Source organism: Lepisosteus oculatus, chromosome 19 (genome assembly GCF_040954835.1).
Source record: "Lepisosteus oculatus isolate fLepOcu1 chromosome 19, fLepOcu1.hap2, whole genome shotgun sequence".
In the NCBI taxonomy this organism is placed as follows: domain Eukaryota; kingdom Metazoa; phylum Chordata; class Actinopteri; order Semionotiformes; family Lepisosteidae; genus Lepisosteus; species Lepisosteus oculatus.
Window position 1 is genome coordinate 14,913,788 of NC_090714.1, and position 61,301 is coordinate 14,975,088.

Sequence of the window (61,301 nt, forward strand, 5' to 3'; positions counted from 1 at the left end):
ATTTAATTGTTTTAACTGGGCAGCCAGCACAGCCTCAAGAGACACGTTGACTACTGCCCACAAACCTCTCTTTTAATTAACGTTTCCCATTTGAAATTTGTTCAAATGCTTCGTAAAACCGCCCGCTGAGACAAAATTCAAACTCACTTCAAAATACAGATAAGGTCATTGGTTTGTATTTAACCTGGTAGTTGCCTCATATTTTTGGGACAAATGAACAACATAGGTCTATAACCCCCCGGAACAGCCTTTGCAGGTGCCTGTTGGGACTGGCCTTGCTGTAGCCTCCACAATCATGTCAGGTTAGTATAAGGTAACTACAAGTAGCAGAAATCAAATTGCATAAACTCAATACTACGTGCACTGTGGTGACCATGTGTCTGAATTTTAAAGTACCACACCCCAGAAATTTACTCTGATAACAAATGATTGGACAGTCGTCTCAGACTGGGTTTTCTTTTTAATCCATTTGTTCATAGGGTTGACTTCTGCCAAGTGATACATAAACAGTATGCAAAAGCTCATAGAACCATAAACGGTATGCAAAAGCTGTACTAATCAACGGCCTGAGCATTTATTGGAAGGTCAGAAGGGTTGAGCCAAGTGCCTCAATCAGGCGCGACGCCAGGTTGGGATCTTCAGGCACTTGGCACCCTCTTCTTGGGGTTGATCTTCCTCTTCACTGGTCCCGCAGGCTGCTGAGCTGCGCTGGCCTGCTGCCCAGACTTCACCTCATCAATAAATGTCTCAATGGCCACAAACTTCTCGCTCAGGTCCCCCAGGCGCTCCTTTAGGGCGTTGAACTCCTTGAAGAGGTCGTCCAGCGCCTCGGACAGGGGCTGAATCCTGGAGAAGGGGAGAGGGAGAGTGAGCCTGTGGGGGGGAGGGTAGCCTTGATTGGCAGCAGGCGGGACAGTGGAGGGGAGCAGGGGGGCAGGGAACGGTGAGAACAAACATGGGATTCAGCATGGTTTTGTATCAGTCAGACCCAGCTGTTTAGATGCCTTGGTCTCTGTGAATCCATATTGGGGCGGAGTGGTGGCACTGTGATGGCTAAGGATTTGCGCCTGAGGCTGGAAAGCTGCCGGTTCAAATCCTAAAGCCGGCAGAGGAATCCTACTCTGTTGGGCCCCTAAGCAAGGCCCTTAATCCCAGCTGCTCCAGGGGTGCTGTATAAATGGCTGACCCTGTGCTTGACCCCAAGCTTCTCTCCCTGTCTGTGTGTCTCATGAAAAGCAAGCTGGGGTATGTGAAAAGATCAATTCCTAATGCAAGAAATTGTATATGGCCAATAAAGTGATCTTATCTCTTTTATACTGCATTGCTTTCTTCCTGAAGACACCCAGCTAATGATTGAGGTTACAGTTCCAGGGTAGGGCAAGGGTCCTCCAGGTGGCCTCAGGCATTCACCACTAAGATGCCTTATCGACTCTATGTCATCCCAGCAACCCTTCGCCAAGCAGTTACTGTCTGAGTCTGCCCTGGGCGCTGTGGTCTCCAGCCCACTGCTGTGTACCCTTCGCATCCCATAGTTCTATGATCGTACTGTCAAAGTGTGAAAGCACCAGTTCGACCCAGCCTTCTCAGCTCTTCCACACTTGGCCAGAAAAAAAAACAAATCTGCTCGAAAACTCTTTATTGCACTCAAAACATTAAGTTCATGGTGAATTAACGGGGTGGTGTGAGGACAGGAGCGAATCTCGCTTCCAATCTATAAAAGTAAAGGAAATTTCCCTGTGCTCTAACTGGAAACCATTATGGTTTTTTTGTTTACATTGCATAATGAAAAGTTCTATTTTGAGCTACAAATTGCAGTTTGGAAAATCATAGCTCCAAGTGTCTTTAATAGGCTGGTTAACCAAGCAAAATGACAACTGTCTATTGTCCTGTAACGTAATTAGCCCACTGAGGAATTGGAACAGATACAGTCAGTAGGCATTGCCACAAGAAGAAATGGACACTGTAATGAACAACACAAATTACTGACGTGACCTTTTTAATGTAAAATGCCGCAAGATAAAATTCATTAAACCTTTTCTTCATCAAAAACACACTCCCTGTGGTCAGCTTATATTCTGGAAATGAAACGTGAATACATCAAACCCATGATCAACATTGGTTTTAGCATTGCTGCAGAGTGTAATTAAACGATGAAGACGCAGACCAGAACAAAAAAATTTAAAATGTTTGTTAATTTAACAAGAGGCACCGGAAGTTCTACGATGTTTGATCGTATGCTTTTTGGAAGTGCTTCCCAGTATCTGAACACTTTTCTGAAGTCAAACGCTGCAAGAGATGCAAACCTCATTTGCCATCTTGTGAGCTGATTACTGTATTCAATTACTGCTTACAGCATAAAGTCTGATAAATGAGGCAGCATTTCACATCAGCCGTTTCAGTGATGCATGATGTACTAGGAGCTCAGAATTCATAAGCATCTCTTTTTCTTTTTACTGATGTTCCCTGAATGTAGTGTTGCCCAGAGACTGCTTCTCCTGCATTGACTGCTCCACTCAGAATTAACACTGGCAGTTACGTATCTGTAACAGGCCTGGAGCCCAGTCCTGATCAGTTGTTATGGGTGGATGCAAACTTTGACAACAGCCTGCAGTGCACTGACTGCAATGTGGCTTGAAAGGCTCAAATGGGCAACACTTTGTGTTCACCTGCAGAATGAGGTTAATATTACTGTAAGTCTTGCCAAGTCATCAGTGTCCCCTGGAGAAATCTAGGATAATCCAGTAGGGAGGAGTACAGTGGGTTTGTGCCTGGAAAGCTCTGGGATAACTGGTGCTACCTGGCATAGTCGGGCAGGACGGACTGGTGGTCATTCTTCAGGAGAGTCCTCATCTGGGTCAGGATGTCAAACCTCCAGTTGTCCAGGACTTCGGTCAGGTTGGCAACCCCCCGCATGCTGACCTTATCGGCTGACAGCAAAAGTCATCCCAAAAATCTTGCATTTTCAGATTTGCAGTTTCACATGCTCTGCTGCAGCTCGACTCTTACACTTTTGCAAAATATACAATCTGATTATATATGATTCGATGTTTACAGCACATGAAAAAGGATAATTAAATATAATGACAGACCACCTCCTTATAGTTTTCTCTTTTTCATACCCGTCCAAGGCTTTATGACACAAAAGTAATGTAGCTTTGACACCCGAGAGAGCAAGAAATTACTGTTAACCTTAAATTACGTTTTCTCTCCACTTTCACATAAGTATATGCTGTGCCTCAAGTTCTGCTTTTGATCTTCTCTGACAAGAAAGTAAATAACACAGCTTACTTACTTACACCCAGAAGCACCTTTTATATAGACAATAATGTTGTTTAAATTGCAAATACTGTTTCTATACCACTTTAAATCCTTCCCTCAGTTTTCATTAAAGCCCAGACTTTTACAAAAAGATGGATCATATTTTGCTGTAAAAATTCTGATTGCACAGAAAGCCCAAGTGTAACACCAGACCCCAGAGGCGATCCTGGACAGGAACACTTGGAGAAAGCTCAACAGCTGACATGTTTTTCTTCTTCGTTCCTCATTCCTTTGCATTCAGTGCTGTTGCACCTCCCTGCTCGAACATGATCCATCAACATTCTGTTCTTATTATAAGAGGAATTGGCTTCTATGCAAGTCTAGACAGCACTGTTTTCTTACTCCACGAAAACATCAAACCACTGGAAATTTGATGGCAAATGGTCCTTTCAGCTCCTGCCCGTAACATTTACCTAGATAAGGTGCTATCCAGGTGCAAGAAGATTTAACTAATTTTGACCACAGTAGAATAGAATGGAAACAGTATGTTCAACAGGAAGGAGCTCACCTCCATCCCGGTAGTTCCACTCCCCAGCTGGGCGTTTCTTTTGACTCAACACCACCACTGCCAGCCCCAGCAGCAGACACAGCCTGAGACACATCCTGGGTGCACCAACTCAGTGACACAGCCTGAGGAGGAAGACAGCCAGACAGATCAGGGAGGGGTCCCGGGCTGGGATTCAAACACAACAGCGTCCTGCACTGCAGGCACCAGCTCTGAGGAGGTCGGAGGTCATCAGCAGGTCTATACCATGCACAGCACAGCAGGTGTCACCTGTAACCTCCTCCTGGCTTCCTAAGAAGCTGTGGAATTACTGTACTTGCAGAAGCCAGCAGCCCTCTTACTGAAACCTGCCCAGGACACTTCAGGTTCAACAGACACGAGTGACACTGACTCTTACATCATAATTCAATTACTAGTGTTCTCCTGTGCAAACAATTTGCTATCTTTTATTCAGTGGCTGGTGCTGACTCCCCCAATATGGCAAAGATGTGTATGGTATGTTAAAGCAGACAGTCTACAAGATGTTAGATATTCAGTTCACCTCCTGAAGACGAAAGAGCATTTTCTTAAACCACATATTTTAGCCAAGCTTTTTGGATTGTGCTGTTCCTACTTTTTATGGAATTCATCAAGTCTGTCAGGTCGCCCCCCATCCTTGTGAAGAGTTAATCGTTCATCGACTCATTGTGAGCACCACACCCACACTGGGAGAACTGTAGGGGCTCAAATGGAAAAACTGATCTTGAGAAAAAGGGGAAAGACCGAGAGTGATATTTAATCTGTAATTGGAAATGCATACACAACATATGTAGAAGAGATTTAACTGGGTGTGTTTAAAAGCATCTATATTTCTTAAGCACACAGGAAAAATGAAATGTATTCATGAATCTAATTGCATCATCTGCATGTCTTTCTGATGCTAAGATTATTTTGCTGTTTGCATGGTATAAACACACAGCAGGCAGAGGAGAGCTGAAATGAAAACAGTTGGGTTTTCTGACATGTGACATCGTGTGGTCATTGACATCACACAGTAAAAATCAACATGAAATACAGAACTTCGGAGTCCCGAGCCCTGGAAAAAACAATGCACCCCGCTAATCAACAATAACTCTGAGTCTGTTTGTAACTCTGCAGAGTATTGCCTCTTCTCCTAAGGGGTTTACATAATAAGTACATTTTAGGATTTCATTTTTTAAAACACAGTATTTTACCCCAGGCAGAACTTTTGCTGCATTTCTATTTCCAAATAAGGCCAATTAAAAAATGTTAACATGAAGAAATATCCATTAATACTCCATTTACACCATTAATGTAACCATATAAAGTTATTGTTGTTGTCGAAGAGTTACAGAAACTTGACAAAAGCAAAAATGCCTTTCAGCATTCTGCTGACACTGTGCAAACCAATGCAGAACCAGTGGTTCTATTCAGGAGTCTGGTGCCTAATTTAGCATGAGAGGGAGGCAATGAAATCCCAATCACTTACCTGGGTTTTGACTGGAGAGAATTCTGGCTGCACTTCTACAGCACTTCAAAACTGCACTGCTAGGCTGTGCTGCTCCTCACCGTTCCCTGATGAGAGGGACAGACCCACACATGTTTCAGCACAGCCCGCTCCGACACACCCACCTCCACACACACTGGCTGATGCACTCACGCACATACTGTATCTTTCTTGCTAGGGCAAGGCAGGGTGCTTGAATTGCAGGAACATTTCATCCCCCCAGGTATGGTGTTTTCCTGAAGGCCTGCGCAATGTCTGCGTGATTTGAAGTTTATTTGAACTGTGAAGAAGCTCAACAATAGAACCTCTCCCGGCAGGTTTCTCCATATTTTGAGTTGTGCTTTCTGACCAATGGAACTCATTCATCCTAACCACATTGATACCAGGCAATAAACATGGGTTTCCTCTGGGGGGCGCTATGGCAAGCCAGACACCCTGGTGAAAAGTAGTGGAAGGTAATGGTGCAAGACAATGATTTTGCATGGCATTTCCCTCTGTTCTGCAATTCGAGACCTTCCACAAAATGCACTTTGACACGTGTGTCCTCTTTTACCCCATCTCTGGATTCCTGCTCCATCTGACATGGAAATGACAAAGACATGGTGCAGATGTACTGCAGTGGTTGTCACGTGTTACAGGCTTCATGTCTGGCTGTTTATTTGACATCTGAAGCTTTCTAGCACCACTAACATCATGAAAGTCCTGAAGAAACAATATCCTGAGAAGCATGGTCTTCCTGCTGCCACATGGTCTTCCTCATGTGCTCGGTGATGTGATGGGTCCAGATGGGTCTGATATGAATTGTTTCTTCCATTTGCTTTCACAGTTTAGACACTGAGAAATCCTTTCACTAGTCATCTTTGGTAATGTGGGTAGTTTAGAGGCCACAGCAAGGAACAGCAGGGGCACACAGAAACAGCAGAGAACTGCTCAACTCATAAAGGATGGGAAAAAAATAGTGAAAAAGAGCAAAGGTCAAAATGGAGGAAGTATTCCTGGAGTTAATGGGAACTCTGAGCAGAGGCACTAGGAGCCTGTGGTGACATGGTCTAGTCCCAAATCACATTTTTGTTGTGCATGAAACTTCAACTGTATAAAAAAGAATGGCTCCAGCCGAACCCTTATAAGTTTCCCAAAACTGCTTTATTGGTTGATTAATTAAGAAGTTGCCTCCAGGCGATCTTTAGGAGGGTTTCCTGGAATTAAAACTGTACTTCTAAAGAAAACTGTCTGGTCCCCTGTTGGGACTTTTACTGAAACAAACTGTGAACATTTGGCCAGAACTGTTTCTGACTGGAACAAAGTGAAGCTCACCCACCTGAGTCCTACATGTGTTTGCTGTCCTCAGCCTTCATTAAGGCTGCTGATTGGAAATATCAGAACGAGGAGCATGTGCTGTTCCCAAGAACTGGGATCGCACTCAGACATTATTGGGCCTTTCAGTTCTTCTTTAAGTGGCATTTGTTTTCTTTACACCATTCTTCTCATTTGCATTTCTGAGGAGTAGGAAATCTGTTGTTTGGAAAAAAACTGTGCTCTCTGTTGCAAAGCAAAGGAACACAGGCACAGTTATGTACACAGCTGTCTCCTAAGGTAAAGGACATTCTCACCTGTGAAAGACTCCACAGTGTTCAAACCACGTGCTAAAATCATAATATTTGATTTTGATATCTGCCTCACTTAATGAATTGGCTGCCAAACATTTGTGTTTGAACCAACGTGTCCTGAACTAGATTAAACTCTCGGAGGTGGTGTGATTTTCATATAGTCATATAGCATGTCCAAACATCTCCCTTTAAAACTATGCCTGCATTCAGTTCAGGGACTTTGAAAGAATGATTCTAGTATTTTCTCATCTCCAGCTATGCCACATCACTATCCTCCTGATGTGCCCGAGAAAAGACACCCAGATCTAAGTGGTTAAAGCCACCCTGTGCTAACTGGACTGTCAAAACTTTTAAAGCTTTCACATTTGAAATTCAAACAGCTTCTCTCCTTGCTCCCCACCTTCTGTGTTTTTAATATATAACAAATGCAAACAAGAGAGTTGTATCCTTCAGTTTCCTGTTGAGTGTTCCTCTTGTGCAGGATATTGTTTCCAGTGACGATACAGAAAGAGGGCTGCTCCCTGGTGCCACGTCGACAGAGCTCTTAATAGCAGACACATGTGTCCCGTGAACATTATCCAACTTTGTACGCAGCTGCTATTCTCCATCCAAGTTTTTCTTCTGACTCCCATCTTCCTGTAAATACTGCTGTGCAATTTAAAGATATATTTCTGTCTACTGATACAGGCTTGTGTTTCAGAAGGTACAGTCCACGCTGTGTGCTGTGCTTTTAAAGGGGGGGACACACTCAGAAATTCACTGTTCATGTATCTCAAGGCCGGCCAGTATCTTAAAGTTGTTTCTCAGCTTCCAAGTCATTTCCTAAAGGAGTTAATTGAAATCCTGAGGAATACTCATGAGATTTCCTGAATGGGATTTCTGTTGGTTCTATTTAGTAAGGGGCAAATCTAAAAGATTTGTTCTTTCCTTTAAAATGCTGAATGCTCCTGTTGCACTAAATGAAGGGCTGTTCTGGAGAAGATATGATATGACATTCATGAACATTTCTACCCAAAGATTTTAATGAAACACTGGATAGCAGAGCAGCACTGACCATGGGTCATAGCCCAGTTTGCCTGTCAGACCTTTGTAAAAAAAAAAACTCTAATCAACTCCAGCGTTTATCACTGGATCAATACCATGCTGCACATGCTTCAGAGAAGTGTGCAGTCCATGACAAGAACATCAGCCTGCTTCACGAATCACATGAGCAAATATTCCAAAAACAAGTTTTAACTGGTAGACACGCTATGATATGGAAAAGTATACCAAATAAAAGGATTGCCTGAAGTCAAATAAATGTTAATATATCCTTCAGAATTAACTCTTTGTGTGTAAGGCACAGTGAGTTTTCCAAACACAATTGCTCTTTTTTTACAAGCTTTTTGAGTAGTTATCACTGAACATGTCTGAAAGTTCAAATAAGACATGTCTGTTTAATTCACAGACTTTCTTACAGATTATCCAGAAAGGCAGACTGCCATTGCCGATAACGAACATCAGTTCTAAGCATGTTTGAACATTTTATTCAGTACAGGATAAAGGGACATTACTTGGTTAGCAAATTAGAGAGAAACCAATAGTCTACAAACTCTGTCCCAGCTGGTCTGAGAATCAGTGTGCCTTTCAATTGTAAGGCTCATATTTCAGCTTGACATTATTCATCTTTTCACCTATAATTCTATAGGTTCTCAAGCAGACTCTCTCGATACCATAAAACAACACATAAGAATGTCCTTAAACTTTCCAGTTAGCAGTGTGGACAGCAGCCTAAAAGATTTCTCAGATCCAATGCCTTGTCTCACAACTGACTTCCTTCAGGCTAGAGAAAGTTTCCTAATTTATATCTTCAGGGTACCATTTTTTGTCAGATAACCAACTACTGTAAGAACAGAGCAAAACTGTAAGTTTCTAAGTTTCCCAACAGCTGTAATTGACATTTGATCTAATATGAATAAGTGAATCATTTAAGATCTATACTAATGTTGCTTTACACATGACTTCATGTACTTCATGTTTTCAGTGCAAAATGGACAGGAGGGGTATACCAGCACATCCATTAGAAAATCGGGTTTTTAATACATATCAAAGATTTTTTGGACTTGATCATCACAAGCTAGATACAGCAGGAATATTACAACAGGACAAGTACAACGAAATCATCACCACAAAACTACTAAGAAAACGCATATGTAATAATGAGCTATGTTTTGTGTGATAGTAGTAGTACAGGACTTTTTCAAAAGGGATTTATTGCAAACGCATATCACTGCTTTTCAACATGTGACAAATATAAATATTTTATAACTTTACTTATTTTTCCACTCAATATGATATAGTAAGCCTCCGAACAAACAAAATAAATCTGTTCCTCAACGTATAGCGGTTTAGTATTAAGTTACACCGCACCAATATGGCTTCTCTGTCCTACTCAGCAGATTGGTTGAATTATTAACTTCCTTTTCCGGTTCGGTTGCCAGGAAACGTCCATCAAGCGGTGTCTTGCTGCAAAAACATACACAAACGGTCTGAGAAAGAAATGTGGTTTTAGGAAAGGATGAATGATTAAAAACGGCAGTTCCTAATCACGTTTTTTTTTTAGATTAAAAAACGAATACCCCGAGGTACGTTTTCTGAGCTCGTGCTAAAGGAAATATGACACTGACTCCGATTAAGGATGGCGAATATACAGCCACAATCTACAAAATGGTAAGTTTCTAAAAAGCACCAATTAACTCCAGAAACGAAATCGCACAGTGCAATATCCAATTATCCTTTGTGTAAATAATACTTCTGCTTCTATTTTTGCTCAAATGGCTACCAGGTGCAAGGACGCATTTTATTTTACGATCATGACCACTGATGATACAGTGTATGATTTGAATAGTAATATGGTGAATGACAAGGCTGAGAAAGATACATATGTAGCTATAAGAGACTGTCATTCGTGTTTGTGGTTTCTGAAACTGGGGCTAGTTTGGATTTTTTGCCCCTTGACCTCCACGGATCGTGTAAACGAAGTATTGTTGTTTTCACAGATTAGAGATGGGAGATACGGAGACGCTATCCACATCCTAAGTAATGAACTGCAGAAACAGCTTAAAGTAAGATGTAGTGTAACGTATACTTTTATCCTTGTCTTAGTTCCCTTTTTTCGGTCCTTCCGTAGACTTTTCATTCCTTCACAGACGATGCAGAAAGAAAACGTTTTTGATGCAAACAAATACCTCTTTTTTTTTCAAATTTGGAAGTCCCATAACACCGCATTACTGAAGGTTAAAGAACCCTAATGAATCCCTTAAAAATTTAATTCCCTGAAAAGTCCAGCAAATATCTGCACTGTTTGAGGGAATTAGCTAAGTCTTATAGCTTTTTTTTCCCCCCAGACATAAGACAGAATACTTTTCTGTGAAGAAATGAAGGTGGATTGTTGTTGAATGAAATTAACTTCTTTACTATATGGGTCTTTCTGTGTAATCCTCTTAAAACTCCTATAGTTACAATTAAAACCTCTTCTATGAAGAGAAATTGGTCTGTAAACTGCATGACCTCAGTGAAGCTAAACCCCTATCAATATGTGATTGCATGGTATCTGACTTCATTTTACAGTATATTTACTTTGTCCTTCCCACACACAGCAGTGCAGTTCAAAATTAAAGCACTTTGTTAAAATTAGTATCATCGTCATGTTGGCATCTACATCGGTTTCCACTTGAACTGTGTGCAAGACTCTGTAAGGCAAGAAAGCAGAGTCACTGGTATCTTTAAAGATTTTGTTGTAGATCATGAATCTCTAGTGTGTCTTTTGTGTCCAGTTTATTCTAAAGTGTTGGTTTCTTGTAAGTAAATATCCAGTTTGGGCAGCTCGTGTGATGTTTCCTCTGTTGTTACATTGCTGAGAAAATTATAAGGTAAAACTGCAGTGATTTTTCTTTCTTCTGGTCAAATCTTTTTTTTTGGACATGAAATCTGTATTTTTTGAAAAACAAGAAAGGCGTATAGAGCTCTTTCATTTAGAAGTAAACCTTAAAGAGCTCTCTTTGGAAAACCGCAGCATGCTGGTTCCTGCTTAGGACTCTCAGACACAGACCTTGTAGCTTCATCACCTCCAAGCTTATTCACCTGGGTCAGAGGTCCTGCAGTCTGTGGGTCCTGCAGCTTGAAGAACTCCCTTTTCCATTTTAATCAGAAATTGTATTGGAAAAAACAAAAAGAACCTCATTATGGGGATTTCAACAATTTTTAAAAACACATTGAACACGTTTGTTCTTTAAATTGACACATTTCTTGCCGATATATATGTTGCAGTGCATATAAAATAACTTTCACTCTTTTCTACTGTCAAATAGTATCGTAATGTAATTATAACTCTTTGAAATCCTGTTACCCATTTATTTAAGATGTAATTTTTCAATTTCATATGGTATCCAAGGCATTTCGTTTATGTCATCAATGATTTGCACCCTCACGTGAACCCTCCTAAAGCACGGAAGTCCCTGGTCTTGAAAAATAACATAGTTAACTTTGTGGAAACCGGTTTTCAAAAGCAGTCAGAAATCCACAGGAGTATTGGTTGGAATAGTTGAAGGAGTAGTTTGAACTTCTGAAGTGTCAGCCTCAGAAAATGACATCTTTTATTAAACATTTAGTGGCTTTTCCAAGTATCACAAACATATCTGTTGATTCTCTCGAGTCCCATGACTTAAGATCGATCACTGGGTACTGTGCAATCTGTTTTATATTCCAACATAAACTTTTTTCCTTGTTTTCTTGCCTCGCCAAAACCGCTCTTCTGCACCAGTAGATTGGCTTTTAAAGTTGTTGTTATTTCGGATTTGGCCTGCCATATTTCCTAATGTCTGCTTACCAAGTATTTTCAGTCTAACCACGTAGGTTAGGTCTGGAGCCAGTCAGCCATTATGTCTAAAGTTGGATGTACTTATTTGGTAGACATTTAGGCTTTATCTTTAGTGTCTGTGGCACGGTATTTTTCCTAGGTTAACTTGAATTGAGTTATTTCAAGAATATAAGATCTAAAATGATAGCAGATTGGAAGAGCTGTCTTTCTCTAAGATTGACATCTCAATGGATAGGGCCTCAGCTTCTCAGACATAAGCCTGTCATTGCATTTATAGTGGATTATCTCAGCAAGCTGTTAAGAAAATTGTCACAGGGAGCTCTTTTATTTCAGTGTTGTAGTAGCTGTATTATTTACTCCTTTCTCTCCCTATCTCCCTCTCAGTCCAGAGCAGCCCTGTCTCTCTTGGGCTATTGCTACTATCGTATTCAAGACTTCACCAATGCCGCCGAATGTTATGAGCAACTGACCCAGCTCCACCCTGAAGTGGAGGAATACAAGCTGTACTACGCCCAGTCCCTCTACAAGGCCTGTGCCTTCCCAGAGGCCATGAAAGCCACATTCCTGCTGGACAGCCCAGGGAATCAGATTAAGGTAAAGAGATACCAGTGGGAGACAGCGATAAAGAAGAGTTTCAGATTTTTTGTAAGAAGAACCATACAAATATTGTTAATTGTCTCAAAACAAGAAATGACTATTCATATTTACCTCTTTTCTAAGTGGTTAAGTGGTCCAGATCATGTAAATCATGAATCTTTGTAAGTTTTAACCAATTAAAGAGTAATCACGCTATGCAAAGCAGATAAAGACATCACACTTTTTCTGGTTTTCCAACAGATGCTAAAGCTGCAAGCTGCTATCAAATATGGAGAAGAAGATTTATCTGGTGCAAAGGTAAAATAATTAAAGAGAAGACATCTGCAAATTTGATGGATCAGAAGACCAAATTTACTGTCGGACTCTGGCAGACATTACAAACCTTTCGTATTTGATCCATACCACTGTTTCCCAAACCTGATTCAGGTTCTAACCCTAACCCCAGTGTCCGCAGGTTTTCATTCCAGTTGATCGTCCTTAATTAAGCTTATTCATTATTCATTATTTTCAGATGTTGAAATGGAAATAATATACCTAAAGGAGATTATTTCTGAAACTGCGATCTCAGTGCAGAAATACGTCAAAAGAACAGGAAGTTTCTTCAGTTAGGGGTTCAATAGGATTAATTAATTAAGGCCTCAGTTGGATTTGTGGTCATCAGATGGAGAGGATTGTGAAACTCTGGTATCCTGTAAATCAATCTAAGTCTGTGTGGAAAATTGACGTCATTTTAAAGTTTTATCAGAACTTTATGGTATTATTCAGTAACTGAGGAAGTGATGGAAGTTGAATTTCTAAACATTTGATTTTCTGAATGCACAAGTCAGTTATTGTTTTCTCAAGGTACCTCTCAAAGTACTTTCTCAAAGCAAACGTTTTGTAGGAGTAAAGCTCCCTTTATATTTATGGTACTTCTTTGTGTATTCTGTTTTCCTACAATTAAAACAGGTGAAGATGTTTTGTATAAAGCCATATAATCTGTTTTTGACTAAGGACTGGCATGCTTGGCCTTTTGCTGTTTGGCTAAAATAAATAATGTCCTCATCTCTCAGAGCCTGGTGGAGCAGCTGCCTTCCAGCGACCCAGACTATGAAGTCAATCTTGGCTGTTTACTCTATAAGGAAGGGGAGTATGACCAAGCCTCCAAAAAGTTCATAAACGCAATGCAGGTGATCGGTTATCAACCAGGTGATCTATGATCATTTTCTACTTTCAACAGAACTTTTCTTGTCAACAGTTTTCAGCACCTAAAATATGATCTTTCTGCTCTAAACGTAGCACTAAAGAGTTATTCTGCAAGTGCGCCTAAGATAAATGCAAAACTTCCCAAGTGGTTATAGCAATGAAAACTATAAAATATAAGTATGTCATTTGAAAGTTACTGTTGATCTTGCAAAATGCAGGGTATTAATTCTGCTTTTTGGGGTTTGGCTGCAGAGTGCAAACCTCATGACCTTCAGCAATGTGGTCTGTGATGTAATCCTAAAGTACTGACTTAGATTTTAAGCTATTATTGACATGGCCACTGCCTTAATCCTACTTCTTCTATTCCTTTTTCATTCATCAGATCTATCGTACAACATAGCACTTTGTTACTACAGTATGAAGCAGTACGCCCCGGCGTTGAAATACATTGCAGACATTATAGAGCGTGGCATCAGGGAGCACCCAGGTAAGTAACATACCATTGTGATTCTAGGTTACTTTAATTGGAACATGCTTTCACTTTAGTTCCTTACGGTCAAAAATGTATGATTGGTTTATTTTCTGTGGGGGGCTATGATACCCTATTAATAATCCCAATGTCCTTTATTAACTGTGAAGTGAGATAAGAATTGCCCCATACCATGGCAGCCCCAAACTGAAGACATACGTCCAATTACTGTTTTGTTTTCACTTTTGAACATAATGACTTAGCGCGGCAATACTCTAAGGAAACACAACAGGTTGTACGCATGGTAATGCATCTGAAGTTTAAAAATGTATATTTGAAGCAATCAGTCAGAAAGTCAGAATGCAAAATTTTCCATGTCATGTGTAGAACATTGGAGTTCTCCGAGGGATATGTTTTGATTTCCTGTTGTTGGATTAGGGTACATTATGTGCTGTGCAGGAGTTTGTTTTTTTTTATTAAAAATATTTACAGCGTCATTATTTTTAGTTCTAATTGCGAGCAATATGAATTAAGATAGATACAACTTGCCACTGATTAAATAATTGAAATTACCATTGCAGCATTGTTTTTAATTTGATCAGTCCTGAATGTGAATAATAATGATTACAGAATCAGTGGGCCTTAGCAGACATGTTAGGCAAGACCAATCAGTCTAAAATCTAGCAGTTAACACTGAAACGCCCCAATCAGCACTGTAATACATTCCAGACAAAGCCATGCCTTTATTAGGATTAATCAATTCATGCAGCAATGATTTTAGGAATCAACATGTGTGGAATGTGGCATGCTATGTCAATGACTGAGTGCTTCAGGTAAAAATAAGTCTTATTTTTTTCACCGATCATCTCAAGACAAAATCAGTTGAAAAAGGTGCAACCTATAAAACAGCTCCTTTTATAAACCCCTATACCTGAAAGCTGTTATCACACTGCGATGGATAATGCAGGTTTTTATTTTTTTTTAAAACTTTTCTCTCCCCCACCCTCCCTGAAAAGTAAGTGTTGCTTATGGTATGGTCTTTCCGATGCTTTCAGAGCTTAGCGTTGGCATGACAACGGAAGGTATCGACGTGAGAAGTGTGGGCAATACACTCGTGCTGCATGAAACGGCGCTCATCGAGGTGTTCAATCTGAAGGCAGCCATTGAATACCAGCTGAAAAACTGTACGTACATCAGACAGCTCACAGAGTACATGCAGAAGCATGGCAGCTGAAAGTCCCCTTCCCTTTAAGAAATACCTTCTACTTGTGGCTATGTCTTTATAACTAATAGAGTCTTCTGTGCCCTTACTTCTCTCTTATTAATGAGGCGATTTAGTGCGCATGCAACTGTTAGAGCCACTCAGGTGCATCTCAGTCAGTCACGAATGACCAATTCATCAAAATGATGCCAAAAACATTTAATCAATATCTAAAAGCCCAAACTTTATTATTGTAAAGACATCCGTGCATAAATGACAGTGTTTCTTTTGATGCTCTGTATATTTGAATCAAAGCCTCAATGTTTGTGCTTGTCCTGCTTCTGCCATGTTCTGAACTTGTCTTTGTACTCGTAAGTTCGCAGTACTGGTGTCAGGGTTTCCTCCTCTCCACGGTCGCCACGCTTCCTTTGCTTTCCAAATGCATTAACTGCTGTCACAGTGCGCTGATTCTGAAAACCCTCTTGATCCATCACTGTCACACCACACATCTTATCTAAAGTTTTCTGCCGGTGCTCTCTTATAGTTATTTAATTCATATTGTGACTTGTTGATAACATCTCTGAACTAAGTCAATTTATCATCTTTGCTGCCCAAGCGCTCATGTATATCCTGTGATTAGACCTTTATTTTTTAAAATATTTATTTTCCAAATGAACAGCTTAATCTCTTGTAAAATATAAAACAAGTAAAACAAAACCATAAACTCAACAAGGAGCTGTCAATAGCAGGTAGCTTAAACTTTAATTAAAGTTTCCCAGTGTAGTCTTTTTTTTCTTCTTCAGATTTCCACAGGGAGGGAAAAGAAATTGAAAATTCTCTGTATTCTTCAGATCACTCGTCTCAGCTTCAGAAAACTAGATGACCTAAGATAGATAAGAGCCTTGGAGACATGCTTTAAAATTCAGAAAAGTAGCTATTGTCCCATTGATTCAGACATTTTGTTCATTTTCCTTCATGCAAGGCACACCATGAGCCAAACTGAAATTAATGCCATTCACTGCAGATATTAATCCAATCTGAAATATGTATGACGTTAACTTTTCTTACTCATCTTTATCATTCATAAATTCTCATTAAATATAATAATACCAAGGGTCGGATTGATAAAAGGCCTACTGAATGCATTATCCTTGTTTGCTTGTGCGTGCCACTGTTTCTTCTTTTGTTTAATGGGACAGAAACGTTATAGCTGTACTCTAAATTCTACCACAAATGAAAGAAATTCTTATTGGTGTCTACTGATATTCTTAATAAGCAGTTTTGCAAGCTGACTTACAACAACATACCAAGGACATTGTTATGCGACGGTCAATATATTCATTATTTCAGAAAATAAAGCATGGATTAATTTGTTTGAGATTACAGACTCGCACTGTATTTTAACACCTTTTTTCAAATTTGCAATTGCTTCAGATGATGCTGCCCAGGAGGCCCTGACTGACATGCCCCCACGATCGGAGGAGGTAGGCAGACGAGTTGTGCACCCATCTCTCTGCTAAATAACGTTGCCACATTTGTAGAAATTGAAATGTCTCGTCCAAGTTTGGATTTAAAATCCAGATAGTCTTATGTTGTTTAACAGGAGATTCTTTTCCCTACAGGAAAATTGTATTTGATCAACATTGTATGCAAGTGCAGGCGGGAATTTTATCAACAGAATTGTGTTCATGCCATTTGGTAATTTTCCACTCTCACCTGGTTGATTTCAGTTGATATAAAAGAAGTTAAAGAGAGAAAAGAAACAGCTGATGAAGCACTTTTATGTTTTTCCACTGGCACCTCTCCCAATTATTATTTTGTTGCACTAACCTGAATCAGCACAGTCATGCTCATCACTGCTTTTTGTTTAGACACTTGGCTGCATTCAGTTCTCAACCTTAATAGTATAGCTGTGGGTTTACTCCAACAATTCAGATCGTTCTAGTCATCTTTACCCTGATCAGGAAAAAAATAACACTTAAAAAGCTTTTCTTTATAGTGACATTACTCCAGACTAGCATGTTCTTGTTTAATGAGTTTTGAGTTTTTTAAAATACTTATTTGCTCCTTGGGGTTATCTCATTCTTTGTAACTAGGTATTCTTTGTTGTTTCCTTGTCAGGTTGTGAATGTCCTTCCGCCTTTTGACACATTTGGAGATTGTAAAAATCCCATCAACAAAGTTTTAAATAATGAGCCTCTTATTTCCACCATTGAATTTGGCTCATGTGTATTCAGAAAGGCAGATCAAACCTGCTGTTAAGATGAGGAGTGATACAGGGATGTAGGAACATGTCTAAATGTAATCAACTGACTTCCTTAAAGACACATTACTCCTCACCAGACTGTTTCATTTAACTTCTTATCTTGCAGGGAAGGCTTTTATGAGCTCTGATTAAAAAAACAGTTAGGAAGAACTGTGACAGATAAAAAAAACTCACATTAGCAGCAGCAAAAAAATGAGCAGTCTGCTTTCAAAAGGGCATTCCAGGTTAATTTCCAAACCTGCCTTCAGAAAATGTGTTTTTACAGTTATCCTGACCTTTTAGGTCACATCTGTAAAAGTCATAAAAATACAGAATAATGTCTGTTGCTGCTTTAAAATGAATGTGAGTAAGATTAATAGGTCAGTATTGAGAATGAATCTGATTTTGAGGTTCAGAGAAGAGTCGTACCATGAAGTTTTCTTCCTAGGATGCTAGAATCGTTTTGGCTGCCATTGTAATGTTTGCATTCTAGTGAAAAGTGGAGAAGAGATGTTGTAATTCTGTTTTCATTAAAATGTCATCACTTGTATAAGAATGTTTATAAAGATAAGGAGTTCACTTCACCCATCTTGCCCATTTGGTAGTTGCTAATTGAACGGAGCAATTCATGAGTCATTTTTTAAAAGAAGTCATGATATCAGCTTTAACAAGATGCCCTGGTACTGTAGGTCAATTTTCCCACAACCCTTGCATAAAAAAGTGCCTCTTGCTCTGAATTTTAAATGCACTTTCACATAGTTTCCACAGCTTCGTGTTTCACTGCTGACTTTTTTAAGAATTTTGAATACTTGAATCGGAGCACTCATAGTTTTCTCTGTTCAGGACTAAAAAAGTTCAGTTCTTTCAGCTTGTCAGAGTAGGACTTTCCTTTGAGCCTGGACTGATTCTAAAGGTGCAGCATGTTTTTTTTTGTAACTTGGTGACCGAATTGTACAAAGTAATATAAATGAGAACCTATTGGTGATTTGTACAATTTACAATTTGAACTATATTATATGAAATAATTTTTATTTGCTTTCTTTAGGGCTTGCCCGCATGTTTTTACAATATTTAAATTCAGCTGAAGGGAATAGAGTGAGAGGTTGATAGAAAAAAATTACAAAAGCAAATTTAAAAAATCCGAACTCTTCTAAAAGAGAGTGGTTTTCATCTGTATTGAGCTTTTAGAATTACATAAGACTACACCCACGTTCTTCTGTTGTCTGTAAAGTTAACTCTTAGCAATAAATTAAATTTTGTAACTCATGAGCATGAGCAAATGTAAATAAATACCTCTAAGGATGACCGTTTGTTTTTAGTAGACACTCTTATACTTTAAATCACAACAGCTATAAAGCAAGTTCATCTCATTACATGGGAATGATTGAATTACTGTTATGTGATTACCTCTGCAGGGTACATAGTTGCCTTATGAATAGGTTGTATTTACCTTGACATTTGTTGCAATATAGTTTCAAATGCCCATTTCACTCCATCCCGTGTTGCAGGTTATGTCATTCATTTGAAGGTAGAACACTATGAGAAAAGATCTTTTAATGTGCTGCCATTCATTTGTCTTAAAATAAATTGCCTTTTGTTCCCTAGCTACTCCAGATCCTGTTTCTCCCATTCAGACTTTTGCAGATATATTGGTCCTAGTTTATCAGAAATCACAGATTTTAAATACTGCAGCTTGTGCATTAAGTTAACTGCTGCCTCCTGGTGGCCGATTATTGAATTCACTAGAAATAGAAACAAAATTGGGACCTTAAGTAAAACGTTTTCTGAATTGTGTGATTGTGCAGTTTACTGTGTAAATTGTGCGATTTACAGTACATGATGTAACAAACTAATTAGAAACAATTGTTAGAAACAATTACTAATTCTAAAAACTGTTTACAGTAATAGGAAAGAGTGCCAACCATGGAAATTATGTTTAATTTCGTATTTGACAAGCTGATCCGTTACTGACTCCAGCTCCCACTGTTATGTTGGTCTTGATGTACAAGTACATCCTTGTATTCTGTGTATATTGTGCAAGTTTTTTGCTTGTTTCTGTGTCCCTTCATACTTTGTTGGGGGGGGTGGGACTCTGCAGTACAAGCATCTTTAATTCTAGCACTCAAAATCTTCAATCACTTTGTTGCAGGAGCTTGACCCGGTGACTCTTCATAATCAAGCTCTTATGAACATGGACTCCAGGCCCACGGAGGGCTTCGAGAAGCTGGCGTTCCTCCTCCAGCAGAACCCCTTCCCCCCGGTGACATTTGGAAACCTCCTACTTCTCTACTGCAAATACGAAGTGAGTTGGCTTAGACTTGTCCCTGTGTCCAAGCCATCGGCAGCGCTCAAGCGCAGGCTACCGTGGTGGTCCCGATTAACGATTATGAGCGAGTTTCCCAGAAGGGGAAAAACGCAACACAGTGATTTCATTATCCAGGCTGCTCTTTTATAGTGAACTCTGGCCATGAGCTATGACTGATACCCCATGTGGCAATGAAAGAACATTCAGTCTCCCCTGTTTAGATTTGAACCCAAGATTCAAGAGCTGTGAGGCAACAGCTGGCCCATAGCTCAGTGTAAATGTGATTTTTTATTTAAAGGAATTCATATTTTGCTTTGATACTTTTTTAGTATTTTGACCTGGCTGCAGACGTTCTAGCTGAAAATGCTCATTTGACGTACAAGTTTCTCACTCCGGTAAGATGCTTTTCCTTCATTATTTCGGCATTACAGGTATTTTTTAGCCTTTTCTTCTTTTTTTCTAAAGACAGTAAAAGTGGAGATTTTTGTATTGTAATTTGGTTTTGGTAGCATGGCTAAAACAACAAGCCAAAACGTTGTGTTTCTTTTCTTCTCTTTTCAGCATGGAACAAACCTTTACTTGTGTTCATGTTCTTAATTTAACCTAGCAGCCAAATGTAAATGTGTTGTCTATCTAATGGGGATTTAAAATCTGAGAGAAAAAAATCTTAGCAGATGCTTCATTTTCTTCTTAACATCTGCATTATTTAAATCTGTAAATGCCTATAACCATTATGTGTTTATTTTGTCGTTAGATATTTGTTTGTTTTTTAGAGATTAGCATGCTTAAAAGTCTCTGATTGCTAGTCTATAGCAGCAGTAGTGCACTTTCACTCCAGAGAACTTATGATGCTTACAGGCATATTTTTTAGAACAAATTAATCATTACATGACTGCAGAAGCTAAAGTACTTCTAAATAAAAAAAATGCTTATATAGGAGTTTAAAATGAACGTGTCTTGGCATCTCTGTCTATTTTTGTGGCAACACCTCAAGTGTTATCTGATCAGACAGATCGTATCTATAAGCTGTTCATAATTACCTGCTCCAATGGTAGCTTTTTATGTGGCCAGAATCAGAATTAATGCCCAGTAAAACAGTAGTTTTTTTTACTTCCTTTTTTCTGTCCCAAACTTCTGCAGCGCCATCAATATGGATCATTCGTCTGTTGCTGCACCACAGTAGCAGAATAAATAATATACCTTCAGGCTTTCAGGCTGTAATGTACTTTGTTCGTTCGTAATAGGCTTTCTATAAAGCAGGCGACTGCTGTAATGGAAATCAATACAAATCTGTGAAAAACAAAAGCCAATTCTGGACAGGTTTAGTTGAGTTCTAAAAAAATATATGAGATGTATAACCTAAAATATATATAATGCTATTTAGAAGATATATAGTGTGTTCATGGCATTCAAATATATTTTTTGATTAAGCATAATACTTTCCTGCCCTGAACCTTGAAGTGTGTTTTGAAGTTCCTTCCATAAAAATAGCTCATTTATAATAAGGAGGATAAAGCTATTTTTGAAAACGTATATATACGTTTGAAGCTACGTTAAATATTGCCGTTCATTGCAGGAAAATGTGAGAGCTACAGAAGGAGAGGTATGCACTCTTTAAAACATCATCTTTGTTGCATAAGGCATTTCTGTATAGAAGCTGCACATTATTATTAGTGAAGAAGCCATTCAGAAGGGAGAAGTAGCTTTTAGTGCCCACTCCTAATGGAAGATAAGCGAGGACTCATATGGTAAGAGCTTTTTACTCTTCTTCCCTTACTGCATTGTGCAGTTAAGAGATAATAGAAACGACACATGCCTCTCACCCATAGGAGGACAATTACTGAGTACAAAATGATAACTATTTCAAAATTACTCATTTGTAAATGAGTACATTTGAAATACTTTTTTGATTTAACCCCAAAAGAAACCAAGAAAACTAACATTGTGTCTATTTTGTTGCAGTATTTGTATGAGTTTCTAGATGCCATGATAACATGTCAGACTGCGCCAGAGGAGGTGAGACTTCTTATTTTTCCTCTAATGTTATTTGTTATTTGCTTCTTTTTCCCCTGAATATTTTGATAAGCCTACAATCTTAGACCCTCTGTACTTCATTTTAACACTCAGCTACAATGTACTTTTATTCGGAATCTTTTTAAAAATTGCAGCCTTTTTTGAATTTTATTTTTCTTTTTATTTATTTTTAATCTTGTTATTGTCATGTTTCCTTTTCATCTTCCACATCACCTTGAAGGCATGAAATGTTGTTTTATAAATAAAATTGATTTGACAGTAGTGTAGGTGTGACTTTCACTATTTGTTTGATAATTTAAGAATGTATTCGAACTTAAATACACAACCCTGTCAAATACACTGCAGTTCACCAGAGTGCATACAAGTTTTCAAAACTTGCTCCTTCTGTCGATATTCAAGGCTTTTCGAAAGTTTGATGAAGTTGCAGGGAAGCTAACTGAGCAGCTACGCAAACTGACCAAGCAGGTAAAATCTTTCTTCTCCTACCGCAGTTTTTGCCATACATTGTAACGGACTAATCACTAAACCTGTATCCACAAGGCTTACGTTACAGACTCCTTGACAAGTTCCCTGTCCACTGACCTTATAAACTGAATGAAATATGTGACTCTTCCCTTAATAAAAGCCAGCTCTCTTTGTTACAGAGTAGAGCTTCAAGCTTTTTCTTTATGAGTGCTTATTTCTGAGATGCAACATCTCAGCAAAGTCGTTGTTTTCTCAACTGTATCTTGATTTCTCTTAAGGAAAAAATAAAGTGTTAACAACAACCTGTAGCTTATATACTTTATATTCAAAAGGAGTTAATTCCGAATAGCTATTTATTTTGTGACACCTATAGCAGGAGTGTTTTATTCCCTGAAGCTTTTGATGTAGGCTGCCAGTGATTTTACTAGTTCCTGTTCATACTATGTTGTTTTACACCCTAAAGATGTTTGACCCACCTGCTAACTGTGATAACTGATCCCAGTACCTGGCAGCTTCATTAGGAAGATGCAGGAAGCATAGATCAAGGGATATGTTTGGAGTTTGTGCTGGCAGTGCTGGCAGTGTGTCCTTAATAGATTGCCTGTTTTGTACTTTTGTTAAGGTGCAAGAAGCAAGACATAGCCGTGAAGATGAGGCCGTGAAAAAGGCTGTCAGTGAATACGATGAGGCTCTTGAGAGGTGAGCAACATGTCCTGCTGGTATTATACCCCATCTGAATGGGCCATTTAATGCCTGTGAAAGAGGCATTATCAGTCCATACTGCAATGAATGGGATGAGCTGTAAAGCTGGTAAGTTTCCAGTTTTTTGAGTGACTTACTGTAAGTTCCATTATTTACTCATTTACAGATCTCTGTGTTTGTGTGACGTAGGTACATTCCAGTGCTGATGGCTCAGGCCAAAATTTACTGGAACCTGGAGAACTATCACATGGTGGAAAAGATCTTCCGCAAATCCGTGGAGTTCTGCAATGAGCACGATGTGTGGAAACTGAATGTGGCTCATGTCCTCTTCATGCAGGAGAGCAAATACAAAGAGGCAATTGGGTTCTATGAGCCGATTGTTAAAAAGCACTATGACAACGTAAGTGTACTGATTCTGCAGGAGCGCTGTCTAAACTAACAGTCCGGGCCCTTCCATAACAGGCGTTCTAATGATCTTAAAACACTTGTTTTTAAAGAATGGTGCATGTTTTCATCATTATTTGATATTCCGTGTCTGGTTGAACATCACGGATTTGTATTTACTGTATAAAAAGTAAATATTATAGTAAAAACACTATTCTGTAAATACCCCTTATTCTCACTCCAGCTCTTCAGCAGAAGAGCTACTTTCTGTGTTGTGCATTATTAAAAATGTCATACTTGGTGAATATATGTAACGGAACAATCACAGTGAGATGGTAGACTCCTTTAGTAAATTTCAGCAATAATAATGTGCATCCTACCAGTGTTAAAGAAAAAAATTCTCAGAATATCATTATCATTGAGAGAATAGAATACTTCCATGTCAAGATCACCAATAGACTTTGTTCAGTATTCATCTTGTGGTGTGACTCTTGCCTTGTAGCATTTTCCTGTGAGTCATTATAAAATATTAGCTGTCTGCTGTATTACAAACTCTCTGCTCACCTGTACCTTTGGATGCTACTAAATTAGATCTCTGCTCCACCGGTCAGCTCCTAACTTTTTCAGTCCAGAGAACCCTGGTTCAAAGTCTCTTCTGCTCTTCTGTTTGCTTCAGCTGGAGCAGTGTAACATTCAAGAATGTCCTTGCAAGAGAAAAACTTCGGTAAAATGCACTGGTGAAGTGAGGTGTTTGATTTGCGTCGGTCTGCGTATTTCAACATGACTTGCGTGTGATCTCCATGCATGGACACTGAACATTGTCTTGTGGTTGTGTGATTTTTCATACAGTCAACATATTCTAACAAACTAAGCATTCTTTTCTTGTGATTATTATTTTTACTGTCAACCATTTGTATTGTTAGTTAAGGTTTTTTTTTCCTCTGTAGATCCTCAATGTAAGTGCTATCGTCCTAGCCAATCTCTGCGTGTCCTACATCATGACCAGCCAGAATGAGGAGGTACGGTCCTGTACTAAAATGTTTTTTAATTATTTAAAACATTGTAGGCACTGTACTGGAGGTGTACTGAAAAACTTACTTTTCTTAAATTCCTCCAAATAGAACTGCAATGCTATTTTTATATTTTGGAATTAAAAACAATCAGCATTGATAAGTGCATTTCAAACCACAGTGAAAGTAAAATGTACACAGTAATGCGTAACCATCAAATTTACATTAAAAATCATCTTTATAATTCTGATGTTTTAGTCACTTCTAAGGTTATTAATTAATAAAACTTTAAATCTGAAACAATAAGTTGTTGATTGTTTTGATGTCTAGTCAAATTTAGTCTTTAATGCTTAAACTACATTTATAGTCTATTGAAGTGCAGCATCTGATTTAAAAAATACATAAAATCTGTGAGTACAGTTAAAGGAACATGAAATAAAAAGGTGAAAGGAAAGAGCTACATCATGTAGCTAATGTGGCTGATGTAGCCACTACAATAGGGTGAATATGTTCTTCTTATGATCTGACACAAACACTTTTTTCAAAGGCTGAGGAGCTCATGAGAAAGATTGAGAAAGAAGAAGAGCAGGTATCCTACGACGATCCAGAGAAGAAAATCTATCATCTGTGCATTGTTAACCTTGTGATAGGGTGAGCTTTGCTTTCTGTGTGGGTATTCTGTTCTCTTTTAAAACTGACTTTGATAGCAGATAATTTAAAGGCTGACTTTATACATCCAATGTTTTATTCCTTCATTATTTTTTGTTTTGTAATTATTTTTTTTAAGAAGCAATCATTTACAGAATTTGCTGCTAAAATTAAACATATAGGTTTTATGGGGTGTATACTGTAAATCTGAGCTTTTACAGAAGGGATAGGTGTTAGAGTTTGGTCTTTAGTTGAGATTTCCATTACTAAGTGTTGCATAAATACCATTCCATTATTTGAATTCCTGCTCCCGCAGAACCCTGTACTGTGCCAAAGGTAATTACGATTTTGGTATTTCTCGCGTGATCAAGAGCTTAGAGCCCTACAACAAAAAGGTAAGACATTCTGACAGCCTTGGCCTGTGTTGTTGAAATATTTCTTTTTTGCTGTTCCAAGAAATTCTCTTGATTGAGACAGTCACGATGCAATGTGTGTAAAACTGCAGATGTACAAAGTGCCCCAGATTAATTTCCAAATGCTTCCAGATAATGAAGGATCATTGAAAAGACTTGTTTCTGGCCCTGGTATAATGAGAAATTACATTGTTAAATAGAAATTATCATTGCCTTTATCTTCCAGGCAATGGTCCAGTCTTATGTACCATCTTTTTAGTTTATCCTCTTACGTGACACGTACTGTATGAAAAAAATACTTAGCGCTCATATCAAGTGTAATATAATATATATATAATTCATCATCATCTGAAAGTTCTTTGTAATACTCAGTCATACCTCATAGGATACCTCAGTTTATTCTATCTGGCTTGACTGTTTTTGTCACAAAATGCTGCCTTTCCTTTTGCAACAATTGATTGAGTCAACAAATCAGTTAAATGTAACAAAACAATGCGATTCCCATCGACATGTGTGTTCAATGCAGAAGCACTGATGGCCGAGGAGTGGAAGGATGATTTTGGGAACAGTGATAATCTGTCTCATCTTATCTCATGTCACTTTCTTCATAGTGAAGAGCCATTGAACTTTCCCTGACCCCCTCAGATCACAGAATAACCCAGACTCTAACTCTGAATGTTATGGGTTTTTCTAGAGATGTTATTTTCACATTTAAGCTACAAGAAGGGCATGAATATAAAATATAATCATATAATTAATGATTGTAAATGATTGTTTGGAAATTAATTACAACTTGGATATTTAAAGGCTATGTGTGGTTTTCATGGATCTTAACTGCCAATCAATAGCCATTTGCTTTATTTTTTGCAGCCTCTTAGTCATAGTTCCTGTTTTGCACATAACTAGCAACATCATTTCATTTTTATTGCACAATAACTGGTGTATTCAGGTTTCCCAGTGGGATATTTGCAGCTCCAACCAGCTGGAAAGTCATTTTTGCCCACTGTCAATTAAAAAGCGGTTTGTTTTTGTTTTCTGCTTTTTCCTCCCTCTGAGAATATCAGTGAGCTATGGGAGAACATGAGTGTTAAGCATTTTAAGCAATGAGCGAAGGATCCCAGATGGAAGGAAAAAATATAAATTATGAAACTTTTTATATTGATATTAAAACTGTATAATCTGCGTCGAAAAGCAGTAGTACCAAATGTGTTTTTTTGTCATAAATTTATATTAGGAACAAATGGTTTTACAAAATCGTTTGTCTTGTTTCCCTGGATACCATATTGATTGTAATAGTAAACCAGCCTGTAGCTAATTAAGAATGTCTTTTCACCTGCAGCTTGGGACAGACACATGGTACTATGCTAAGAGGTGCTTCCTCTCCCTCTTAGAAAACATGTCAAAGCACATGATCATGCTAAGAGATAGTGTCATACAAGAATGCATCCAGTTTCTGGAGCACTGTGAGGGTAAGTGGTCCATCAAGATGATGGGGTTCCCATTTTCAAATAAAGATCCTTTGGCTTTCTGATTATAAAAGGAAATTGGATGTTAATTGGATTCTTAAAATAAAGTGGTACAGTGCAATTGATTTGATCTGGCTCATTAACACAGATAATATGGTTTCTTTTGCTTTGTTAATTAGCAAAGCTTAAATGCAAAACAACTTAATTTCATGTTTCATTACAATGTTGGGTATTTTTTTCATATGCGCTTATGGTGAATTTTAACTCCAGACACGTGTGTTTTTTAACGACTTCAGAAGCTGAATTTCCTCTGGTGTTCTAAAATCTGTCCAGTATTTTTGATGTTAAATGTGGCAAGTAGAAATACTGAAGATATTTAACATTAAACGTTTCTGGAAATGATTATGGTACTGCTGTTCAAGTTTGCACTTACCAGTGAATAATTTCTTGCTGTAGTTAATGTTCTGTCTCTTCATTTGTTCCAGGAAAGTTAACATTATATTCATTGCTAAATTGCTTTGTTGAATTTTAATGTAGCTTGACTGTTGTACTATAAATGTCTTGGTCATACTAATATGATTGCACTGTTGTGCACAGCTCGAATTGTAGTACAGCTGCTGATTGCTAATTAGCTTGCAGACCTATTGCTCACAGAGGGAGTCATTATTTTTTTCCCTTTTTCAGTTTATGGGAAGAATGTACCAGCCCTCATTGAGCAACCTCTGGAGGAGGACCGAATGCACATTGGAAAGAATACAGTCACATACGAGGCTCGCTTGCTGAAAGCATTGATCTATGAAATTATTGGGTGGAACCAGTAGGGTAATCAATACTTTATCTTCTTTTACATATATCCCTATAAAATACACAGTGGTCTCTGTAAAAAGAGAACACGCACAACAGATTATGTACTATATAGAAGTATATATCAGTGGTAATAAGTTGGATTGCCCTGTTTGGCGTATAACATATTCAGCTCTTGGAAAATGAGAGATATTTGCACTTTTCTATAATTCACTTTTTTGTCAAGACAAGCTAAAAACAAACACTGACTCGAACTTTTAACTTTAACATTTTACAGTTGCCAGTGTGCTTTTAGTCTCCTGTAATCATACATCATTTAAAGTGGTACAGAGTGTACAGAGAAACCCATAGAGTAAAAGCAACACTGTTAAATGTGTTTTTATATTTTGTTACGAGTGAAAAATGAACACTTTATATTGTTTCTTTGTAAAAAAGTTTTGTTTTAGTCTCACTAAGTTTTCAGTGTGTGTACAAATTGCAATGGATGTTTCACTGGACTGTAATGTTTATTTTTTATAGTAATAAAAGAGGACTGGATATCTGACAGCTGTACAGGTTTATTTGCATTAATATCAGAGGATGAAATCAGCAGCTGTTTTTTCACATTTCTTCAGACATTAAGAGCACAAATACTCAACTTTTTCGCACTGCCAAGAATGTTGAAAATGACGTTACTATTGATTTGTACTGAGAACAAATCATGATGTTACATTTCTGCTGTTTTCTAAGCATTTTTACTGCAGGAAATGCTTAAAAAAACATCTGCATTGAACATAGTCTGCTAATACCTCTGGTACAAGTGTTGCATACAAGTAGGAAAGTGGACTGCATTTTTTTTTTGAATGCGTGACCTAGGTGTTATTTATTTTATAACTATTCAAGATCCTGATTACTAATGATCCCAAGTGTCTAAAAACAAAACAACATTGATCTAGAACATTCAGAAAAGCAGGTGACGACTCCTGTGTCAAGAAAAACATTGAAGATGGGGGATGTGGAAGCCTACGTCAGCGGCCTCTTTGTGATGTCCTGCTCTGTTAGGTAGTAGTTCAGATACCCGCCCAGTGTGCTCACTGCAACTCCCGTCATGTGGCTTGAACACCCATCTGTGAAAACACGCACCGTTAATGTGAGCTTGCAGTACAGGCTCTAGTCTGGAGTAGTGGTCAGGGCTCTGTACTCGTAAATAGGAGGTGGTGGGTTTAGACATCATATACCTTGAGCCCTAAGGCAGAGGCTGCCAGTCCTAGTCCTGGAGCACCAGTCCTGGTTTTCATTCCCACTGTACGTTAATTGCCTAACTGAAGCTGTATTTTTACCAACATTCAGCTTGATTTAAAATGTTTTCTTTTTCTCTCTACTTAGAAGCAGGGGATTTTATTTTACATATGGAATGCTATAGTTAAAGGGCAAACCTCTTCATAATTATTAATAGTTGAAAACGGTTCACATAAAGTCTAATATGAAGTAAATGAAGGGATCCGTTGTGTAACAGAGAGCTTGATTAGAACAAAAACAAGGGGGTCCTGATTGGGTGCCCCAGCTCTAATGTGCTTCACACAGCCTGCTTCAGGAACATGCACAGCAGTGTAAATGGGTACATTTGCAAGTCACTTTAGATAAGATTAATACCAACCTAATTATTATTAATTACACTAGTACTGGTTAACTAATCAGATCAGTCTCAGATCTGATTCACAGCACAAGACACCTCATGAATGCATAATAAGATATATGGAAGTATTATATAACATCTTCCACCTTTCTCTGTACCTTTCAGAGTTTTTTCTCTCCTCTTCACCCGTTTGCGAAGCTGCAGTGTTTCCAGCAGGTTGCTTTCCTGCTCGGGTGAGCTGCCCCACTCTGTGCCGCCACAAAAAGATGGTTGAAAAGTTTGGATGAAATAGTTCTTCCTTGTGAACATCGGGTCATCCAAATCTACTATTGCCATTTTAACAAATTTAAACATCTACCAGAGAGAAACCGTTACTCATAGTGCATAGTTGATCACTACATAAGTGTGCAACTTACCATCTTTCCCAAAACAGCCTTCTTCTGGGTCTTGCCAAAAGAAAATGTGCTGCAACCAACTAGATTTGTAGAAATCTGAGAAGCCTGCCAGGCCACACAGCATTACTACAAAGCAAGGGGCAAATCGATAGATATTAGATTCTCACTACTTAAACACTTGCCAAGATCTCTATAACGATTTGACATGTATCTCGTGCCACAAGAGGTGAGCTGCATTATATTATCCATGAGCACCAACCTTAGCATTGCATCCACAAGGAAGTAATTCATAAGTAGAAAATACTGTTACACAAAATCTAAGACCAGATTACTAGATACTCACTGTTCTCAATAAAAATATCTCGTGTCTGGCTTGGATAGCCATCCTTTTCAAATTCCACATTGCTCTTCATCATGTTAGAGCAGAAGATTTTTTCGTAGTCACGAATGGTCAGGTTGGCACGAGCCTGTCTGTGCTCCCCTTGCAGGATGTTAGAGCACCCTTGCTGTAAGTCCAAGACAAATCACAAACAAGATCCCTTAAACCAGCAAAAAAACTACTTTTTGCTCTCTAAAGCTGTTTTATTTTATTTTTCTTTGCACAGAAAAAAAAAGAGGCTATCGCAATTTCAGAGGCTACACTCAGTTCATTCCGTCATGCCATACAGTGGCCCTAGACCTCTGCCGTGTGGTTTCATATCTCTGTGCTCCTACCATTCTCCCCATCATGAAGTACAGCAGCTGGTGAGACAGGGAGTAACGAGGACACCCGAATCTCGTCATGGTCTCCCTGCAGGACTTTGTCACTATGCAAGGTGTTCCGTTGTCTTTCCTTTAAAAAGAGAACAATAAAAAATTGCCCAGCTTTCTCATCTACTGGAAACTCTTCAGCACCATATCGTCATTCAGGAAATCCGCTTTATGTGAGAAGAGCCTTGTTATGTTTGTTGTTGTGGGATGTTTCTATGCACGTTCTGTAAGTTTAGGAACATGCAGGGACTAGAGTTATCATTCAGTCATTGTCATAATAGCTTAGTTGGTAAATACTGATTTCTCCTCCGATTCAGTCGAACCGTAGGGAGCACTCACCATGTTGTCTTTGTGGCCATAAAACCCCAGTATAGTGATGGGGGCACTACTGTAAAAAAGGCTCCATCCTTCAGAGGAGACCTAACACTGAGGTCCTAACATTCAGTTTCTCGAGTGTTTCTCGAAAAGAGTAGGGGTCTTACTCCAGTGTCCTGGCCACATTTCCCTCTGGCCTTTACTAATCATGGCCTCCTAATGATCCCCATCTCTAAGCTGGCTTCATCACTCTGTTCTCCTCCCCAGTAATAGCTGGCTTGTAGTGAGCATTCTGGCGCACTATGGCTGCCGTCGCATCGTCCAGGTGGGCCTGCACACTGGTGGTGGTGGAGGAGATTCCCCATTACCTGTAAAGCGCTTTGAGTGGAGTGTTCAGAAACAGCGCTACGTAAGTGTAAGAAATTAATACTACTTCAACTATCATTATTCAACTTGCCAATTCTTTTACAATATCTATTGCAAAGCCTGGAACCCTGGATGAACCAGTAAGGTTCTTAGATGGAAGGTCCCTCTAAACCCACATTTTGATAGCAGTCGGCATTTTGAGACATTGAATGAGTAAACGACAGTAAATGAGTTTTGCTGCAGACTTGTGCCACTGACCCTTACAATACCTGCTTTGAAAATTCACCAGTGTTAATCTCCAGAGCGTTTTTTTCCCCCATCTGTTTCCCCATGCAGTGATTGTGATTATACCTCTGTGTTGAAGTCCTACAGTACTTTGCTGTGCTATGGTTTCCCACATTTGTACCACCTTTGCTCATGCACGTCTTTCCTCTACCAGGAACTCACTGAGCCCCACTACCCTTCACTCTGACCAGGGCTGTCCAATGTCCTCTTGCAGCCGAGACAGGACAGGCCCCCGGCCGCAGCCGGGCACAGATATCGGCTCCATACCAGGTGCCTAGGAGCAGGGTCATGCACTTATCACTGAGCTGCTCATCGTAGCACTCCATGTCTCGGAGCTTGGCGTAGGCCAGGGTGGGGTCGGAGGTGTTCCACACATCGGGCACCGTCCAGAAGCGGGTTTCCAGTATAGGCTCGAACTCTGGGGGGGGTGGGGAAAGAGTCCAGCAGAATTTTTAATTTTGCAAAGCAGTCTGAGGTGCATTTTAAGAGGAATTCAATATTGGTTTGGCTTTTGTCATTCAAAGATCAGAAAAGCTTTTGGACTCTCTACCCTTCTCAATCCTGAAGCCCTCGGTCAAGCAAAGCTTCTACTTCAGGAAGTCATTATTTTTGCGGTGTCGCTGTTACTAGTGAGCCCACGTAAACCCCATGGGAAACCAGAGTTTGGGCGACAGCACGGGTTTACCCTTTTAACGTCACCTGCAGCCCTGTTCCAAGAAAGGGGGCTGCACTGGAAATGACAAATAGGGCAGATTGATTCTTCCCACAGCATGTGTCAATGAAAAGAGGACACAAAGTGTGAAAGCGCTGGAGCGTGCTTTACCTCTGTAGTACTTCGGATCGCTGTGCTGGAGCACGGTGACCGCCTGGGCGATGATGTCATTCAATCTTCTAGCCAGACCCTGTGCCCTGGAGAGGTGAGCTGAGCTTCCTGGGTCTGTGTCCTGCCATCTCTTGAGGGCCTCTGCCAGCTCCACTGTGCACAGAGAGTGGCAGGACAACCAGTTATGTCTCATTCTAATAATTAAATCATGGGGAGGAATATTAATGACTGTAGCTCTCAGCGTTGTGGAACACTTGAGCTAAATTCGCAACCCTCTCTGAACGGACTTCCAGTTCTAAGCTGAGCATAGAAAGGCACGATCAGGAGGCATGCTTGACCTGCAAGAAGTGTTTATATTGTCCTCGCATGCTTGCGACCTCCTCATCTGTTGAAAGGTCGTTTTGTTTATTTGCCAAATGCAAAACAGAATTTTCTGACGTCGATTTTGCATAGGTCGAGGTCCAGCATGAGCAAGGGAACGTTTCCAGCGTCGCTGATTTTTACACCTCTCCTAAACAAGCTGTCAAATTGTTGAATGGCATTAAATGTTGTCCTAGAGCGCAAATCGGTTAGTTGTCTCTTTTCCCCCCGCGGAATGAAACGTCATGCTCATTTCTGTGTATTCACTTCTGTGATCCTGCAGATAAATGTCATACGTGACAAGAAAAAGACAGAAAACTCTAAGAGACGGTTCTTTGTCTTCTCTTACGCTCTTTTTCCCAAGGCCAGGGAACATCCTGAGATGTGCTCTCTCCAGCTTTCGGTGGGCGACTGCAGAGCAAATCCCTTACTTCCACAGTTTTAGCGGCATTGATTTACAGACTAATTTGTTTGATTTCATTTGTTCCGATTGTCTCAGATCAGCGTCTACGGTTTTCTCATGGTTTATTGTATTCTATGCGACAAATGAAATCCATATAAAAGAAATTCTATAGACATTTTCGGAGTAAAAAAACCCAGTTTGCATTTCAACCGTCAAGAAGCGACGTCTTCCCTTTTCTAGTTCATCTCACTAAACCAAAAAATAAGTGTAATTATCTCCTCAAAATATAACAACATAAAACATAATAACACATAAATGATTCTGAGCTGTATACTATATCACATCCTGTACAGTAATTGATTTTAATTAGCGCCATGACAGCCACTGTTGCTGTGAGCTGACAGTTGAGATTGTTTTTAGGTTACCTTTTTAATTATCGCTTTATTAAATGTTATTCAATCGGGTGTAAAAGACGACCAATGGGTTCTTTTGTCTTGTACTTGGTAGTTTTTTTATATATACACTACTTGCACGTAGAAATATTTCGAAGCAGACTCTTCTAAGGAAATGTATAAAAGATCACAGGTATGTACAGCAATAATAAGAAACACATCGTTTGCCATGACCAGCTATATCTTTGTGACACTTCGCAAATTGGGTTATTGTTGTATTGTAAACCCTGGAAAGCCCCTAGACCAGCAACATGCACAAAAAGATACTGACTTTGAATTATCGCAGAGTGAAACTTAAGGAATCGGAACTTACCGCTGAGGATTCGATATCCCACAACCCCGTCCAAGTTGATGTCTCTGAACTCGTTTTCAAAGAAACCGGCCGCCCTGTCCAGGCTGCTGAGGACATCAGAGATCACGTCCTGCTCTGTGGCAGGAACTGTAGCCGACAGAACCGCCGCAAGTAAAAGCAGGTGAGAGCGCTTCATGCTAAACTGTGTGGATGATGGGTGTATATTAATCACAACGGAGCGCGGCAGCGGCGACCACAAAAGACATGTGCATCTCTGCACATCTGTGACACTCCGAGCTACAGTGCTCTCCCCTCGTGTTTAATAGGAGCGGCGGCTCTAATTGGGGGCTCATCCTGAGATCAATAACAGAACGGGCTGGAGTCGCACAGGTTTTGTCACGTGTCTCCGCCGAGATTTGTGTGCGGGGAGGTCTGTTGTAAGCGCTCAGCTGTAATTCAGCCGTCTGCCAAATAGTCCCGGTCATCACATGCAGTGAATACAGATACTGAAGTACTTGGTATGCGATAAGCCTGTGCTAGTTCTCCGTTGAACAGCAAAACTGCACACCATCAAAGAGACAGAAGGAAGCAAGTAGGAAATGGGTTTATTTTCGTCGTTGTGTTGTTTGACCGAGGCTCCCGGAGTTACGAATGCATGGTTTCCCCATTAAACGGAGTGCGCCTCTGTAGATCACCCCGACATCGTGCCCTCTGGCTGTGAACATTGCTCACTACACTCAAACGTGCATCTGACTTTCTGACTGCTGTTGATGTTTCCGTTCGCTATCGTGTTGCAACCTGTCGCCACAGACATTATGATATAAACAAGCCCCCAACTCAACTTTATTTTGAAATGCATTTATTTTTAAATCCTGCGCGGTATTTTAAATTAGATTACCGTGTGTTATAACAGTCGCGAAATACTGGCGCACTTTCTCTTTAAATTCCACTTCCTTCATCGCCACGTCATACTGACCCAGGAACACAATCATGGCCGGCGTCCTGGTGCTGTTGGTGGCGGTGGGCTTTGCCTGCAGTTACTGTGTGACCCGGCCCGGTTCGTCTTGGGCGGTTCTCCCTGTTATTGTAGTGGGGTGCGTCTTACTGATTGCACGGAGGTCTCGGGCTAGCAGAGCGCGCACAAACCGCAGCGTCTGCGTGCTGGTGTTGGGGGACGTCGGTCGGAGCCCCCGCATGCAATACCACTGCATCTCCCTCAGCAAGCACGGATACCGCGTCTCCTTCGTTGGTTACCTTGGTAAATGTTTCCGATGCAGAGGATGAGCTCTTGTTTTCGAGGAAAGGCGCGATTTTGTGGTTTGTAAGACAGGGACTAGCGGATTCGGGCACGTTTGGAGGGTGTAAATTACGGGTGTGATTACTTTCTCACTCGCGGACCAGTATCTTGGAGCGGGGTTCCCACTCTATGCACAGGTTCGAGTTGAGCTGCGAGCGACACTTTTATGTATGATTACAGGCAGCCCTGTCATGGGCTCGGTAGAAAACGTCGCTACCAAAACATCGCAATCATCTTTTGCAGACCTGCATTACGTTCGTGGTTTACGCACAAACCTCACCTGGTTTCCCAGTAATGCGGCGTTCAGCAGCTACACAAGCCAGGCAGAGTGCGTTATACTGTAAGCATCAAAGACATCCTTCAGGTTTCCGCTAGCCTAGGTGTGAGCAGTCCTGGTACTGGGGGGGGGGGCGGTGTGTCTGCAGGGTTTCATTCAAACTCGGCTCTTATCCGAAATTTAATTCAGGCGGTGCTTAACTACTGATTTTATGTATTATGTACTGTTATGTGTGTTAATTTGATTTTTGGAAGCTGTGATTCTCCTACTTCTAGGTACAAAACCACACTCGGATGTTCTTGCTAGTGAGAAAATAAAGATCGTCCCCATTTCGGATCTGAAAGGGCTGACAGGTAATGTGGGATTGGACCCATCAGTGCAGTGGCTAAGCACACAGAAACAAATTCATGCAAATATGTTTCCCCTTCAAATCGAGCCAAGAGGGTCGACAGACTGTGAGCCTGTCCCCCAATAATGTTTCTGTCTTGTTTGATGTATGCACTTGTCCTGTGATGTTTGTACTGTAGATGTTCTGTTGATTATACACTCTTTGGCAACACTGCAATTCATAGGTCATGCCAATAACGTTTGTTGAAGTGAAATGAATATTCCATCTCGGTTCTGCCTTTATGTGTCAGAAAGAGTCACTGTATTGCAGGCGTGCTACCTGGGTATTAACTGTGTCAATGTGATTCTCCAGCATTTAGTGTGTGTGTGTGTGTGTTTTGTCAGCCATATGCCTCTTCAACTTCAGCCCTCTCTCTGCGCTTGCAGTTGGTCCCAGGGTTCTCCAGTATGTGACGAAGGTTGTTCTGCAGTCACTGCAGCTGCTCTGCATCCTGTTGAAGATCGACACCCCCGCCCACGTTCTGCTGCAAGTAAGGGCCTTTAGCTGTTCGAACGAAACAGGTTGTTTTTTTTGTGATGCAGAAATGTGAAGACCCGGCTGTGGTCTAAAATTCCACTTTGATGCAGCGAGATCTGGAGGAGGTACTTTTCACTGTTCATGTCTGTCGCCCTGCCTGCCTGGCTCCAAAGTCACCAGTTCCGTGTTGCATGTGATCCCTGGAGCAAGGCATCCCTGTTTCTATATATTCTTGCAGAATCCACCAGGCTTGCCCAGTATAGCTGTCACCTGGCTCCTGTGTGCAGTCTGGGGCAGCAGCTTCATCATTGACTGGCACAACTATGGATACACCATTATGTCTCTCACCCACGGAGAGAAGCATCCCATCGTCCGGATTGCCAAGTGGTCAGTAAAGTACTGCGCCCACTGGGACAGCCAGAACGAATTGCACGGTTCAGAGCCAAACCTTGAAAAGTAAAAGCCAGATAACTTCCAGCGACTCTAATGCTCTCACTTCTCTTAGGTACGAAAGGTGTTTCGGAAGATGTTCGGATTACAACCTCTGCGTCACCAACGCCATGAAGGAGGACCTGCACAGAAACTGGGATATAAAGTAAGGGACCCACCGAAAACGACGAAGGCAATATTACTCTGATGCTCAGCTGTTGTCTTGCAGTTCAATAAAAGCAGCAGTAACAGCAGTCCACACAAAGGTGTGGACACTGGTAGGGTATTTTCATAACACTGGTGTTCTTTTTTTTGTCTTTTGTAAGGGCAACAACACTTTATGACAAACCACCCATGATATTTAAAGAGGCATCTTTGGAGTCAAAGCACAGCTTGTTTCTGAAAATGGCAAAAGATTTTCCCCCGTTTAAAACCAGGTGAGTCGGATTTTTATATGGCATATTTTTACCTCGGGAGAATGGGTGACATCCTATACACTAACAAATATTTGCCTTTATGGCATTTCAGGTATTTGGAGGGAGGCTTCTTGTTGAAAGTTGTAATGCGCTCTGGTGAAACTTGAGGGGTCTCGCAACAAAGCGAGGGGAGGGCAGCGCTGAGATGCGGAAGTTGGACAGGATGCAGTCAAACTGCTGAGCTAGATCTAGGTGGCAATGGAAAACGTGCTCCAAATGCAGTGACAGGTGCTGCATTGAATTTAAACGTTCTAAGTTCTAGTCCAATGCAGTGCTGATATTCATTTGTCATCCACGTAGTATTCTGAATTCTGAGCTAGCCCAGTGCTTTCTGACTGGTGACCTGGCTGTCCTTGTTGTGCGTGGTGTCATGGAAATATAACTATCAAGGAAGCCACAAGAGAGAGTTCTCACCTGAGTAAGGTCTTTATTTCAATATTGCAATATTGGGAGCCCTGCTGCCACTTCGCCAAGTGCAACCAGAGACTCAATTTGTTACAAGCAGTACAGGGTTTTTATAAGACGTTGCGCTGTAAAAAAGTTCAGCACTTGGTCCCTTCTAAAACTTCCCCTTTCTCTAAGAGAAAACAGATTACATCATAGAGCGAGAGAAGAAAACTAGATTTGTTTTTCAAAGCTTATCAGTTACTTTCAGCTAATTCTAATGACCCAGACAGCATATATTATTTTGGTACATTGTCTTCTAAACTAACCTAAACAGTGTACTTTGTTGACGAACTGTTTTCTAAAATTCTGCACGTACTGTAGCATAGCAGTTATATCCTTGAAATATTATCTAAAAGCACCAATATATTTTTTTTTCAAAGCTCTCTACATTTTTAAGAATCAATTAACTCATTAGATTTCCACTACAGTGGCTGGGCTCGGTTCTGAAGAACGCTGGTCTAACCACTGTACGGGTGCCGTAGGGCCCAGCGCGAAGGTGACGGGGCGGACCGGACGGCCTTCACAGAGCTTGACCCCGTGACCGGGACCGTGACGTATGCTGTGGGACGTCCTGCCCTCCTGCTGAGCAGCACCAGCTGGACAGGTCAGGCTCTCATTCACTGTCCACAGTCTCTCGGACCTGAGAAGCCCCCCGCCCCTGTCCACAGAAAAGGAAACCTGTTTTTGTAGAGTAATGGGTCTTGACCCAGAATAATACTTAACGAATATGAGGACAGAAAAGAGATACGATGGCCTGGTCAGTATGAAGAATTGAATCAGAATAAACAAGGCAAACTCCAGCACACAGTTCTCTGCAGCTTCGCTCTGTTCTTATAAAAGTCAGTAATGGTTTCAGCCAGAAGACCAGCTGGGTCTGAATAATGCTTCCTGATTAGATGTCTCCTGACTGCGCCCAGACGCCATGTACTGTATAGTGAAAGTCCATATAGTGAGTACAGGAGCCCTTTGCACCGAGTGCACAAGTGTCTTTACTGCTGGGATCTCATCATAAGAATTGAGTGGAACCCTTTTAAGTATACGTTTTCTTTTCTGTTTTTATAACCATGGCTTCTCTCGCCATTCCTCTTGTTTCCGTTGTCAGAGGATGAAGATTTCTCTGTGCTGCTGAAGGCCCTTGAAGGTAAAGAACTCCGACTCGAAGCCGGTTGTAACACAGATTCTGTAAAAATGTCCATTTGTTGCTGCTTCCATTTGATTCAAATCTGCAACGTACCTGGAATTGAACCATTTTTGTGAGGACGTCCGCAGGGTTAAAAAATGTGTTATAGGTTTTAAGAACAATAGTTAGAAGTAAATAGTGGGTCAGACTGAAATGGTAGGAAACAAAACTTAGACATACAGCTCAGGAGGTAAAGCAAAAATAAAGTGGACATTTGAGGTTCCCCAAGTGGTATTAACCTGACATGAAATGAAGTGATCCCTGTTCTACAGCCTAATATTTTCTCTGTATTTTTTTTAACAGAATATGAGGGTTTTATTAAGGATGGAGCTACACTACCCTCCCTAGTCTGTGTCATCACAGGTATGCTTTCAGGTGCAGAGACTCCTTACAACCATTCACTTCACCAACCCCTTTGCTATAAAATAAATGCATAAACAAGATCACGCAGAGCTTTAAAAAATTGCAGACAGCGTTGAATTTCCTTTATTCCTGATTGTATATTTAGGCAAGGGTCCTCAGAAGCAGTACTACAAAAACTTGATTGAGGGAATGCATTTCAAGCACGTGCAGATCTGCACCCCATGGTTGGAAGCAGAGGACTACCCAGTCTTGCTTGGTAAGTGCTTCAGAAACTCTGTGGAATTCCAGGCACGTTCACTGCTGGGTCTGTACAGACTTGACCAGAGTAAGACGCCGCTGTGCAGCTTGTTAGTGAAAACCACAAACCACAGCAGCCAACTAATAGACCAGCTCATTACGATCCTTCAGCCTTTACAGAGATCAGTTACACCCCTGTTTAGCTGAACGTTTGCACGCACGGTTTTTGGTGCCAGCCCGAAGAGGAATTGTCCTGTTTTCTGTCTGTTTAGCGTGGCCCTGTCAAACTGATGTCATCATCGTGTGCGCTTTCCAGCTCTGCTCGGGCCCCGAACGGAAGGAGGGGTTTTTCACTCTGAGCTCTCGTTGGCAGGGTCAGCGGACTTGGGCGTCTGCCTGCACAAGTCGTCCAGCGGCCTCGACCTCCCGATGAAGGTGGTGGACATGTTTGGCTGCTGCCTCCCCGTCTGTGCCATACGCTTCCAATGGTGAGCCCAGAGCTTACAGAGAGCACATCTCCTGGCTTGACCCTGCAGAGGCAAGAGGCACTTTAATATAGGCACTGAGAGGCATTAAAGACACTGCAAATGAGTACTGGAGTCAATAGTGTTGCATTTTTAATGCTTCACAGTGTGTAAGTCGATGAGGTTATTTTAAAAAAGAATATAAGCAAATAAAAGTTGTATCCATCTGGATTGTAATCTGTTCTGCACTAGAGGCTGTGATCCAGGCTTTTTTATCAGCACAGCTGGGACCTGCGCCCCCGGTGTTACACGGTGAGAAGTGAAACAGGTTTTCAAATGTCAAGACTCCAGTCCGATTGCAGACATCAGCAGAAAAAGGCCTTTCAGCCCTTAGTGCTGATTCCTGGGATTATCCTGACCTAGAGCACTCTACTGCCCTCTCTAGATAGAAATCTCACTGCTCTCTTTCTCCCCCACAGTCTGCATGAGCTGGTGAAGCAGGGGGAGAACGGGCTGATATTTCAGGACTCGCAGGAGCTGGCTGAGCAGCTGAAGGTACTGGAAGTGGGGGTGGTTATCAGGAGGCCTTGTGTTTGATGCAGTGAGAAGGAAAGCACTGTCTCAGCCTTCACACGTGGTGTTACTGTCCCTTTGCAGGCAGGTAAAGGACATAACTCACTGCACAATACAGTTAACACAACACGAGCCCATTACTTGGGTACCATTTGCAAGTATGAGACATGCAAGATGAGAAAGAAAATATAGTCATTTGTTCAAATTAAGCAGGTTAATTTAAGTCTGGCTGGTCTAAATCGAGCTCAAACGCGCTCTGCAAGGGGTGGTTGTGACTGTGATTATACTGATTATACTGGCCGCACTGTTTGTTTGACATAGATGCCTGACAGCTGTAGCTGTTGCGCACCAATAATTGTGCTGGCTGCCTCCACAATCCCGCTGTTTCTATTGCATGAGATGCATCAGCATCTGGCTAGCTGTCGAGTTCTGAGTTTGCCTCTTTTGTGCACTTTCAAGGAGGCAGGGAACAGAGCGTACACCATCCACTGCAACCACCACTTTCATTATGGCCTTTCCCTGCACAGAGTATCGCAGCTCTAGCTGAGGGATTGTGCAGATGGGAACTTTCAGGAACTGGAAAGTTCCTTGAGGGAAAAGCATTATGCCTTGTGTTTCATGTGCATTAGATCATTTCAGTGAAACAGATTGGAAATATGTCCAGTTGAATCCAGGAGTCCCAGGCTGTTAGGTTATGGAGAGCTTATGACACGTTGAATGTCTGCATGTACTGCCATCCTCACTCATTTCTCTTCTGCCCTTCTCTGTTCAGATGCTACTTGCAGACTTCCCTGGTGTCCAGGGAATGCTGGGTACCTTCAGAAGGACCCTGAGGGATTGTGGCCTGCAGCGCTGGGATGAGAGCTGGGAGCAGACTGTCCTCCCTCTCCTCACCGGAGACGTCCAGTGAAAACCCCACCTGGCGCAGGTGGCCAGCGTCGCAAGAACAGCTGCTGGCCAGACCGGGCACATCTGCCCCACCTACGCTCTTGAGGACCCTGCTGTGTAACAGACTGCGGCAGATTCTCAGCACTTACACTAGAAACAGCTGGACGACACTCTTGGATCAGTACCTACACCTGGCCGTGACCAGTGTGGTTACGTTTCAGAGGGCTTCCTACACGGCTTGGTTACTGCCTTGAGGAAGAGGGCAGCAAGACCACACACATCCCCACACAGCGAGGCCTGTAGATTAATGAACAGCGCAGTGTGGTTCCGGGTCTGACCCGGTACCACACTCGCCCGGGTCCGAACTTCAGCGGGGACAAAGCGCAGCAGGAGTGGCTCGGGGAGAGACCAGCTTGGTTTTATTACGAGGATGAATTCGCTTCACTTTCTCAGGTGCCCTTGGATTTTGCTTCTCTTCGAAGTTGTCTGCCAGCGTGGTGCTCATTCACCGTGAATTAGATTTCCTAGTAATAGGAGTCTTCAACTCGAACCCAGATCGAAAGGACTGTAAACCTGTTCAGAAAAAAAACCCTCTATGTACAAAAAAAAGAACGGTTTACTTTTTTTAATAAAGCACTTTATTTAATAAATGGAGTTGTACAATTTCGATGGTAGATTTTCTGTCGTAGGGGAAGACCTGTGCTGTAGGACCAGGAACCGATCGATGTTTGATTCCAGCTTTATCTGCAGACAAAAAATAAAAGATCATCCAGCCGTTCGATTTGAATAACTTCCTAGTCCAGTCGTGGGCTGTGGTGAGCTGGCAAGGAATGAGCACAAGGCAGGATCATACACAGGGGAACGATTTCGAGACCCCTGTCCTGGGGGGCACACGGGTCTTACCAAGCTCGCTCTTGAAGAGGCGGTACGTCTCGGGGTTTCGGATGGTGGAGGCTATGTAGACGTCAGGGCTCCTGCTCTGCACAGGAAGCTTTAAAAGCTTGAGGAGCAGCCCCACTAGCGCACAGATGACACCGGGGTCGTACACCACATCTGTGTCGAACAAAAAGACAGACAGGACCGGAAGGGCCTTTTTAGAACAAAACTCTAGCCAGGGGTTAATCCAGCTCTAAGTGTGTAACATTTGAAACTATTACACATGAGGTGGCTCTGTGGCTCAGGATCTGCGCCTGTGGCTGGAAGGTTGCTGGTTCGTATCCTGCGGCCGGCAGAGGAATCCTACTATGCTGGGCCCCTGAGCAAGGCCCTTCACCCCAACTGCTCCAGGGGCGCCGTATAAACGGTTGACCCTGGGCTCTGACCCCCAGCTTCTCTCCCCGTCTGTGTGTCTCATGGAGAGCAAGCTGGGGTATGCGAAAAGACAAATTCCCAATACAAGAAATTGTATATGGCCAATAAAGTGATCTTATTAGAAGCTTATGGGTTTGGACCGTGATCTCTGGGCTAGCAGAGTCTGCATCTTGGTTGTAGTGATCATCTAGTTCTGAAGACGCATTTCCAAGTCCTTTTAAGCTGCGCCTCTGTGCAAAAGAAAACGAGTGTTTTCCGGCTTTCCATAGAGGAGAACAAGGAAACCGACACGAGGAAAGGAGCTCCTTTCGGGAGGCAGCCGGGGCCACAGCACCTGACGCGATGACCGTGTCGGCCTGAAAGCCCTCCAGCTGCTCCGGGGCTGCGGCGTCCCAGTCCAGCTCCGCCACGGAGACGGCCGGGGTGCCCGGCCCGGGGGTAGGGGTGCCCGGGGGGGCCAGCCCGTTCAGCGCCAAGTTGCCCCGCAGGAGCTGCAGCACGCTGGGGTGGCCGTCGCTGAACGTGTACCTGCGGGGGCGGCAGGACTTGCACACGACCGCCCCGGTCAGGCCCGCGCCGCTGCCCAGCTCCAGCACCGCCCTGCGGGGAGAAAAGGGGGACGTTCCGACACCCCCGCGAAGACAGGCTGCGCCCCCCCCCCCCAAGCTAGTGAGTGTCGTGGAGGGCGGGTTTTAAGACCCTACCTGCCGCGGAAGAGCTCGGGCCGCTCCATGGCCCACTCGGCGAGGTGCTGCGCCGCCTGCCAGGTCACCAGGCCCGTGGTGCCGTCTGAGACGAGCGCCGTGCTCTCCAACAGGCTGACCGTGTCCCCTGAGGGCTGGACACCCCACACGACGCGTCACTCGGACGGTACAGCGCCAGGACACAACCGGGAGGGGGGGCGGAAACGAGGGGCTCTCCTACCAGAAAGTAGCTCTTGTGGCAGACCTGGTCTTCCCCCGCTCCCACGACCTCCGCGAAGGCGTCGTACAGCTCGTCCAGGGGCTCCGCCCCCGCCGCGGCTTCGTGCTGTCCAGGATTACAGAGGTTAGAGAGCGGGGTGAGGAGGAGACTCGCCGGCCGCCCTAGACTTCACGTCGCGCAGTTTGCACGACATTGCTTTTTCTGCAATTAGAGCACACGCAAAAAGAAGCGCACACCTGTCCCGTGCAAAGGTGTGAATCGGCTGACGTTTAAATTACCTTTTTAATTAATTCGGAGAGGAAAAGCCTTCTGTATTTAACGGACGGGGGGTTCTTTAGACAAAGTGGATGGTGGACTGTCTGAAAGAAGCACAGGGGAGGGATGTAATCGATCATTCATTTATTTTTTTTTTAGAAATATTCAATGCATCATGTTGGTGTATTTGCACTCGAGCCGGCCGGCTGTACCCTCTGCAGGATGCGGAGCACGATGCCAGGAGAGTCCGGACCCTGCACCTCCTTCTCAAGCGCCTGGAAGAGAACACGTTGGGGGGTCTTTAGTGGCACAGCTACCATGTCTGACACCCCTATAACACTAGAGCACTATTCCTTTAACAGTGACCGCAACTCTCCCGGCCCTCGGAGTTTCTCGAGCTGCTTCTTCAAGCTGCAGCGCTTGGCCAGGCTGCAAAACACAGCGGTTCAATAAGTATCACTCGACAGCCCAAAGGAGAATTTGACTTACTCTCCAGGGAAACGACCCCAGTCTGCACATGGCAAAAAAAGACACCGTGAAATCCTGGAGTACAGCGCGTTGGTCTGCTGAAGACGAGTCCGTCTTCCTCGAAACGTCTTCGAGACTCATGGTTCCAGCAACGAAACGACTTTATAAAACCTTCTTCATTTATTCAGATGCACATGCATACTGTACAAATGTGCAATGACAGTCGCACAGACAACCACATCTCGAGGAAGAAAAACAGACCATGTCGACGGCACGTTTTTTTCACCCATAACCCACTGCGGGTTTGTAGTCTTTTTTTCCCCCCAAGCAGTCTGGTAAGTGTAGTTTTTTTATTTGGGTAGCGCAACTTTTATAAAAACACAACCATTGCCCTTTTTTATTAACGTTTCCTTTTTTTAAGGAAAATAAACAAATCACATGATCACCATTTTTGCATTGATTTGAACTTAGTTTTTTTTTTCTTTTTAGTATACCTGATAGGTCAGTAAGGGGAACCGAACCTTTTAATGCAAGAGAAATTACATTATAAATGTCTTTAACGTAGAACTGGGCTAAGTAATACCGTGTACTGCAAATCAGTTCTGTTAAATTGTACTCTGTCATGAACTGGCTTTAATCAAAATAAAGCGAAACCAATTGAAAACAAGCAATAAACAATATTAATGAGGCTTAATAGACATAGCGGTTTGAGGAAATGAATAGCTCTATCTGTGATTTACTGATGTTACAGAAGCTGTGCAGGCGGACTTCTTTTAATGTTTTTACAAAATCTGCTGCTTTTTATTTTACAAAATATACTATTTTACTTTTAGTTACCTTATTACGTTTTCCTTTTGTAGGGACAGAACACATTTTTCTCTTCGTCTCTTGCTTCTAGATAGATAAGACTTTTTTGACTCTGTACTCTACAGCAACTGCGGCGCCCTGGTGCCGTTTATAACTTATCATTTAGTACCACTTTGCACAACCCCTCATCTCACTGTAATTCGTACTGGCGTCAGACCGCGTTTAAAACAGCCGTGCAGTGAGACCTCACGGTCCCGGAGATACCAGGGCTCTGTCTGGCGCTGTGTTTGGTGCCTGATAAGGCCGGCAGACCGTGGTATCACACCCGCACATTGTCACTGAACTGTGACCAGACGCCTGCTGGCAGATAGTTCAGTAAGCGTTTGGTGTGATCATCATTACGATCAATATTAAAATTTAAAACACCTTACAAAATGAAACATGAAAAAAGCACAAGACCGTATGCTGGGTAGAACCGCACGGGGGAGGGGAGGGGGGCAGTCATTTTCTGGGGCTTAAAAGATTTTGGTGTTTAACGCGGGCAATAAACGCAGCGATCCAGACTTTTTCCATCACGTGTATCGGGCTTGTCGTGTGTTATCGACTCCTGTAGTCTGTAGCGCTCAGCCAGCCCGCTCTTGCTCTTGCGGAGTCGCCGAGCTACCCGCGCCCGGGCCCTGCGACAGGCGCAGACGGCAGCCAGACAGCACGGCGGTGAGTACCCGGGCGTCTCTCCTCTGCCAACGGCCCTGACCCCTGCCTCTCTGGCCCGGGAGGCTTGGAAAACCAGGGCAAGCGAGCGAGCAAGTCTGGAGCCCTGCTCCTTTAGGAAGCGCGCTGCAGTAACCTTGGAGGCGAGACAGGGTTGGCGTGGGTGACTGCGTTTGTAGCCAGAAAAATGCAGAACGGAGGAGGAAAGGGACAGCGCGCAGCTGAAAGGGCTGTGGTGCAGCCCTGGAGCATTTAAAAGCATTCAATTCACCCGAACACCGCCAGCTTCGAAGGTCTGTCGTCGGTTTACAAAAAAATAACGCTATTTGTATAGATTAAATATATACCGATCATGGACTTAAAAAAATAACTTAAATATTAAAACCAGATACTTAAAGCTTGTCATCTTAAAATGTAGTGTAAAAGTCAGGGGTCAGCCGGCTGGTTTTACATTTTAAACATGATCTTATTCCTTACAACCATATAATTTATGGATTTCTATCCCTATTAATTACCATCATTTTAATTCTCGTCATTATTGTTTTAAATGACATGGTCTTACAGTATTACTGTACTTCATGGCGGCACAAAAGAACGAACTGGAACCTGTCTGCTTTCTCTACAATAGATTCTGCCGGATCTATTGTAGCTGTGTGTCATATTCGCCGGGGGACGAATAAGTGTGCTGCACGCCGGGGGAAGTGCTAAGAGCCGCGTCGGGGCCGGTTATTACTACCCGAAATGGTGAAGCGACAAGGGCTGTGGGCGGGGTTTAAAATGTGTTCCTCCCATGGCCGATAATGATTGGTCACAGAGCAGGAGAAGCGGAAGCAAGGCTTCAGCGACTAAAAACGACTCTGGTGGGCATCGGAGGATAGCAGAAGGACATAATTTCTCATTTTATTCAAAATGGCACACTCATCCTAGGGCACACTAGGCTGTCCTGCCTCTTTCCAATCCTAATACCCCGCTACAGAAAGCCGCACCACAGATATGGGCGTTTCTTATCACTGAGACCACACCCACCCCCGCCCCCCAAGGTGATATTGTGGCGTGTTGCTTCACGAATTCGGGTGGGAAATAGGAGTCAAACGGGACTTGTAACAGCGACGGACAGCTATCGTACTTACAGTGAATGTGGCAGTCTGCAACAAACTGAAGCACTGTATTAAGTGGGTTCGACATAATTTATTATTCCATTTAAATTATTCCATGCACTTACAAGATACAGACACTCCTATCTCACCATCATGAAACCAATTTGGAAACAGCGGTCGTGCCCAGCAAAGTCCTCAGACTAAGATATTCGGAAGGTCAAAAGCACACAGTAAGTCTGTTCTGTGCCTGCTAATTATCTTCCCCATTTGTTGTGTTCATGTAAAAAGCACTATTTATTTCAGTTAGATAGGTTTAAGATGATAAAGTGTGAAGTTGTGGTACACAAAGTATAAGTAACGATTAAAATGTAGACTTCACGTTTAGCTACTGTTTAGTTGAACAGCTAAGCATTTTCTATTTTCTTTTTATCTTCTTCGACCTTCGTGCTTGGCTGTATGTACTTCTGAGCAAATCTGTGAGCTAATTGAAGGCAGAAATATGATCTTCAAAGAGCATGCCGTGAAAGCAGGTTTCTAAGGAATTGCGGGTCGAGGTCGGCTTCCCAAGGACAAAAGGGGCGGACAGCCCCTCTGTGAACCTGTTCGTCAGATCCGGAAGGGCTACTTCGATCTCTGGTTAACTTTCATGAGCAAAAAGTGCTTATAGTGAGCTAATGCGTATGGATTTTATCAATAGACACAGTGAGAGTGTAGTAGTATTGGAACAAGTAATAGGTTTATTCTAGGCTGAATAGAGAAGAGAGAAAACCCAACGTTTCGGCCGTGGAGCCTTCTTCAGGAGTGAAACGGCCGAAACGTTGTGTTTTCTTTCTTCTCTTTTCAGCATGGAATAAACCTATTACTTGGTCCTTTGCAGCCTACGCATGCTGACGCAGCTCCCCACCTGAACTACTTGAAGTAGTATTTCTACCTTAATGACTTAAGTATGTTTTTCTCGAATGTCGAATAAACGGGTTCTTGTGAAGAACGCGTGAGGGCATTAACTGACACAGGGTGCTCTATCCAACACCAAGCAGAGGAAAAACAGCCCAGTCGTGTAAGCCCAGAGCCGATGTAATGGTCCACCACAGAAACCACAGTTGAGGGCGATGTAGGCTTTGGTGGCGCCATCTCAGATCATTACTTAAGGAATGGCTAAAACTAATAACTGTTTGCATTTACTGTTATAAAATATTTCAGGGCTCTTCTAAGGACTTTATAGATGTTTAAATAGATGGATATTAGCAACCATAAGACCGAGACCGTGGGTTTATTAATGAAGTTTAATGGCTTTTCCATGAGGTTTGTATGAACAGCAGTGATCGTCCGTATGGCCGGTTGCTAAGCTCTTGATGACCATCGTTGAGGTGAGCTTTCCCGAGTTTCTTTCGGATAACCCCGGCCGTATCCGTTTCTCCCCAGAAGAGGCTTGTCGATAACGCTCGTCCCGTCGTTCCGGAGAGCTCCGGCCGCCATGGTGCTGAAGGTGTTTTTCCCGCGGTGCTGCAACGCGGGCGACAGCGGGCTTCTCGTTGGGCGCTGGCTGCCGGAGCACGACTCGGCGGTGGTGCTGGCGCTGATCCACTACCCCTTCATCCCGGGCCAGGTGAAGAAGTACCTGAGCCAGCTGCAGAGCGAGACCCGGGTGGAGCTGACCGTGCTGGGGTCCTGGAGCCAGCCCCAGGAGGGCCAGGAGGGGCTGGAGAGCTTCCTGCAGGACCTCCGCACCATCTTCCCCCAGGGCCGCTGGCTGCAGCTGAGCCGCCAGAGGGGCGGGGGGGGGTTCAGCTGCCAGCTCGGCCCGGGAGCCGGCGGGTCCGGGCGAGAGGCGGCGGGCGGCGACGGGGTCACCTTCATCCACTACGACCAGCGCAAGGTCATGCTGTCTCAGCTCCACCCGGCCCGGGGCCCCGAGCTGGCCCCCCAGGCCGAGGCGTCCGAGCTGCGGCTGGTCTTCCAGACCGTGGCGCGGAGCCAGGCCCTCTTCCGCGCGGACAGGTATGACAGCGGCCCCCTGAGGCTGACGCACTGGCAGTCCGAGGGCAGGGAGGCCAGCATCATCGTGGAGCTCTGCAAGCAAGCCTCCGTCCCGCTGTGCCTGCTGCTGAGCTGGCTCCTGTCTCTGTGGACCAGGGGGTGCCGTTGCAGGTGAGGATCTCCCAGCGGAAGAGAGCAGACAGCCGGAGCACGTTCTCCACTGTACCCTCTTCCCTGGTCCGCTGGCTCTTGCACGGCATCTGGCCAAGTAAGAGGATGTTTAGAAAAACCACAAAGACCTTAGGTCCCTTTCTTGGGGTATCTGTGTGCCAGCAGCTCATCCCATAGGTGAAAATCTGAAGAAATACATATATATATATACAAATGCAGAGCACACCAAAGGTGTTCCATGCTTCTTCTCTCACACAGGCTGCTGAACTTGTGGCCGGTGCACTTTGTGTCCAGTAAGCTGTCCACCTGTATCCAGGTCGGCCACCGGACAGAGCACCTACAGACTGTCAGCTCTCCCAGGAAGGCTGTGGACCACATGGCGTTCATGAGGTAACTCCTGTGTCCTCTCCCTCTGGGCCACTGGTTAGCGTGCGTCTTCCTCCAACCCAGGAGTCTCGCGCTCAGGTCCTGAGTCCTTCTGACTCGCCTCGGATGGTTCGGTCGCTGCCTAAAGGTTGTGCTCTTCTCCTTTAGAAAGGCCAACATCTTCGTGTCCTTCCTGGTGGACGTGGTGCTGGGGCTGCTGCTCGTCTCCTGGCTGTACAGAGAGAACCGAATCGGTCGCCTCGCCAACGCTCTCGTTCCCGCGGCCGATGTAAGCTCAAAGCGCGCAACAGAATAACACTGCGTGACAAGGCCCTGAATCAGGCACTGTTTCAGCCATATCTGTATGGCATACAGAGTCTTTTCTCATTTTTATTTCCCTGGAAGCACCTCTAACTCAGTGATTGAAATAGTTCCCATAGAATCCAGTTGACGCCAATGGAAGTCCATCTGTAGGTGTTCACACTTGTCCTAACTGTAATTATTTGTAATGGGACTTGATAGTCCTGCCTGGAACTTTTAGGCACTTCATGGTCTAGTCTAGTTATTCTGGCTGTCAGCGGACTGCGGATTAGTGTGGAATTAGAGATGTTCTCTCCCGGACTGGGCCTGTTCTCACCGCCTGGTGTCGGTTGTGTTGCAGCACGTGGCCAAGGAGCTGCAGGAGCTGCTGCAGTGGCTGATGGGAGCCCCGGCGGGGCTGAAGATGAACCGGGCCCTGGACCAGGTGCTGGGCCGGTTCTTCCTGTACCACATCCACCTGTGGATCAGTGAGTGACAGAGCTGGGCTGGTGTGCCGGGCCCAGTTAAGTATGTTGGGCATCTGTGTTGTGCAGCCACTGGATTTTAGTCTAGCAGACATCTTTCCCAAACTTATCGTATAAATGGGATCACTATCATTAAAACATTTGCTTCAATTAGTAGTGTTGTTGTATTATGATAGCCCAGTGGTCTGTAATGAAGTTGAGTGGCTGTGCAATTTGTTAATGTAGAGAAAGAGACAGCAAAATAGTTTTTGCATAGTTTCTGTGTAGATGCAATGTCTGTATTGTTATAATTGTCCTTAACTTTTTACAGCTCTTTAAGTGATTGATTGTTCCGCTGATCAGATTAATTACCTTGCAGGCTATATCCACCTGATGTCCCCGTTCATTGAAATGATCCTGTGGTACGTGGGCCTGTCTGCTTGCCTGGGGCTGACCTTTGCCCTGTCAGTCTTCTCCGACATCGTGGCCCTGCTCACCTTCCACATCTACTGTTTCTATGTCTATGGAGCCAGGTAGGTCACCACCACCTGTACAGGCAGGTCCATCAGAAGAGCTTCCACTGCACTTCTTACAACCCCCTTGATGAGGGTCCGTTTGCTTCAAGAGGAAACCTTCTCAGATATAAACTTAAACTGGTCTTGTCTTTGTCTTTCATCTTTATTGGTTCTTCACCTAAAACATTTAGAAAGAATTGGCTTGTGAACTCCTATTGCTGGTGTTTTTTCTTTGACAGTAAGTATCTCCCCTGTAGAGGGCAGGGTACAGTGTCCAATAAGCACTTGCTCTTTTCTCAGATTTGCTTTTAAGACAGGACTAGTAGATGCACATACGTACACACTATCAGAGAGTTCCTGGCTGTAGACATATAGGCTGTGCACCTTGAACCCTGACTTCTGTATCTTGTTGGTCCATCTGTCCTTTCACTTTGGAGGTGACTGCTGTGTCGCTGTGGTTTGAAACACCTGACCTTTTGTTCTGAACTGGAGAGGGCAGATCTCTATTACACTGCCGAGGTTCCTCCCTGGTTTCACCCCGTCTCGTATGTGTGGGGCATGCCAGATGAGGTCTTCACCGCCCTGCCCCTCCCTCTTTATAGGGCACATTACACCGGAAAGGAAGCGAGACCTGTTTTTGAAATGTGACCATTTGCTAAAGGGAACATTTTATTCATTCATCTCATGCGGTACTGGGAATGTTGGAGAACAATGAGCACGTTTTGTTAAAGGAGTTTACCCTGGAGCTGCAGACACTTCGAATTCCAGAACACACCTTCAGACGGTGTGCACTGTGTGACGCACAAGATTGTAAGAGATTAAGATCACTTTATTGGCCGTATCCAACTTCTTATATTAGGAATTTGTCTTTTTTTCGCTTACACCAACTTGCTCTCCATGAGACACACAGACAGGGAGAGAAGCTGGGGATCAGAGCGCAGGGTCAGCCATTTATACGGCGCCCCTGGAGCAGTTGGAGTTAAGGGCCTTGCTCAGGGGCCCAACGGAGTAGGATTCCTCTGCCGGCCGCGGGATACGAACCGGCAACCCTTTGGCCACAGGCGCAGATCCTTAACCACAGAGCCACCCCTCCCAGCAGCGAGGTCTGGTTCTTCTCTTTCTCTTCACACATGAGACTACAGAATGAGGACTTGCCAATGATCATTATTTTCTGAACCAGTTTTAGAGCCCTTTTTCCCATGTTTCTGTATGTGTCTAGTGCAGGCCCTCACACAGCCATTAGAACCTGGTGTGGAGGAAGTGTGTGGAGCTTCATGGTGGATGCCCTGCAATCAGTGTGCTCCCAACATTTAAAATACCAAACCCCAGCTCCAGCAGTGATCTGCGCTAAAGAAAATGACTTCAAGGAAAGCGCTTGCTGTCCTGTTAGTAGATTATCGCTGCTTTTTCCCTGTGAATTGCCCACGTGGTTTGCTGAGCCTGCTGTCTCCTGGCCCCAGGCTGTACTGCCTGAAGATCTATGGTCTGTCCTCCCTGTGGCGGCTGTTCCGGGGGAAGAAGTGGAACATGCTGAGGCAGAGGGTGGACTCCTGCTCCTACGACCTGGACCAGGTGAGCTGCAGACATCCCTCCCCTGGGCGGCCTTGAACTCCTCCACGTTGTCAAAGCAGAATCCACTGGTAGCTGGCAGCGTAAAACTCTGTGCTTTCTGGCCCCCGCAGGGGGAGCTGGAACCCCAAGACAAATAGTCAGCGTCAGCCCTGGCCAGCATCTTTCCTCCCCTCGGCGCACGGACCTCCATGGAGAAATTGGTTCTCAATTCAAATGAGTTGATTCTCTGCTAATGTTTAAGGCGCTAGCTGTCCGTCTTGTTTTACTAAAAAAGAAAAACCCATCTGAAACCAAAATATTCGATGATTCTCGCACATCGCATCAAAATGGGGTTGTTGTTTCTGCCTCTCCAAAAAGACGCTGTCTTGCTTTTCTGCAGCTGTTCATCGGGACTCTGCTGTTCACCATCCTGCTGTTCCTGCTGCCCACCACTGCGCTGTATTACCTGGTGTTCACTCTGGTGAGCGGCTCCGAGCTGCGCTGTGCCCTGCGTCTGCCCTCTGCACCAGAGGGGAAGGGAAGAGTCCTGCAAGGGGGCAGAGAAAGCCGGCTGTAGAGCTTGCATTAGAAATGGAGTGTATTTGCTCTTTGTGGACCAGAGTGTTGCGTGCATGGATAGCGCCTGTGCTATTTCCTCTGCGAGCAGCAGCAATCCGAAGCACATATTGACCCCTGCCGTTACTGGCCCACTCGTGCCTTCAGATGCACTCCACTCTGACTTTATTACATTATTTATTACAGAGAATAATATATTTCTTCTCTTCCTGTACTTCAAATTCATCTGGCAACGGAAATAAAACATGTGTAGTGACGTAGTTCAATATGCATATGTAGTTTAAATGAGCACTGTTGTAAATGTTTATTTTAAACGTGCGTGCGTGAATCTACCAGAGAGTACAGGACTCGCTCAGCTGCTGTTTTGTCCTCCTCTCTCTTCCTGTAGCTCCGGCTGCTGGTTGTCCTGTTCCAGGGCCTGATTCACCTCAGTGTCGACTTCATCAATTCCTTCCCTCTGTTTGCCATGGGGCTCCGGCTTTGCAGACCTTATAGATTAGCAGGTAATGAGCACCAAAGATAAATGGACTGGCCACCATACTTGCAAAGTAGGCATTCCAGAGATTAGAACATTTGGCAGAAACTCAGTTCTAAGCAAGTGTTTACTAGCAAAATATATTTTAATATAATCTTTTGTGTTCATCCAGGGAGAACCCCTAGCTTGGTTTGTTAATTCATCTTGAAACATGTTTGATTCATGAATCCATCAGTTAGCACTGGAGAAGCAGAGCTCAGGTGGTGTTCCTCCAGGACCAGGGCTGGGAAGCACTGTTGTAGATCAGGACACCATCATCAATGTGTTATGAATCTGTGGCTGACAAGGGTCCTGGGTAGCATCTGGGCTGGGAGCAGTGCAAGTGAAGAAGAAGATATAGCTTGTACCGTGGCAGCTGGTACCCGACTGGAAATGAACCCAACCGTGTCCTTCTGTGTGCTGCAGCTGGCGTGAAGTTCAGGGTGCTGCAGGAGGAGCCGGGCAGACCGTTACATCTTCTGATGGAGGTACAGTCTGCGCTCGCGGCCGCGTGCTGTCGTGCGTTTCTTCAAGCACGCCAGATGCAGAGCTCACAGCGCGTGTCCCTGCTCTCTGTGTGCGTTCCCAGATCAATCCCCTGAAGTACAGTGGAGTGCTGCAGTGGTACAGGACGCCCACGTATAGCTGCTACCCCAAGGACTCCTGGGGCGCGCTGTGCAAGAAGCTGTTCATTGGAGAGCTCATCTACCCTTGGAGGCACAAGAGCACTAAGGCAGACTGATCCCCCGGGGGAAGGGATGGCGATCACTCTGGGCCTGCAGTGATGTCTCCAGTCCCTGTGCCCACAAGCAAGGCAGATCTTCTGCTTGGATCCCACCTCCCAAAGCAGCTCTCAAGCGAAAAGCTGCTTGATTAATGTAGGGGTTCACAGGATTCTCTTCCTCTCTGTAAGAAGGCACTGTAATGGTACTTTTCAAGGCAGCTTTAAGTTTAAAAAAAAAACGAGGACCATGCCAAATATTTGAGAGCTTCTGCATTGTCTTTCAAAAGTGAAGTTAGTGTCTGTTTCTTTCAGGTAAGTATTTTGCAAACCCAGCAGTACAGCCTGTACAAGAAGCATTGCCGTACAGTGTTTTATTTTCACAATTTCTCTTACAATATTGACCATCTTTTGTTTTAAATATTGTTAAACGGAATATTCTGCTAAACCAGTAACTTGCAATGCATTCCATATTTATTGAACCCACAGATAGAGTTTAGTGTTTAGTATAGTAGCACAGCTTGTTTCTGTGGATCACAATGTGTCAAAACATCACAAGTTGCTCTAGATGTAGACTTTAAAAGGCCCATTTTGTTCAGAGTGGAGCTCCAGGAAGTTTCAAGTGTACCGTTGGGCACCTGATTGTGATCTTTCAAGGATGACCACTAGAAACAGAAGCCTTGCAGCTATAAAATGTCTTGATAAATTCAAACTGCATCTTATTTTGACAGAGTATTCAGATCAATTTTGATTAACCTTATGTCTTTTTAGCTGCTGTTTCGGTAGCACAACATGCTGAATTTTAATTGCTATAAATTGCTGCAAACATTATTTTTAATATTAGTGTTCATAGCATAATTTATATTGTTGCATTTTAAACTTTATTTAGGTTTAAAATGCAAGTTACCTTTATATTTTTGTTCTGCTGTGTATGTCCTGCTGAGCTGTCCCAGATCACTTTCTGTTGTGTGTGTTTCTTTTATTGCCAAGACATCTATGTATAAAAAATATATATATTCTGCTTTGTAGAAGAAAAATCCAATGTTTTGCCACTCTTAGAGACCGTGAAACCATACCACAAACAGATTTAAGATTTTATATACATTCCTAAGGGGTTTTTGTATTTTGTAAGGAAATGATTTTATGCTACATTTGCTTGTGTCGTTTTAGATTATGTGTGGTGTCTGTATGACTAATTGACCTCTCTAAAACTTTTAATAAATTTTTTTTGCACTATTACAGTATGTTACTGCAGTTTTTTCTTTAACCAGTGCTGCAACTGTACCATGTTGGCTGTTTATTATTATTGGGGTGGTACTAGTTTGCAGTAATATTTCCAATTGGGTTTTTAGACTTGTAGGTACTTTGCAGGGTGGTATCTCGGAGATCTACCTTAAAACATAAATGTTAATGTGTCCTATGGAGTTTGCATACACACCCCAGTTCATTATAGCATATAGCCCCTGTCTTTCCAAAATGGGTGGGTGTCTGCACCTGCCAATAACTGACCCTGCACAGCCTGTCACTGCTTCCACAGGACGGCCTGTGAGACCACTCTCAGCTCTCGGCAGACATGTGCGGCCTGAGCTACGCATGTCCCCCAGTATCCCAGAGGCGGCGCACACAGCAGGATCTCCTTGCAGAGAGGGCACAGGGAGTTTACACGCCGCCTTCTCGTTTGGATATTGACTGGTGTGGTGTTATTTTCTGAAGCGCTTTGTCTGTGGAGAGGGCTTTCATTGACCTCAGTACCTGCAGCGAGGCCGAAAGGACAAACTGCAGTTGCCTGAAAACAGCAGCACCGGTGTCCACGATCGCTTTGCCTCTTCGGCTTCTATAAATCCCCTGTGCAGATTCCAGGTCATAGCTCCAATCGCTCAGTGCTGTTCGACAACTTCAGCCTTTTCGCTCCACTATACATGCAGGATTCGTTTTGCTAGTGTGTGTTTGTCCTTTAGAGTTCATGAAGAGATTCTTGTGTTAATTACAGCAGGCAGAGCAGACCCTGGTGTAGCTGAAGGCGCCCCTCTGGCACAGCTCATTTCAGGGGCGTCCTGCGGTTCTGGACCGCCGCTGGTTTCCTGCGTTGTGCCTGCCGCCTTTGTGTGGCAGAATGAGCAGTATAATGAGGTGGAATGGCTTGGTGTCTGCTGCCAGGGAGCCGGGGGGGGCGCATGTGAGCGATCCTCCCTCCGCGCAGTCTGTCGCGGCCCGTGAGGTGCAGTGTGTGTGTGTGCGTGCGTGCGTGCATGTCAGCGGGGGGCCCATAGAGCGCTGTGCTCCATCCAGATGGCCCTCCTCTCCCGAGGGACCCCCTCGTTCCTCCGAGCGAGCACAAAAGAACACCCTTGCGGCGTTTGCCTGGCGATCTGTTCGGTTTCCCCCCCTGACCTGTCCCTAGTGTCCACCACCGGTCCCATTTTCCTACTGTATCTGTTAACGCATTTACAGGGGGGCGTAGAGATTATATCCCGGCAAACGCAACTAGGAAGCAAAACGAGGTTTGCATAAATTGCATGCGTGCAGGACCCCAGAACAACATGAGTAATTATTCCGCGCGGCTGCTGGCAGAGAGGCCTGAGCTGTCAGCAGGTGATCATTGGAGTGCAAATGGCAGGGCTGTGGATACACAGGCCTGGGAGCTCTGCTGCGGAGCATGCAGAGGCGATGCCTTTGCTCTGGGATTAATTACCCAGGGAAGAGTCAGGGAGACTGCCCCACTTTAAAAATGCACGGTCTCTCCTTATCCCTTTATTAAGCCCCCACAGAGTTATCATTATCGCCCACGTTTTCAAACAGAATATTTCAAACTTGCTCAGTCTAGGATGCAGAGTACTGTGTTTCCAGAAACCTTAAACCTTAAACATATATTATACCTTACACTATATTATAGTATGTTATAGTATAATGCATATACTTATATTTATTATACGCAGATGTGAATGAACAAGAGCTCACCCTTGTTCCCTCTAAGCATAAAAATGTTACTAAAACAGTGAATGAATGGAAACCAGAGCTGTGTTGTAGATATTTCTGCAAAATGTGTAATATGATGACGGTTTCACAAATCTTCTTCTCTCTTTTCTCTTCTTTTGGTTTTTGCAATTACAGTTGAATAAATGTCATCATGCTTCTGACATCCTCATCCGAGACGAGTTCCTGTTTTGAAGTTGCTGTCGGATGTCTCCGCTCGGAGTCACTGTGAACTCGGCTCTTTGTAGATGTCTATCATCATCACGCGGAACTGGACAGCTGCACAATGATCGTTGAAGAATCAGTTTGCCAGATGGGTAAGGACTTATTATCATAAGAGAATGAACCCCCAGATTGTCTGCTCCCCAGTGTGCTGTCCTGTCTGGTGTGGTTCTTGCAGCAGGCAGCAGAGGGCGCTGGAGAGGCTGGTGGGACTGGTCAGAAGCACATAAACACTGGCAGGCAGGGATGGCAGGAAGGAAGCAGAAGAGACAGGGACTGATGGGGGGTGGGGGGGGGGATTAATTGCAATCGATCAACAAAGAGGACAGATGCATTAAGTGCAATCAATACGCTGGGTCAGTTCTGGCAGAACACAAGATAAAGTTGTTGGAAGCCAGCAAAGGATTCTGCCTTACTGAACACCTAAGAGGGTATGATAAGGCAATGTACAGGGTTGTTCTTGTGCTACTAGTGTATTCACATTTGATTTTCAGACATATTTGAATTATACTGAATGCTTTCACTCTATTCCTACGTTCCCTATGAGACAGACATCGCAAGAGCACTGTGTAGTAGGAAGTTCCTGGTCCAGGCACTGGAGGATCTGATGGAGGAATTACTGGTTCATGCCCCTGTATAGCCAGAGCAACAGGGGTGATGTGGAGCGTGTTGTTTCACTGTCTTTACTGCTGATTCCCTACACAGACAGGATGAGGGTATGCTCGTTAGTAGAGTTAAACAGTTGTCTTGTGCAGATGATTGCTCCAGTATTGGTTGAAAGTAAAAAAATCACTGAGGTCATCTGGGATTGCATTTAGATCAGGTGCATTTCACCACAGGCAAGTAAACCAAGGTCAGTAAATCTTGCCACTGTCTTTTTTAATATTCTTAATTGCTAAAATTCAGATATTTTAGACTGTTCTCTAATTTTAATAATCATTTGCGTGACACCCTCCCCCTAAAGTATAGTAAAATTATGGACACCCCAAAAGCAGATCTAAATTTAACCCATTCTAAAATTCACAATCAGTGCAAGGTTGCAGTTTTAGAGTTAGCAGGACAGTGGGAGATCTCCAAAGCTTTAGTGGAGGTGCTCTGTCTGATAGAGGTAGCCTGATTCTGTGCAGGGTTTGAAGCACCTTTGAAGCTGGTCCCCAGCTTTATTTTAACAGACAATAACTCCCATTCTCTCCACTAGTCTTGGCCCTGACTTCCTTGGAGTCAAACCAAGTCAGCACATGGATGACCCTGCAAGGTTTCCTAAGCTCAGCCTGGGTGTCTGGGTACCTCCTGGAAAATGCATTGCATTCTGGCAATGCCGGACCAGAGGCACTCCACAGCTGCTGTCTGCTCTAAGAGAAGCTAGGAAAGAGTATCTCTTCAGCACTTTCAAGCTCAAGCTGCAGGCAAAAGGTACCCCATATCTTTCTGTGTTCCACCCCGCTGGGCCAGATAGCATCTGCCCTCTTCCATACATAACAAGAGGAGGGGGAGAAGGAGTTGTTTCTTTGTTGAGACAACATGCTCTTCTGGCATGCTTGCATTGTTTCGTCTCATTTTTTAAGCTTGGAGATCCTCGTGCAGAGGAAAGCAAGGTGAAAATGAATTGCTGGCCCGTGGAGAAGCCCCACTTTGTTATGGTCCAGGCTGGAAAGCTGAGCTGCCCTGTGGTTTCTGGTAACGTGTCTCAATCTGTCAGGATAACGATGTTATATATTAGACCAACTCTGTGGCCTCCTAATGAAATTTGAATGTTGATGTATTTTGCCAGTGGGGTTTTTTTTTTTGGAGGTAATTTGTCAAATTTATTTTCTTTCTTCTTAGGCAATTAAACCCCTGGATTAAGATAGCTTTGCAGATACAACCCCTAAAGCCAGTAAGTCGTTTTATGTGAAAACTCCATTATTGTTGAAAGCCACTTACTATTGATCAGAGCCTGGTACAGCAATCCTGTTCAGGAGGACTGTGCATTAATCTCGTGGCTTACCAGATGAGGTCAGTTCATTGGAAAGCAAAAATGTACTGCAATTATCAATCTTAATCAGTTGCATAACATTACATAGTGCATGTAATCTAGTAAGGATCTGCGCCTGTGGCTGGAAGGTTGCCGGTTCGAATCAAGCGACCATCAGAGGAATCTTACTCCGTTGGGCCCCTGAGCAAGGCCCTTCACCCCAACTGCTCCAGCGGCGCCGTATAGATGGCTGACCCTGCGCTCTGACCCCCAGCTTCTCTCCCTGTCTGTGTGTCTCATCTTAAACATTTCCAGAATCGGGAGCTGACAGGTAGGACGACACACACAGTCTATTGACACAACCAGTCCCAGCTTAGATCCCCAGACACACATGTGCAGTTCTGTAGTTCCTGTCTCGTTTCCCTTGCATGCCGGAGAAATGCTTGTGTGTGTGTGTGTGTGTGTGTGTGTGTGTGTGTGTCACAGGCCTGGCCGTAAATGCATTCATATCCCTGCTGCTCTGTCTAATTGTACCCTGCCTTTCACCGGCTCATCCATTATTCACCAAGAGAAAGGGAGAGCAGAGCCCCAGGCACAGAGCCACGGAGCGGGCGTTAGTGTTAGCGTTAGTGCTGAGTCGGCAGGGCCTGAGGATGGGATGTAGAGTGACCCAGCCTCGCATTGTCAGCCACACTCCCCCCCACCCCGGCCTGACCTCACCCGGGCTGGTGAGGTCACACCGTTGTATAACAGAAGAAGAAGCACCGAAAGAAGGAAATTGTACTGTGCATAACAAAGAAGGGCGTGCCTGTGCTACCACGAGCAAGTATCAGGTAGAAAAGAAAGACGTTTTGCAATAAATTATGTTCTATCAGTCATCTGTCTTCAGGACAGTGGAGCTGTTTGAGGACAGCCCTCACCTGGGCTGATGGGGCAGGGGAACTCTGGGAAGGGACACACAGCACAGGCATGAGAGGCTGACAATGCAGAAATGATGGAAACCGACAGCAGCCTCCCAGATGCAGGTAGTATCCACTTAGAAAGGTCTCACAGTGACACAGACGTAATCTAAAATATCACAAATAAAAGGCAGATAAGAAACTATGACTCTCTATGTATTTATCTGCCTACAATAGCCGCGTCAATGTTCCGTGCAGTTTCATCCCAGCTCTGAAGGGACTGTCCGGATGACGGCTCCACAGATATTTTATCATCGACCACACAGACTAATCTGAATAAGTAACCCTGAGGCTGGAATATGTTAGTGCTTAATACAATACAGGCCTGGCCCCCAGTGTCATTTGGGAATGCTTCTCAGGTGTGAAGTTTTGATATTTGTATTTGCATGCAAAGATTAACACAGTTTTTTTCTTTATTAATATGTACATAATTCTATTCATTTCTTATATATCTACAGCACTACACAGTATTGATACTCTTCTGCATTGTGGTGCTTGAAACGTCTGCAGCCAGAAGATGTTTTAAATTCATGAAAGAGGTTTCAGTCTCTTTAGAGAGAGAGATATCTATGACTGAGAATTTTTAACAAAGCATTTGCGGTTATAGAGCAAAAACCATATACTGTAATATATACAGAAATCTCTGGAGGTAAAGAAAAAAATGTTCACATCTGTGACTAATTATTTAATTTGCTAGACATCTTGCCTAAAACCTTCAAGGCAGGACGATTTCAGAAGACCTGTGAAATGTTTTAACAACATTTATCACGCTGGATCAAATTAACAACACAACCAATGAAACATTCGAACATTTACTGCTGAATATCACGATTGTAACAGTGTTATCCAGGGTTCTCATTTTTAAAAGAATTGTAGTTAATTTTGAATCTCGTTGATATTTTGACTTGCACAAATAACTTACTTTAACACTCTGCTGTATCTCACCTGAAGCTAATTTAACAGTAACAATAATGGTAGAAAAAACAACTACAAGGTCTCACCTATTCTTTTCTCCTGACATTTTTCAGCAGAGATTTGTCTGTCTTGCCCTGGGCTGACATATACAGCTCGCGGAATTGATTGTGTAAATGTAGTTTATAGGATAAAGTTTGAGCAACGTAACTCAACACTTCGGATCTATTAAATTTACAGAAGATTGCAAAGTGACGCGAGGAGATTCTCTAGCCAAG

The 61,301-nt window shown here is 43.1% G+C and overlaps 6 protein-coding genes across 20 annotated transcripts in view; 3 read left to right on the forward strand and 3 right to left on the reverse strand.

The window, feature by feature from the left end:
* The window catches only part of LOC138224315 (uncharacterized), a 5,526-nt gene extending 106 nt beyond the window's left edge, over positions 1–5,420 (reverse strand). The window contains exons 1-4 of the mRNA XM_069181031.1: positions 5,313–5,420; positions 3,827–3,948; positions 2,798–2,927; positions 1–846 (exon numbers count right to left, since the gene is read on the reverse strand). The exon at positions 1–846 is cut by the window's left edge and continues 106 nt beyond it. Of these exons, the coding sequence (XP_069037132.1) occupies positions 639–846; positions 2,798–2,927; positions 3,827–3,920 (432 nt within the window). The 5' untranslated portion in view covers positions 3,921–3,948; positions 5,313–5,420 and the 3' untranslated portion in view covers positions 1–638. The remainder of the gene's footprint in view (positions 847–2,797; positions 2,928–3,826; positions 3,949–5,312) is intronic.
* Positions 5,421–9,418: 3,998 nt separating this feature from the next.
* On the forward strand, positions 9,419–28,267 carry ift70 (intraflagellar transport 70). 6 transcript variants are annotated; one of them, XM_069181032.1, is made up of 21 exons: positions 9,419–9,646; positions 9,976–10,041; positions 12,180–12,389; positions 12,630–12,689; positions 13,445–13,580; positions 13,960–14,064; positions 15,102–15,230; positions 16,682–16,731; positions 19,642–19,794; positions 20,127–20,192; positions 21,374–21,400; positions 21,760–21,813; positions 22,231–22,296; positions 22,919–22,995; positions 23,188–23,398; positions 24,059–24,106; positions 24,330–24,401; positions 24,940–25,043; positions 25,357–25,435; positions 26,793–26,922; positions 27,604–28,267. In XM_069181032.1, exons 1-21 carry the CDS (start codon positions 9,593–9,595, stop codon positions 27,738–27,740), a joined length of 2,034 nt encoding a protein of 677 aa, XP_069037133.1. In that variant the 5' UTR covers positions 9,419–9,592; the 3' UTR covers positions 27,741–28,267. The 6 variants fall into 6 exon arrangements, with proteins under 6 accessions (XP_069037133.1, XP_015215915.1, XP_015215918.1 ...); XM_015360429.2 differs by having other exon boundaries at positions 12,633–12,689; XM_015360432.2 differs by lacking the exon at positions 24,059–24,106.
* On the reverse strand, positions 28,261–34,608 carry c19h16orf89 (chromosome 19 C16orf89 homolog). 2 transcript variants are annotated; one of them, XM_015360440.2, is made up of 8 exons: positions 33,801–34,608; positions 32,273–32,425; positions 31,717–31,867; positions 30,448–30,565; positions 30,077–30,239; positions 29,755–29,859; positions 29,497–29,586; positions 28,261–28,829 (listed from the first exon to the last, which is right to left on the reverse strand). In XM_015360440.2, exons 1-8 carry the CDS (start codon positions 33,973–33,975, stop codon positions 28,726–28,728), a joined length of 1,059 nt encoding a protein of 352 aa, XP_015215926.2. In that variant the 5' UTR covers positions 33,976–34,608; the 3' UTR covers positions 28,261–28,725. The 2 variants fall into 2 exon arrangements, with proteins under 2 accessions (XP_015215926.2, XP_015215924.2); XM_015360438.2 differs by having other exon boundaries at positions 31,612–31,867.
* A 78-nt stretch (positions 34,609–34,686) lies between these two features.
* On the forward strand, positions 34,687–41,925 carry alg1 (ALG1 chitobiosyldiphosphodolichol beta-mannosyltransferase). Of its 4 annotated transcripts, none has more exons than XM_069181034.1 (13): positions 34,687–35,037; positions 35,629–35,706; positions 36,086–36,231; positions 36,457–36,605; positions 36,724–36,813; positions 36,974–37,084; positions 38,053–38,174; positions 38,673–38,711; positions 39,054–39,125; positions 39,259–39,369; positions 39,724–39,838; positions 40,294–40,369; positions 41,160–41,925. In XM_069181034.1, the coding sequence occupies exons 1-13, from the start codon at positions 34,770–34,772 to the stop codon at positions 41,295–41,297; spliced, it is 1,515 nt and encodes a 504-aa protein (XP_069037135.1). In that variant the 5' UTR covers positions 34,687–34,769; the 3' UTR covers positions 41,298–41,925. The 4 variants fall into 4 exon arrangements, with proteins under 4 accessions (XP_069037135.1, XP_069037137.1, XP_069037136.1 ...); XM_069181036.1 differs by having other exon boundaries at positions 36,128–36,231; XM_069181035.1 differs by having other exon boundaries at positions 34,690–35,037; positions 39,054–39,113.
* eef2kmt (eukaryotic elongation factor 2 lysine methyltransferase) lies at positions 41,891–45,156 on the reverse strand. Of its 2 annotated transcripts, none has more exons than XM_015360441.2 (8): positions 45,071–45,156; positions 43,978–44,040; positions 43,789–43,869; positions 43,511–43,615; positions 43,291–43,424; positions 42,921–43,186; positions 42,179–42,328; positions 41,891–42,019 (listed from the first exon to the last, which is right to left on the reverse strand). In XM_015360441.2, exons 1-8 carry the CDS (start codon positions 45,104–45,106, stop codon positions 41,901–41,903), a joined length of 954 nt encoding a protein of 317 aa, XP_015215927.2. In that variant the 5' UTR covers positions 45,107–45,156; the 3' UTR covers positions 41,891–41,900. The 2 variants fall into 2 exon arrangements, with proteins under 2 accessions (XP_015215927.2, XP_006637368.2); XM_006637305.3 differs by lacking the exon at positions 45,071–45,156 and adding an exon at positions 44,255–44,551.
* Positions 45,157–45,402: 246 nt separating this feature from the next.
* On the forward strand, positions 45,403–55,242 carry pigq (phosphatidylinositol glycan anchor biosynthesis, class Q). 5 transcript variants are annotated; one of them, XM_069181033.1, is made up of 12 exons: positions 45,403–45,754; positions 46,380–46,454; positions 48,270–48,996; positions 49,255–49,386; positions 49,531–49,651; positions 50,024–50,150; positions 50,506–50,659; positions 52,102–52,213; positions 52,593–52,673; positions 53,157–53,271; positions 53,709–53,770; positions 53,872–55,242. In XM_069181033.1, exons 3-12 carry the CDS (start codon positions 48,323–48,325, stop codon positions 54,022–54,024), a joined length of 1,731 nt encoding a protein of 576 aa, XP_069037134.1. In that variant the 5' UTR covers positions 45,403–45,754; positions 46,380–46,454; positions 48,270–48,322; the 3' UTR covers positions 54,025–55,242. The 5 variants fall into 5 exon arrangements, with proteins under 5 accessions (XP_069037134.1, XP_015215921.2, XP_015215922.2 ...); XM_015360435.2 differs by lacking the exon at positions 45,403–45,754 and adding an exon at positions 45,793–46,044; XM_015360436.2 differs by lacking the exons at positions 45,403–45,754; positions 46,380–46,454 and adding an exon at positions 46,766–46,923 and having other exon boundaries at positions 48,271–48,996.
* Positions 55,243–61,301: the final 6,059 nt, after the last annotated feature.

What these genes read in the sequence shown, in the direction of transcription:
- pigq (XM_069181033.1), top strand. Translation starts at nt 48,323, where the DNA reads ATGGTGCTGAAGGTGTTTTTCCCGCGGTGCTGCAACGCGGGCGACAGC. An exon ending in ATTACCTGGTGTTCACTCTG is followed by an intron (nt 52,674 to 53,156) that starts GTGAGCGGCTCC and finishes CTCTTCCTGTAG; the next exon opens with CTCCGGCTGCTGGTTGTCCT. An exon ending in CGTTACATCTTCTGATGGAG is followed by an intron (nt 53,771 to 53,871) that starts GTACAGTCTGCG and finishes GTGCGTTCCCAG; the next exon opens with ATCAATCCCCTGAAGTACAG.
- c19h16orf89 (XM_015360438.2), bottom strand. Translation starts at nt 33,975, where the DNA reads ATGAAGCGCTCTCACCTGCTTTTACTTGCGGCGGTTCTGTCGGCTACA. An exon ending in ACTTCATGATGGGGAGAATG is followed by an intron (nt 30,240 to 30,447) that starts GTAGGAGCACAG and finishes TTGGACTTACAG; the next exon opens with CAAGGGTGCTCTAACATCCT. An exon ending in GAGAGAAAAAACTCTGAAAG is followed by an intron (nt 28,830 to 29,496) that starts GTACAGAGAAAG and finishes GTGTTTTCACAG; the next exon opens with ATGGGTGTTCAAGCCACATG.
- ift70 (XM_069181032.1), top strand. Translation starts at nt 9,593, where the DNA reads ATGACACTGACTCCGATTAAGGATGGCGAATATACAGCCACAATCTAC. An exon ending in CGTACAAGTTTCTCACTCCG is followed by an intron (nt 20,193 to 21,373) that starts GTAAGATGCTTT and finishes CGTTCATTGCAG; the next exon opens with GAAAATGTGAGAGCTACAGA. An exon ending in ATTGTTAACCTTGTGATAGG is followed by an intron (nt 25,044 to 25,356) that starts GTGAGCTTTGCT and finishes CTGCTCCCGCAG; the next exon opens with AACCCTGTACTGTGCCAAAG.
- alg1 (XM_069181034.1), top strand. Translation starts at nt 34,770, where the DNA reads ATGGCCGGCGTCCTGGTGCTGTTGGTGGCGGTGGGCTTTGCCTGCAGT. An exon ending in GGATCTGAAAGGGCTGACAG is followed by an intron (nt 35,707 to 36,085) that starts GTAATGTGGGAT and finishes GTGTTTTGTCAG; the next exon opens with CCATATGCCTCTTCAACTTC. An exon ending in AGCTGGCTGAGCAGCTGAAG is followed by an intron (nt 40,370 to 41,159) that starts GTACTGGAAGTG and finishes TTCTCTGTTCAG; the next exon opens with ATGCTACTTGCAGACTTCCC.
- eef2kmt (XM_006637305.3), bottom strand. Translation starts at nt 44,374, where the DNA reads ATGAGTCTCGAAGACGTTTCGAGGAAGACGGACTCGTCTTCAGCAGAC. An exon ending in TCTCCGAATTAATTAAAAAG is followed by an intron (nt 43,616 to 43,788) that starts GTAATTTAAACG and finishes AATCCTGGACAG; the next exon opens with CACGAAGCCGCGGCGGGGGC. An exon ending in CCTCTTCAAGAGCGAGCTTG is followed by an intron (nt 42,020 to 42,178) that starts GTAAGACCCGTG and finishes TTTTGTCTGCAG; the next exon opens with ATAAAGCTGGAATCAAACAT.